We start from the raw sequence: 60,948 nt of genomic DNA on the forward strand, positions 1-60,948 counted from the left end.
CGTGCTGGCAAACGTGCCCCCCGCTGCCCGCGGCACCCCGGGGAGCCACCGCCACCCTCCCACCGGATCGCCCTTTAAAGAGCACGGAGCGGGGGCTGTGCTGGCCGCGCTGAGCCCTGGCTGCCGTCTGGGCACCCCCGGGTACGGCCTCAGCCCCCAGCACCGCTCAGGTGCATTTGGGGAGAAGCCGGGGCAGCTCATGGGGGGATTTGCACACTGGGGTGAGGAAAGGGGAGCGGGGGAGGTGCTTGGTCCTGCCTGTTTTGTGTCTGTGTGTGGCTCGTGCAGGCCCCAGGCTGGGGACAGGGTCCCGGGCTGGGGGAGCGGGGGGTCCTGTGGGGGCAGCTCGGCCCTGCAGGCTGAGGTGGGATGTGCCCGGGACACTCTGATCCTGCCTCATTCCCGGGACACTCTGATCCTGCCCATTCCCGGGACACGGGCCCTGCTCCTGCCCATTCCCGGGACACGGGCCCTGCTCCTGCCCATTCCCGGGCCATCGGGGGGACCCTGTTCCATGGGCTGTTCCCGTGGCTGAGGGCTCAGTCCCCACTGGTCCCATGCTCGCAGCCCACCCGTGCACAGCACAGCCCCTGAGTGCCAGAGTCCCGGCCCTTACTCAGTGTCTCGGCGAGGGCACCGCGGCACCCCCAGCAGACCGGGCACCCTGGGGACTCGAGGTGACCTCATGGGACAACCATCCCACCCCGGAGCCCAGAGCTGCCCCGTTCTCTCCTCATTCCCCGGCCCAGCTCGGGCAGAACAAAGGGGTGGGTGCCCAGGGGGCGGCAGGAGAAGGGCGATGTTCCCGCTCCTCCGAATGTGCCGCTGGAAGGCGGAGCGGGATAACAACAGCTCCATCGCTGCGGCCGGAAGCGGGTCCGCACGCAGCCCTCGCACTGGGGGATTTGCATAGCACAGATGGCAGCCCAGGAATTTCAAAGCATCCCCCGTGCCGCGGCAGCTGAAGGGCCGGGCCCGGGCAGCTGCCGGGGGGAAGCTGAGCTGCCCCGGTGTCCAGGGCCCGGCGGGCACGGCACGGGGACAGCGGGGATGGCACGGGGACAGCGGGGATGGCACGGGGACACCGGGGATGGCACAGCACGGGGACAGTGTGCACGGCACGGGGACACCGGGGATGGCCCCACTGCCCAGCCATGGGGACAGCGATGGAGGGGATGGGCGGCTCCAGCCCCCGCCGTTAAGGAGCCGCATGAAGGGCTCTCGCCAGGGCTGGAGGGCACGACATGTGAGAGACGACGGGAGCTAAATTTACACGGCGGCCGAGCGAGCGGCCTCCAAGGAGACGTGAGCACGGGCTATAAATACCTGCGAGGAAACAACGGGGACAGGGACGGTGAATTATTCACGGGTGCAGGATGGCAGGACACGGAGCCAGCCGGGCCGGGGAGGAGGGAGCTGGGCCCGGGGAGCACCCCGGGGTCAGCCCGGCTCTGGGGCAGCCAGACCGGGACAGCCCTTGGTGCCCGGAGCTCCTCGGTGGAGGTGGGAGGGTCCCGGGGGGTGAACCCTGGCCTGGCCCCCTGCAGCCCCGACGTGCTCTTCCAGGAGGGTGGCTGGCACCAGGGATGGCTGCTGGAGGGAGGGGGTGGCCGGGTTGTGGGTGTTCCTGCCAGACAGAGAGTGATGGGCAGGTCCAGCATCTCCCATCCTGGTCCTGAGTCCGCAGCAGGGGACAGCAATAAGGTGATGCCCCGTGTCCCCAGGCTGGAGGCACCCCCAGGCTGCGCTGTCCCGCTCCCTGGGTTTCCCAGAGGATGCTGAGCAGACACAGCCGCAGGACAAGCCCTTTGTGTCTGCAGGACACTTGGGGAAGGATTTGGGGGCTGGACCATCGCGGAGCACACCTGCTCTACTGGGGCTCACGGGCTCTGAACGATAATAATAAAAAATAGAAATAACAACCAATTCTTTTACTGCTAATGAGAGCAGGTCCCTAAATGGCGGTGCCGTGCCCCGCTGGCAGCGCGGGGTGCGGGGGAACGGGGGATCCCCATCCCCATCCCCATCCCCATCCCCGGGCCGGCCGCGCCTCTCCCCGGCCTCTGCTGCCCCCGCCCGGCCGCGGGGAGCGGAGCGGCCGCCGCGCCCCGGGACGAGGGACCCCCCCGGCTGCGGGTGTTTCCTAATTCGGGCCCTTCTGGGGGGATGTTTCCTCTTTTCAGCTGTGTTTTTTCATCCACACCGAGTGAAAAAATAGAGGAGACCTCGCTGTCCCTCAGCCCCCCTTCTGCTCGTCCTCACCTTCCCCCTGCTCCCGGCTTGGGATTCTCCTTGTGCCCAGCTCCTCTCCCAGCTGGAAAGCCCAAACAAAATCCTTACAAATCACACCTGAGTGATAAATGCTTCCCCCGGAGGTCCAGCTGCTTCTCCCCAGGCCAGGCCAGCCCAGCCCTTCCACGGGGAGCTTTAAGGTCCCTTCCAAGTCAAACCAGTCTGTGAGTCCAGTTCCCACATCCTTGTTTCCCAGCAGCAAAGCTACAGGGGTAACTTCTGCCCTGTGACTCCCCCAGCACTCAAGGGGTCTCTTGCAGCCTCCCCCCAGTCCTTGGTGAAAGGGACAGTGCCCAGGGTGCCACATTCCTGCTTGGAGCAGCATTCCTGCCCTGCCCACTGCAGGCAGCTGCCTGTAAACAGATTCCCCAGCATCCCTCCTCCTCCTGGAAAAAATCACAGGCAACCAGGATCCAACACTCCTGCCTGGGGGTGTCTGAGGGAGCTGCAGGGGGCTGTGAGCTCCAGAGCCAGCACAGGACTGTGGCTGGGGGGATCCCAACCCCAGCTCTCCCAGCAGCTTAGCAAAGGCCTCAGCAGCTCTGTCTCATTCCCTGGCCTTTCCATGGTCCATTCTTGCTGCTTCCTGAAGAAGTCCTGGAGCTTCCAGCACTGTCCAAAGGCAGGAGGGATGGATTCTCTTTGGGAAGAGTTTCTGGGTCTGGTGGTTTCACTTCAGGGCAGGCTTGGCTTGGACTCAAGGAAAGGGACATGGATTCAGCAGATTCCTTATTTACACTGAGAGGTTTGGGGACTCTGGGTCTCAGCACCAGTTCCAGTTCCTCTTCCACAAAGAAAACCCCTGCAACCAAAGGGAATGGCGCAGGCTGGAAGGCAGAACTAGGAAAAAACCACCAAACCTAGAAAAACCCAGTAGTTTACAGTGGCTACACAGCCAAGGGCTTAACCAAGAGGATTCAGTGCTCAAATGCTGCTAATGCAGCTCAGGTAAGGGCTGGGACAGTCATGGCCTGGCAGAGAGACAACTTTGCCAGGAGAAAAAGGGAAAAGACAACAGGAAAACGGAGGAATGGGCTGAAGAAAAGGAATTTTCCTTCAGTTCATGGAGACGTGATGCAAGTCACACCCCGGGGCACAGGATGCATGAGAGGACTCAAAGCAGGGGAGGTTCAATCCCACTGCAAAGCCCCTTTAGTTTTGTACCAAAAGAGCCTCACCAACACTTTCCTGAGGCTCCTCCCGTGTCATTCCCACACAGGACACCTTCCCTCAGCACGGGCTCCAGGCGCTGCTGGTGGGAGGTGCTCCCAGCTCTGCCCCATCTGCTCCTCCCCGGGGATGGGGCTGTGTCATCACCCCTTTCCAAAAAGCCTCTGGACAAGGTCCTGGTGGGTGCCTTACAGAGGCCAACACGGCATTTTTGAGTGGAGTTACTTGATCAAGGCAGGATTTGACATAAGGGAAGATTTTAGCATTTAAATACAGAGTCTGTGCTTACCTGTCCTATGTCAGCTCAGACTGTGGCACTTGGACTCCATGATCTCTGAGGTCTTTTCTATTCTATGTGATTCTCTGATTTGAACAGTTACCCCACAACAAACCCAATAAAACCCACTTGGCAAAAACCCATCCTCCCATGAAGCATCCAGTGTGGAGCTGGAGAAGTTCCTACAGCTTTTCCATCAGTGTTTTCCAAGAAAGAATTGCAAACTGGAACACTGAGTGCTTTATGTTGGTACTTAGAGTTACAACAGGAAAAAGCTCCCACGGAGCTTTATAGAAGAGGTAAATCCAGCAGGGTCAATCCCATCCCTGACTCAATGGGATCAACATGCAGCTGGAAGCTCACCTGGCCCAAGGTGCCACGGCTGGGCCTTATCTCACACACACCTTTATCTCTGCAGGTGAGTCCCCACATTCACCTGCTTGGACACAAGAACATCCAGGAGCTGCTGTCACCTCCCTGTCCTGCATCACCCCACTCACACATCCTCACCAACTGCTCCATCCTGCTTGTTTTCCTGAAAATCAGAGCTGTTTTGCCACACAGTGTCCAGCAACAGGGATAAAAAACGGGACAAATCAGGGAAGCCATGCACAGGGTTAATCAGGGGATCAGAAATGTTGGGACATCCTTCCTGCAGCTGTGCAGGTGACAGCCAATGATCCTTTACTGGAAGCTCTGGTGACACCAAGTTACTCCTCTGCTCTCTGCAGCTCCCTGGGAGGAGGTTTGAACCATGTGGGGTCAGCCTCTTCTCCCAAGTAACAGGTGACAGGACAAGGGGAAACAGCCTCAAGTTGTGTCAGGGGAGGTTTAGGTTGGGTGTTAGAGAAAAGATCTTCACTGAAAGGGTGGCTGGGCATTGGCACACGGTGCCCACGGCTGTGGTGGACTCACCATCCCTGGAGGTGTTCAAAAAATCTATGGATGTGGCACTTTAGGACATGGCTTAGGGGTGGTCTTGGCAGTGCTGGGGGAACTGTTAGAGTAGTTCTTAGGGGGTTTTCCAACCCAAATGATTCTGTTTGCCTGATGTCCTGCAGAATTCCTGCTCCCCATGCTGAACTGGCCACGCACAGACCTCCCAAAGAGCCCTAGACAGCAGCACTGCAGCGACTAACAGAGCTCCAGGTCAGGGGGCAGAAAAATAATCACCATCCCAAGCTGTAGGGGAGGTTATTTCAGTAAAACTTGCTAAACACTGACCCAAGAATAGCCACAAGGCAGGGAATGAAACCTGCCAAACAGCACAACCGCCTCGGGTGCCTCAGGGGGGAGCAAGGAGAAGGTTTAGACACAAAACACCAGGTTTGATTAAGGCAGAAAGCTCTGCAGCAGTCACTCCATGGCTACCTTTGCTCCATCAGAACACGGAATTAATGCTCCCTCCCTTTAGAACACTGCCACCGGCTCTTGTTCCCAGATGTGGTGGCCAAGCCCAGCTTGTCCCTTTCTCCCAGCCTGGCCAGCTCAGATGCTCCTCCACAGCCAAGAGCAGAGCAGGGTGTGTCTCCCAGGCCACCTCCAGCAGCAGGACCAGGCAGCTTCAGCTGGACACAGGGACCACAGACACTGGGAAGAGAGAAGTTTGAGGTATGGTGCTTGTGGCTTCACGACATCAATTCACTGCTTATTCAATATGCCATTTTTATCTGTACCCCAAAAAATTGCTCTTTCAACCCGAAGAAATGTTTAGAGTTGAGCAACAAACAGATTTGCTCATGAAAGGACAAGAATGGTAAATACACCCAGCCCCTCTCGCCCCGAGGTGGTTTCACCTGACTAGACAACAATAAAAACGAAATCTTCCCACACAGGGAAGGAGGGGGGTGGACACAGAGAGGCAGAAACACAATAAAATAGAACCAGTGGGTGCCAAATCCAGGGAAGAGAAAGCCATGAACTGTGGGAACCAACAGCTCCAGCTTCCCCCAGCACCCCACATGCCCTGTGCTCTGGCTCCAGAGCTGATCCCAGCTTTTCTCTAGTGAGCCCTCTGATCAAGGACTGGGGTGCTGCAAACAGCTATGAAATCAGAGCACCAACAAACTTTTTATCAAGTCACAACTACCAAAAAGGAAGGGGACAGTGTTGGGCTTGGTGAGAGCATGGGGATTTCAGCATGAAGACAAACAAACAGCCCCCAAGGCCCAGGTCACTCAGAAAGCACTGTCTGTGGTCAGAGATAGCCAAGCTTTGCAGGGAGCTTATAAAACAAGATGAAGGTGACTGGAGATAGCTAAGAGAGGGATAGTGAAGACTGGAGCCTCAGGGAGAAGGGACAGAGCAGCCACAAGAGGAAAGGAAGTAACATGAGCCAAAATAAATGGGCAAAAGTCACAAGCAAAAAAAAAAAAAAAAAAAAAAAAAAAAAAAAAAAAAAAGAAGCAATCAAGCCAGAGAGTTTAAGGGAATTATTTAATGGTGATCAAATTGCAACACAATACAAGAGTACAGACAGTGTTAGCATGGATCTAGTCACACACACTTGCAGGTGAGGGAGGGGCAGCAAGGACTGGCTGCAGGGATCCCTCCCACAGCCTCCAAGTGGTCACTCACACAGGGGTTGGTCTCTGTGCCTCCCCAGAGCTGCACAGCAGGATTTGTCCTGCTTTTAACCTCCCAGACACCCTCAATGCTCTTCTCCCTGTGCATTGCCTGTAGGAAGCCACCCTTGCCAAACCCCAACAACTGAGATCTGCAGCTTTTGCTCCAAGCTTACCCAGAGAGCCACAGGATGGAAGGAAGCACTAACTGTGGGGATCAAACTCCATTCCAGCTACCTGTAGCAGAGGGAGGGAGGCTTCCCTGATGCTGCAAGGATGAGAAGACTTTTCTGAGGTTCTGTATTTAATGGGGACACTCTCCCTGCCACTCAGACACATCTGCAGGCTTTTATTCTCCCAGGAGGTGACTTCCAAGCTCTGCCTGGGTGCACTGGCACGCCTGGAGCCTTAGCCAAGGGCTCCTCCCCCTGGAATGGGAGTGCTAAGCACATTCAGCGGTTTGTTATCCTGGTTCTTTAGAGCAAGGTGACACATTCACTACTGCCAGCAGTTTCACCCCATCCCGTACCCCCGGGTCTCCTGCCTTGCTCCTCCCAGAAAGAGCTGCTCGGGCACAAAGAGATCCACCTTTCACTGGGCAGAGCTTCCCATCAGCCTTCCCTCAGGATTCTCACCTTCTCCTGTACATCAGAACTGGGAACAAGAGCAGCTCTAGAGATGTTCTGTTGATGATCAAGAGTGTCAAGAAACAGAGCCAGGCATTGCTGTCTGCAGCCACAGCTGCCAAGCACCAGTAAAGACCCGGCCTTCAGAGCCATGGGACAGGGAAGAGTTTGCTACACCCACTAAGGGAACAAGATCATATCTGACTTATCCCTGCTGGTTTTCCCACATCATTTGATGGATGCAGACTGAACAGAAGAGTCTGAGGACACTCCAGGATGCAGCTTAGTTGGAAGCATTGGGATAACATGGTAATAACTAAATTAAATTTCCCTCTTGCCTTGTCCAAAATCTGTGACAGAAATGCAGCAGCACATCCCACCACAGGACAAGCTGGGTGTTTCAAGCACAGTAATCCAATCTCCGGCACCTCCCAGGATCAGCTCCAGCCCAGCCTGCAGGTCCATGGAGGTTGGGCTTGGAGCCATGGGAATGTCTAAGCCAGCCCCTGCACACTGATGAGTGGCTGCTCAGTGCTGAGCCAAGAGAGGTTCCAAAATACATGGATCACATTCCTCCTCTAGGTCACTCTGAACAGTGGACAGGCACTGATGAGCACAAGGAACGTATCCAGGCAGAGTGTTCCAGCTTTGCTGCCAGAGCTGGGGGGTTCTAAGCAGCCCAGCACTATTTTTAAATAAAACAGTTAGCACATGACAGGAGAAAAGGGAATTGCATGAACAATCTACATCTGCAGAAGGCCCAGCACAAAGAAAGCCATGCAAAGGGAATCAGGCAACTTAAATTACTAAATCAAGGTAAAAAACAGACAGGGATGGAAAAGGTTGATGACGTAACAAGCTCAGGATTCCTAGAAAGGTAGTGACCAGAGCCCCTGATGTGCTGTTTGACGTTAGAATATACTCAATGCACGGCTTCAAAGGAGCAAGATTCTAGTCCCAAAGAGTTGAGCTGTCAGTTTTCAGTTAAATGCTAAAGGCTCCTCGATCTAGTTCACAGTACAACCCTCAACAACAAATGGTCAACCCACAGGCGATACAGAGAGCACATCCTGCCATCTCAAACACCACCAGACCTGCTTTTACTACACCACAACTGTGGTCATGCCATCAGCAAAAAGGTCAAAACTGTTTAAACACCTCACTGCAAATGAGCTCATTCCAACATGAGCAGATACATTAATGCATCCTCCAAGCTGAAGCTGTTACAGGTTTGGGACTGTTTCAGTCCATGTGTGTCTTGTTAACGTCCCATCACCTGGTGTTTGTGGCTCCTGCCCCACCAGAAAGAGAAACCATCCTCCTCAGTTCCTTCAGCTGTCACTGCTCCCTCCTCTCTGTGTCTCTCATCTCTTCCAGTAACTGCCAATTTCCAAAGGCAGCCAGATCTGCCACAAAAAACATTCTTGGGTGGCTCAGTTGCAAAGCAGTTAAAGAGACACCCCCCCCCCCCCCCCCCAAAAAAAAAAACTGTTCATAATGAGCACAACCCCCTCCCTGAATTTCTCAGTGACCCCATGGAAAAACACAGCAGGGCAACTCTACCATGGCTGAGGTGTATTGGAGAGCCCAGCAGGAGCACAACAGGTCAGGAAAGGCAAGGCCATGGATCCAGGCTGGCACAAACCCCAGCCACAGCAGCAGCCACCAGCTCACACTCCAGTTTTGATGTTACCCAGGGCCAAAGGCTGCTTCCCAGACAGTCCAGACACCAACACCCTGTGGACAACACGAGTGCCATGAGTTCTAGGTGAGCCCAGGCCAGCTCTGCACACCAATCTCTCCCCTTCCCCTGGGACCCTGCAGTGTCCCTGGACAGGACACGTGGCCATGTGCTCCCTTCCTGCTCCAGCGACGTCCTGCCCTGGAGCTGTGCTGGCTCCTCGCGCCTCGGGAGAGGCCACAGCTCCCTGCAGGAGGGCTCACTCCTCCGGCACTGCCACCAGGACATCGAGAGATGAGACAAGAGGAACAGATTTAGACCAAAAGCAGTGGACATTTATTCCTCGTTTGTGCAAGAGTGTCAAGATGCATTTGGGAATGGCTGGGACAGACCCTGTGGCTGGAGAGCCAGCAGCTCCAGCCTCTCCTGCCCGATGGCTTGGGTTACAATTCTACTAAGAGGAGATAAACTTGCAGACTCACCTACTGTCACACCAACGATGCTGGCAAATACACTTGTATACAAAGAAAAGTTTCAAACTACATTTTTTTCACTAGATTCAAGTGAAGACTTTGTTCCAAAAAAAAAAAAAAAAAAAAAAAAAAAAGACACATACAAGTACAATTTAAAACTGTATGAACATTTGCAAATGTTTAGTGCAAAGTAATTATGTAAAAGCTACATTTTATGAAAGTTTGTGCTGATGTGTTTGGTAGGTTTTTTTCTTTTTTTTACCCTTTTACATCCATTTTTTTAGTTACATAAGGTTTCACTTACCTACAGTACATATGCATTGTGTTAGGTCCCATGCAAGTGGGAGTAATACCATCAGGCTTTGTAAAATGTCACTCTGATTCGCATTTAGTAAACTGCTTATTTGGTTTAACAGTCAAGTTCCTGGCACACTACACATCCTGATTTCATCTAAGTGCTCAAGCTCCTGTTTGCCTCTTCAGGTGCCTTGTGTGATGCAAACCAAACTGCTTCACGACTTCAGCCCAAAAAGTTTTTTTTTAAGAGAGAAATCCACCGTTAGTTTAAGCCTGTAACAAACTGCTCTGAAAATTAAAAGCCTATTCACACAAAGTTATATGTAATGACTGTAGTAATCAGTTTATTACACAGATTAATTCATTCTTGAACGTACAAGCTCCAGGGGAGCAGTTGGGTCTTTAAATACACACAAGTTTTCTGTCATATGGATTTTTTTTTTTTTTTACCCTTACATCCAGAAAGACCTAAGCAGTTAAAAAACTTAAGAAAAAATAAGAGCTATTAGCTAGGTATTAACTGAGAAACCACATACAAACCAAAAAAAGTATGAAGGGAGGGAGAGAGTTGAAACAAATCAACATCACTTGATGCACTAATAGCTCCAATCCATTTAAATGGTGACCGGTTAAACTTAGACCTTAAACACAGGATGTGGGTACAGCTTCTCATTGGTCATAACATTTACCTAAGGTGTAGGTCCTTCAGAATAAAATGAATACAGAAACAGCTTCAAGTTCTTCACCTTGCTTTTCATAACTGTTATGAGTTTAAAAGGATTCCAGTTAAAATCCTTCATGGATCAGCAACACTGTCCCTAGAAAATCTGAAACGCACCAGAACTCTCCCCATTCCCATTTGATTTCCCAATTTAACTCAGCAAGGAATGCTTTTAGGCTCACAAAGTTATGACTGAAGAACCAGCTTTTCACACACACACTTCTCTGCTAGGAGTCAATGTTGGTACGGGGAAATACAGTATTTCTAGTTTGTTGTTCCAAGTATGTACAACACGCAGCACTGCTGTATCAGGTAAACATGTGCACAGGGGAAGATGAGGCGTGGGCTCATAGAAAGCAGTCAAATGGAAATCAAAAGGACTTTCTCTTTCAGAGTTCCCCTATCTTTATTTGTAGAGGTTATCCAATAATTTCTTTAATTACATCGCGTACTTCTGAGTCCATTCCCGAGCTATTCTGTTGTACCTGTATGTATAAAAAGAGGATTTACTTAACATGGCATCTGCACAGTATTTCAGCTCCAGCACTCTAGTCTACACATGGCATGAAATCACAGTACTATCACCAGTTTGTAAAATTTAAGAGCAAAATTAAACATTAAACAAACAGGGGAAACAAGAAAGCCCACAGTGCTTCATGGAAAAGAAATACCTGGTCCTATTTACAACAGGAATACAAGATCTTTGTGATTGGAGGCACAAAATGGAGCTAGAACAGGGCTGAGGGGAAAGGATTTTCAGGAAAGTTTTATCTGTGCTTCCCCCAGCCCCATCTGCTGTGTCCCTGGGGAAACTCTTACTGTAGGGTTTCACTTGGTTGTTCTGATAAACAGATTAACATGTTCCCTCATCTCCTGCTTCCCTACAAAGTTAACCTCAGTACCTGCTATCAAATCATCTGCTAAATCCCAACAGCCGTATTTCTTCCTACACATTTGGCTGTTTTGATGACTGTCAGGACACACTGATTTTGTCCATCATAACCTTTTTGTTCTGAAGGAACAATATAATTCAATTCCCAAGAAATCTGTAGCGTTTACACCCAAATACCCTTTACAGCCAGAGGAAGCTCAGGATACTTGTGTAAAACAAAGCAGTTGTGTGATTAGTTTCTCTCTGACAACAGAAGGCAAACTGTTCATGTTTTAGAGAATTTGTAGAGTAAGACACAGCCTGCAGTTTCCTACAGTTATGTACAGCAAGTTGGTTTGGTGTTGGAATTTGGTCTGTAGACAATGTTCTTTAGCTTAAACAATCTGACAATCCACTCATAACTAACTCTCTCCTTCATATCACTGCTCAGAGACTGCCCAAGGAGCAAATCTTTCTGTTTAAACCCAAAATTTATTTCCCCGTTTTCAGAAAAAATAGGAAGGAGTTCTGCACACTTAAAAATGCAGATAATCATTGTTGATTGTGTCTCCAAATAGGTGCTGCTGGTCTTGCAGCTCTCAAAACCAGGATGCATAAACTTCTCCAACACTGCTCCTCAAGTATGCAATGGAGGAAGCAAATTTCTGAACTATTTCCCCTTCCCTGATCAGATCTGGAAGGGAACAGTGAGGTAGGAAGTTGAACACTAAACTGTTCAAGTGCTTGTTAGCACTGAAATTTCTCTATACTTGCTTGAGAGTCCTCCTGCCCCACTTATACACTACTGGTTCTTCCCTTGTGTTGTTGAGTGAAGGTAAAACAGGGAGTTTTTATTATTTCTTTGTATGGCTCCAGATCCAGAGCTGCCATGGAATATTCTCCCTTGGAGTAACTTGCTCTCCCTCTGGTGGTTATATGGGATTAAAGCAGCTCAGACAGTGGCACTGTAAAGATCCCAGGGGAAAAAAAAAAAATCAAAAACAAAATCTCTAAGACCACCACAGAGCTTTGATTTGCCTTTTTTTCACTCTCACTCTTTTCCAAGAAGCAGTCCTCTCAGTTCCCCTTTACTGTGTAAGTGTGGATTCTGCCCTGTAAAATTCCATGGGGTTTGGCTTCCATACTCACTTTTCTCTATCTGTTTTGTAGATCCGTGCAATCTCAGGCACTAAAGGATCATCTGGATTGGGATCACACAACAGAGAACAGATGGACAAAAGTACTAAGGAGAGAAAAGAGACACTGAATTAGTTCCAGGACAGCTGAGGACACCTGCACCAGTCACCCCATGCACTTCCTTCCCCTCCAGCCAGCAGCATCAGCAGCTTTTATTTAAGTTTGCCAGGGAGCAAAAATCCCATGTAGTTCAGCTGAGTGACTTTGAACAAACTCCTTTTACCAGTGAACTCCACAACTTTTCACAAGCACAGTATCACAGTGAGTAGCCTCCTGGACAGGTCTATCCAGCAGCAGCTTTAAATCACCAGGCAGAAGTGTTCTGCCTGAGCCTGATACCTGAGAGTCTTCTAGGAAAACATCCTTGCTTTTGTACTCAAACTTCAATTGTTCCCTAAAGCAACCAGCTCACGGTTGGAAGACTTGGAGAAACATTAATCCAAAGTCAAAGAGCAGACAAGTCCAGCTGAAATGAAGGAGCCTCATGAGCAGGGGCACCTTCTCCCAGCACAGGTTGCTCCAAGCCCCATCCAACCTGGCCCTGAAGATCTGCTTAAAAATAAACTGGTCTTGCAGTGAATTAAGAGGCTTAATTATTTTCTAAGTATAAGGGAAGTTGAGATGGATTTAGTGTAGAACAGCATTCACAATGACCCAAGAGTGCCCAGCTCCTTGCGCTGCTATGGACCACAGACCCCTAGAACTGGAGTATTTCACTATAAATACACAGTGTATGTACCCCAGAAGGCACATCCCGCTGGGCAGAGTGACAACCCTCATCCATACAAGGAGCCAGGACACTGCTACAAAGCCACAAATAGCACATGGACATTCCTACACTCACTGCAGAGGAGAAGGGAAGAGAAGGCAGGAAGTTATAAGCAAAGCATATTGGGACAACACTACACCAGGCATGGCAGGGACATCTTGCCCCACTCCCAAAAATGCCAAACATTCCCTTCTCTCAGCCTGTTTGGATCAAGCAGTGCCACTCCATCTGTCCCTTCACCAATTGCAGCAAAGCAGTTGTCACAGTGCAGCCTCCAAGCAAGGTGCAGATGACAAGAGTGAGGAGTTTGAAGACACTAAACACGAATCTGCTCCAATTTCCATCACTTGCAGGAGGCAGAGCTATCTATGAAAAATGAAAGGAAACAGCCCATGTTTGCAGCCCATAAAAGCAACAAAGGAGTTAAGATAGGTTAAAACAGGGCCACAAAACAGAGATCACAGAATGGCTTGGGTTGGAAAGCCCTTGAAAGTCCATCTCATTCCACCTCCCTGCCATGGCAGGGACACCTTCCACTGTCCCAGGCTGCTCCAAGCCCTGTCCCACCTGGCTTTGGACACTTCCAGAGATGGGGCAGTCACAGCTTCTCTGGGGACCCTGTGCCAGGGCCTCACCACACTCCAGAGAGAAGGTGGAAACAGGTCTGATGGAAACAGGTTCAGGTTTTTTTCAAGTGGGACAAGAATGAAAGCTTCCCTTAGGTCTGAATTCCACAAGTTGCTCAGTGTTGTGAACAGCAAGAACCCATAAAGCCACTTAGTTCAGTCTTCCCACCTGTTTCTGTAGACACTTCACTAAGGAATTACCATCTCTCAGTTCAAAGCTTCTAAAACAAGTTTGGTAATAAACTAGTCTTGGTTTGGGTGAACATATTTCTGGTTCTAGAAAAACGAGCAAACCTCTTCTCCCTTTTCCCAGTTTTCCACAGTGCACTTGTGAGAGTTAAGAGCTTAATCATTCTCCACCATCAACTGACACAGGGACCATTTACTGAGCTCCCTCTCAGCTCAGAATGTGAAGGAGGTCTGCAGAAGCCACTGCTGCTCAACTGCTGTCCCTTAGCAAGGCAGCACAGATCCAGCACCAGTTCCTTCCCCCTCTATAAATCAAGTAAAGCCCGTGTTCGTTTTCAATGGGAACCTCTCTGCCATCTCCCACTGCTCCCAGGCAGTGCAGTTACAAAACAGCCATTTCTCCAGCCATTTTCCTGTAGCTCCTTTCTTTCTGTCTGTCAGACTCCACTGCTCTGGTCACTGAAGTTTCTTCAGCTGTAGGATGAGCAAGGCAGGTCAATCTGTCCCCTGCTTTCACCAGAAGACACAGGAAATCCAATCAAAAGTTTTCTGGTCAACTGTTGTAACTACTCCCTCAAGTTTTATCTTTTCACAGTCCTTTAAAAACCCAAGGACTTTGTTGAACACAATGGCTCAGCCTTCATCAGCAGAACCACACTGCAGGTCTGTCTACTGCTGTCTGCCCACCCTCACACCCCTTTTCCTAACACTCAGCAGTTCACTTTTCAGTATCACTCCAAAAACACTGAATAAAAGTAGACACAATCATTTGGCTTCAAGCTGCACTGTCACATTCAGCTGCTTTGATTTATTTTTCTAAGTCTTCATTATTCCAAACTATTCTCATTACACTCACTCTTGCTGGTGACTTCACATCACTCCCCTTTTTATCTGTACAGCCTCAGCAAAAAAAAAAAAAAAAAAAAAAAAAAAAAAAAAAAAAAAAAAAAAGGCATTTTTAACTAAACTGATTTAATTTTAATATCCTGCTGAACCCAGCTATTTGTCCAAAATCAATTCTGCAAGTTTCTCCTGAGGCTTTCCACTAGAACACTGCACATGCACATGTTTTAGACCAACATACAGAAAAACCTCTTGGAAAAGGCACCACCTCCAAGTTTTGAGTGTAAGGGTAAAGGGGAAGCAACCCTTACAAATGTCAGCTGTGCATCAGAGTTCTTTGATGCATCAGAGTAATAGTGAGTTAAACCAACACCATGGAATAAGAGACTCACCAGGCCACTTCCCTCTGAAATCAGTTATTACTGTAATGAATTCCACAGCAAAACCATGATATTTTCTAGTCAAATGACTACAGCATTACTATTAGACAATAAAAAGAAAATTCCTCCAAAATTTTGGAGCCACAGAATCAGGCTGAATAATTACACAAGGCAGGTAAGTGACACTTTACACTTGAACATTTTGCATGGCCATAGGCAAAGCATCATCAGCTTGGCAGCATCCCTTCAAGTCTCCCACTGGCAGGGATGTACCACAAGTGTGCACTCTTTGAATTTAGGTCTGGATTTTTCTCAGTAATAGCAAAATACATTTTACTTGCCATTGACTCTAGGGATTCATCCCTTGAAATAACTCTGTACAGAGTTATTTCTCATCGTATCACTCTTGGCTGTCAGAGCTGTCCAGCTACTAAGCAACTTAAACCACTGCCAGTTTAAAGCTCCTTTTCACTCCAAAATTGCTTTTGCTGTTTTATTTCACCAACCAGGCAACCTATTGACCTCCAACCCTTCAACTACACTCCCCATCTATCTCTGCAGACAACAGGTACAATTTACTCTTCAGTGTGCCTGCTGCTGCCATGGACTAGCAGACTGAGTACTCAACACCAAGGAGCCAGGAGAACCAAACTCATCAAGCACAAGGGCTGCTAACAAAGTGCTTCTAGAAAATGGGCTCAGCTTCCCCACAGAGCAAGGACAGAAATGCTTTCTCATCAGGCAGAATGATCACTGAACACTTAAGACTGCTTGACTAACATGCAAAATAAGGCCCACCAGTATAACACTGCACAACTGAGATCTAAGTTCCCACTGCAAGACTTTCCTTTACAAACCATATAACACTGAAATTCACAGGCAATCTTTCTCCAGGCAGCTCCTCTGTGCAATCATGCCACTGACAACTTGTCAACAAGACCAGCTCCAGTTCCCCACTGCACCATCCACCTCAGTAGCTGTGAGGTGGATGACAAGCTCTGCTCTGCTCTGACACCACCAAGGTCAGCCCACCACCCTCAGTGGGCAACTGCACCTTCCTGCTTGTGCCCCACCTCAGGGTGAGCAGATGTAGATGCAAATTCCACATGTAAATTCCTGGGTTTCCTCCCCTATGAAGCAGCTCAGCCACTAGTCAGGACAATCCATGTCAGCTCTCCACAGGTCCTTCCAGCACTAGCCAAATGAGTAGTGCAGAACGCAATTTAACGCCCATGTGGCTACTAGAATATCCAAATTTGTGTTAAAGGTGTGTTAAAGCTCCTGGAACTCAGAGGTGAAGGGACTCTTAAAAGCAGCTGATCCTCATCTTCCAAAACACAAAGCCCAAATCATTCACTTTGTCTGCAAAGCCTGACTGGTCTAATATAGATCACTCCAGCTACCCCTTTGACACAGGGTACCAACCACTACAGATCCTGCTGTGTAAGTCTAGCTGGAATTCCAAACAAACTTGCTCCAGTAAAGCATTCATCCATGGGGCACTTCAGAGTAAGGAAAAGCAGCTGAGGAGCCATGGAAACTCCTGCTGAATTCACAGAAGGGAGAGAAATGGCACTTATTTTTCCAAGGTAATGAACTATCCAGAAGAAACAGCTGGTGTGTTCTGATCCAACTGCTGTTTGGTGCAGTTACTGCTCTCCAAAGAGGAGCCAATTTAGAATCCACTTAGGAGTAAAGTTCCATCTCTAAGCAGGCACAGAGACTGCACCAACAAAATGCGTTACAGTATCAAGAAGGTGCTGAGGTGGTTGCTCTGCATGCCAGACTGCCAGGACAGCAGGGTTGACACTCAGCTCTCCATCCTGGCATCAGAGTGCCAGGACCACCTGATAATGGAAAAGCTCATGAGGTGACAGACAGCAGTTGGATAAAACAGGGAAGCATCAATACCTGGCCACCATGAGTCCACATCAGTGGCAGCAGCCCACCCCACCTGCTCTGTCCTGGGTGAATGACAAGCACTTGACAAGGTGCCAGGGCTTTCCACAGAAAGAGATTTGTCACCTCCTGGGGACCAGGCCATGGGCTCTGGCACACAGTGCTGTGCTTCTGGTCCAGCCCAGTTTCTGAGTATGAGAGTAACCATTTGTCAGCTCAGGTTAAACTGAGCCTGGTATGCTGGGAGACACCTCTGCCAGCAGAAATGGGAGCTTTGGACATGTAATTCTGCTGAGGAATTCTTAATTCTGTTCTGAAAGCTTTATCCAGTTGTCCTGCTTCTCTCACCAGAGAGGGTTCTTTTGTTTATCATCAGCCTGGCAGCCTCCATCCACAGCAAGATTCACTGCTACTTCCATCTCTATTCCTCAAAATCAGGAAAAAAACTGACTCCTGTAAGAAATAGTCTCCTACAGTGTCACTGTTTTGAGTTTCAGGTCCCAAACTTGAGATGTACAGTTGTCAAAGCTTTGTCAGTACTGACAGATGTTAAACTTGCAGCATTAAACACTGGAAACGCCACAGACCAACAGGTTCAAATGCCTGGCTCCTGACTATGAACAGGCAAGATGCATCCAAATAAATGAAAGGAACTCCAGCCTCTGCACAAGTTAAATCCTATTTCTTAACCACAACCCCATTTCCAACTCCTCCAGCCGTCTTCCCCAGCTCTACATGAAGTGTACCTTTAAATCTGAGCAGTTTAAACTTCTGGCTTCAAAGCAACTTGCATTCCTGCTAAGTCAGTTCAACAATTTCTGGTGACAAAAGAAGAAAAGTTAAGTGCTGCCCAGCGCATCACAGACTGATTGAGGTTGGAAGGGATCTCTGGAGATCATCTTGTCTGGAGCAGAGCCACCTAAGACAGGTTGTCCATGACAATGTCCAGGGGCTTTGGAGTATCTCTAAGGTGGGATAGCCCACAACCTCCCAACACAACCTGTGCTGGTGCTCAGCATCCTCACAGTAAAGCTACATCATCAAGTGTTTCCTGCTGTTCAGAGACCCTCCTGGGCTTCAGTTCAGGCCCACTGCCTCTTGTCCTGTCACTGGGCACCATTGAGAAGAGTCTGGCTGTCATCTCCACAGACACTGGTAAGATCCCCCTGAACCTCCTCTTCTGCAGGCTGAACAGTCCCAGCTCCCAGTCTGTCCTCATGAGGGGAGATGCTCCAGTCCCTCCATGGCATTCCTGGCCTTTCACTGAGCTCTCTCCAGCACATCCACACTTTCCTGGTCTGGAGAGCCCACACTGACACACGTTTCAGACACAGCTTCATCAGCACCCAACAGAGGGAAAGGATCACAGCCCTGCTGGCACCACTCCTACCAGCACAGCCTTCTCTGGAGCAAGGGCAGCTCCTGGGAAGCTGCACAAGTGGCTCAATTACAGTTGTGAGAGCTGGAACATAAAAATGGGCATTTCTCTCAGAACTCCAACTCAGCACAGCTGGAGAGACTGACCCATGCTCTGTGATAAAGCCAGCCCCAGGTATGTGTGTAAATGTTACAATGGGCAAACTAAAAGCCAAGTAATCAGAAACCAAATTCCCAATTTTGAAAACAGCACTGTGAATGTTCAGTTCAATCTCTTGGTACTATTACTTCCAGCAAGTCTTAGTGAAGTGATTCATGAAGAGCAACATCACAGAAAATCCTCACTGCAGCAGGCATGGAAGTCTGGACAGTGGGAGCTGAAGTCTTGCACGAATAAGGCTGAGCTTACTCACTGCCCCTCCCAGGCAGGGCCCTCCAGCACAGTCACACAGACTCCATCATTTATTTGTTACAAAACATGAGGAGAAGTGGGACAAGGCAGTAGATTAGTCCAACCTTTAATGCAGAAGTGCTTTACTTGAGGATTAACTCTTGCACAGCCACTTGCCAAATTCAAAAGAAAGAGTGTTTTCCTCCCCAAAATGGCTGAGAATAGCTGCAATAATGTTAAAACACTTCATTCTCCTGTTTCAGGCAACAGGGATTCTTATTTATGCAGACTTGTTGATAATGTCTTCCATTTAAGCCTACACATTCTGCTTAAGCCTTGGAGTTCAAATTACCCACCACGGTGTGGTTAAGACTGTATTTTGAGATTATTTATACTCCAGTATGTATTCTTGAAGGAACACTGAGTTCAGAATTACTAATATAAGCAAGTCTGCTGTTGTACTGAGACAGTCACTGCTGTTCTCCCAAGATTTAACTGTTTTAACAATTGTAGGACAAAACCCCCAAATGCCAATCACCTCTATCATAGCCACAATCACTTTATTAAATTGCTTACAGAGGGCTGGCTCCAGAGTGTGAGGAGCCAAGACCCCGACCACCACCACTGAACAGGAATGATTAAGTAGCACTGACATGATTTTTTAGTCTTTCCACCAAGAAGTGGCACTTTTAACCCAAAGGAAGTCACTGCAGACCCTTTTCCCTCTCTCCTTGAAGGTTAAGGTGGAAAACATCTTCATGTACCACACATTAACTGCAAGCGTAACAGTGAGCTGCTGACAGTGCTGCCTCCCATCTGCCTCAGGAGGAAGCTGTGCATGATAAGCTCTTTCCTACAAGGACTGTTTCTACTCTTCCCAGATTTCTCAATCAGTAGGAAGTACATTTTTTCATAGCTGTGCTCTAAAGTTATCTGCTTACAGATTTTAAATTCAAACAGCCTGCTCTCCATAGCATCCAATTTAAAGGGTGGAACAATTTAGGAAATACTCTAAGAAACCTACACTGCAAATAAAAAACTGCTGCTTTGGAAGAGGTGTGCGCTTATTGCTGAATGTTTTAAGTCTTATTATTCACCCTAAATTATCTAATCCAACCATTTTTGCTGCTAACAATACCTTCATTCTTTGAAAAGGCTGATCAGTTACTAAAAAGCTGAAACACCCCTGAAGTCTTTCTAATCTGACTGAACACAAGATTTCAACAATTTCAACCCCAAAAGATTCAGCAGCCTTTGTGGACTTTATTTCCATTTGTTCAAGATGGGAACACTTCCCTCAGGTATCAGCTCTTTGCTTCTGAAGCTGAAGTCTGACTTTTGACAGGGCATCCCTGTGATTCTCACAAAAGTACTCCGATAAAGTCACCTCTAAGAGTTTGTTTGTTTTTTTAAAAAATTGCTTCAGTAAATGTAGCACAAGGGAGCTGGGACAAGGTTTTCTCCCAGGTTAGAGCTGTGAGGATGTTGTGCTGAGTGCAGCAGAGTGTGGGCATTCAGCTGAACTGTTCAGCAACGAAGTGATCAGCAGCACAGAGTCCCCCAAACCCAGGAGGGAGAGGGGCACTGGGAGGGGCAGGTGGTACAGAACAGCCACCCTGATCCCAGGGCTTATTCCAGCTGAGTCACAAGGATATGGTTTGAAAAGGGTAAGAAAAAGAGTCCAAAGCACAACACAGAGGGAGATGGAGATGTTAAAGCATATTGCAAATGTATTTGGGCAGTAAAATTAACACTAGGATGTATTTTCTGAGTGATTAAAGCTGACAGCCACTAATAGGCAGTTCACTGCCACCCTGGACCAACCTCTTAAATTCCTGCCCCATCTTCTCCCAATTGTCCTAATTCCAGTCTATCATCCAGTACTTTCAATCGTGCTGTCTATCACCCCACCACCCATATGGTCACTTCAGGCTCCCTATAACAATACAGCATATTTTCCAGCTAAGCAGCACTCAAATCAAACCAGAACAGACATCAGTGCTTGGGGCTAATTTGGTGCTTCTAAAAGCAGCCAGTACTGACTGAGAGCACTTGTAAGGAAACTCCAGCAACCTGACAATCATTTTTTCCTCATTGACACCTTTTTTTCAGTTCTTTCAAGACTTTGAGCCTTGTGCCCAAGCAGATTCACTTCTGACAAGAGACAAGGAGATGCTGTTTTGCCTTTCAATCTGCTTCTGCAAATGCCTTTAGCTGGACAGAGAAGGTGGGAACTTCTGTGGGTTCAGGGAAAGGCAGACACTGATGATGTCCAAGGGATGTACCAGGATCACCTGTCTGAACCAGAAAGTGCCCTGAACATCACACGTAGTTGGAGAGAAGGACAGGCAACAGGAGAGCCTCAGAGCAGGGACACTGTGAAGGACAATGTAATCAATGTGACAACTGCAGCATTTGATTACAAGGACAGTGTGAAGCTACAGAACAGAAGGGTCAAGACATGATCACGCACAGGGCAGACTCCAAATATTCCTAAATAGCCATGGCTAGACTTACAAACTTGATTCATAGTTTTAAATCTACAGTTTCAATAGAAAAAAAAAAAAAAAAAAAAAAATCCAGCCTGTGTCTTCTTTCAAGATGTTTAAAGTCTCCTATTTGTATTAAATATGAATTCTGCTTCACCAGGCAAAGGCTATATTCCAGTGCCTCACAAGCTAACACAGTTCACAGGGACTAAGATGCTATTAGCTAATTATTTTAGATTGTTCAAGCTAGGCAAGTTCTAAACCATGTTCCAGTAGTCCACACCATTGGACGTTCTGCTAAAAAATTACCAACTTGGAGTTCTGATGCTGCCTTGAAAAAGAAATGCTTTTAAATATGACAAAGAATTAGCAATTGCACTGTTTTTTAAAAGCCACAGCTGTTCTCTTACATATTTTACTCTAGGTGTATCTTGAACATTAAATTCTTCCATTGTAACATACTAGGTTATATTTTATATACATTAATATATATTTTTAGTTAAAGTGTTCTGAGGTGAGGTGGCAGAAGAATGTACTCAGTGTAGTATCTGATCCACTGGCAAAGCTGAGGAGTGTCCCTATGGCCAGAGGGAAGCTGGATGTCCTGAGCACCCCACACTCAGGAATTGGCTCCAAGCTCCACGGAGAGTCCCAGGACAGAAGCAGTGACCACAGAAATGGTGGATTCCGGCAGGAATGCAGCAGTTTTTACATCCCAAATCAGTAGTTCATTTTAGCAGAGTAAAATGAAATAAGCATTGGAGGTACCTTTTGAAATAGTTAGTGCTGGGGACCACTGTGATCGTAGAATATCAAGACAAATGCTGCCATTACTGTTAATATTTGGATGATAGATTCTTGTTGTAAATGCAACCTGCAGAAGAAGGAAAATTTCAGTGTAGGCTCACAAATATACATCACACCACATGGTAACGGACAGATTTATGGCAGAAGCCACTCACCTTAGGTGGTTTGAAGGGATAATCTGTTGGGAAGTGAATTGTCAAGAAAAATACTCCACCTTGATAGGGACTGTCGTTCTGTTAATGAAAAAGAATCATTGCAGCTTGAGGAGCTACTACAAGACCACCAGTCATAAAAAGCCATGAACATCAATTTTCTCATACTTACTGGTCCCATTATTGTAGCTTGCCAATGGAACACTGAAAAAGAGAGAGATTTACTTCAGTTTGGAGAAGCTCAAGTAATGATCTACTTTCTTCCAGACAAAGCAGCACAGAAAAGAAAAGTCTATTTTAAAAACAAAGCCTTTGGAAAGGCCGCAGGGAAGCGAGCCAAGGAATTAAAGAGAGACAGAGCAAAGCACTCGATACTCTGCAGGCCTCACTCCAGGGCTGCTGTACCACACATGTGCCCTGCAAAAAAATCCCATTACACTAAAAATCCACAGAGTTCTAGGCTACTTTCCAGACTCAAAATTGTGAGTTTAAACTTAGTAATTTCTAATGAATCAGCAGCCATGACTGCCCTCTTTGAACCAGCTACAGCAAAGGTGCAGCATGAACTCACTCACACCTGCTCTCCTACTCAGACCTGTGACACATAGAGGGGAAGCCCAAGCTCTGTGTAAACCACACATACAGAGGTGACCTAAGCCAGTGGTGTCCTCACAATATTTAAGCTTGATCTCCATAGAGGCCTCAAGATTTCATTAAAGCAGCAGGAAGAACTGTCCTAAGAGAATGCAGGAACCACAGCCTGCCCCATACTTGGAGCAGGATGTCCCAGGACACATTTCAGGTTAAATGGACAGAAGTTCATCCTCACTTGTATGCATCTGCCCAAGAGAACTTTCACCTGGTAACACAGAGGGTTTGTGAAGAATGTTGCTGTGCTGGAAAGGAAAACTGTCAAAGCTGATAGTCTGTAGGAGGCACACTGGGGAGTTCTCAGTGTTCCTGCACCTCCACAGGCTCCAGTGCCTCTGCAAAGAACACCAGCCTAGGAAATTATTTGTGAATTAAGACTGTAGAAGCTTCCCTCAGCATGGATGTCACCTACACAGCACCTTCAGGGCTAGGGAGTTGTAGATGACTCCAGTTGTTTCAAGGGAAGTCTTCAAGACAGGAGATGAAGCCACCTGGAAGTGTCTGTGCCTCACTGGCACCTGGTGTCCACAGCTGTCAGGACTACCTGTGCCAAAAGCAGGAGTGGTACTACCTGTTCTCATCTAGCATGAGCAGTTTTTAATTACACATGGCACAGGCATTACAACTCAGAATGATCTCATACAAGGAAGGAGGAAAAAAGCAGAGTGGGAGCAGCCCTGGAAGGCCAGTGGAAAAGAGTGTTGGGTTGGAATAGGTTTGTTTTAATCTACTCCTACATTTCTACAGGAATGTGTAACTTCAGCACTGCTGAGTAGCAGTGAAATGATTCAGAAAGATCTTAGCAGCTCATTTTTTCCTTTCAGAAAGGATACTTGAGATTAGAGCTCTCAGCTCTAACAGAGATAGAGGCTTTCACTACTTAAATATTCACTCAAAAGCCTGGCTTTGAGAAACTCTACATCCAGTGCTCAGCTAGGAAACCAAGACAGCAGCTCACGCGTAGTATTCACCCATCTTCAAGGGGTTCAGACAGTTTCCCAGGAGTTCCCTGTCACCTGAAGCAGGACAGGGAGAAACCTGGAGGAGAGGACAAAGGGACAGCAGAAATCCCACAGGCGATTGTAGCAAATTACAAGAAAACCAGTAAAAATCTCACAGATCCTGATGAGATTGTGATTGCTCTGCAGAGGCACCACTGAAAAAAGAACCTCAAATAACCAACAATTCCCTTAAATCCAACCAAACTCCTTAAATAAAAACATATCCACAGGCAATCTTAACTTTTTGAAAGCTAGAAGGGAGTTTTGTGTCTCCTCCCACTCAACTCCCACCCCAGACTTGGATGCTTGTTTAACCTAAGCTTTAAATCCTGGTAACATCCAGGACAAGTCTGATGAATGTAGAGATGGATTTGTCAGGCAGAGCTTATTCCAACAGATTCTTTCCTTTAAAATCACTCATACAGAGTTATTTACAAAGGCAGGGGACTGCTGGTTTTCAGTAGGTAAGCACAGGTACATGTTTGGAAAAGGCTAAGCCACTGGAAGCACATCAATGTCATCCAGTCCCCAGCACATCTCCAAAACACAAGCAAGAGGTGGGTGAAGAAAGCTAAAACTACATTGCCAAGAAAATCTCATTCCTATAGTTCACAGGGCAGGAATAGCCCTTTACTTTCTGAGGTTCATGAACTACAGGGATGAGAAGCTTATAGCTGGGGACAGTTTGTATCAGCTGGAATAGCCACAGGACAGCACTTTGCAAGCACAGCACGTCCTGAACTCTGGGAAATGTCGCTCTGACAAGGCAGCTGGAGCAAACCTGGAGCACAGGGACCTGGGAGAAGGCACCTTTCTGTTGCTGCCACTGCTATCCACTTACACACATCCAAATTGTGGCTCTCAACAACGAAAGTCTTTCATTAGAGGTCTTTCAGAAAGGTGGCACCAGGAGAACTGAATAGTACTTTAAAGCTTTCTGTACTCAGTAGTAGCTTTCCATTCTCAGCCTTCACCAACTTCTGTTATCACCTCCCCTGCCAGACAATCGTCATCACCTTTGATAAGGCTTTGGAAAACACAGAAGTAGTTTATCATGGCACAAATCACATTTGCTAATTTAAGGGAATAAAAGCCTCTGACTGGCTCTCCATCTTAGTCATTTCTCGTCTACGAAACTACAAAGCTCTTTGAAATACTATTTGGAAAGCAGAAATAGGTTGTGAAGTAACTACTGCTAAACAGCCTCACAATCAAGCTGGGCTTCCACTCATTTGAAAAAACTGCTGAAAAGGAACATTTCCACTAATTTCAGTATTTTCACCTCAGGTTCCAAGTGCCTTTTTTTTAATGTAGCCCTATATTTCTACTGGAATGTGTAACTTTCTATACACTTCAGCACTCTGCTGAGTAATTCAGAAACGACTCAGAAAGATCTTGGCAGCTTTTTTTTTTTTTTTTTTTTTTTTTTTTAGAAAGGATACCTGAGCTTAGAGCTCTCAGCAGAGAGAGGAGGGTTTCCCTGCTTCACTCTCTCCTCTCTCAGGAGCTGACATCACCTGTCAGACCACACTGCACAGCAAATTCAGAGCATGCTGTTTATGGGGCACTGCAGTCACAGCTTCCAAGGGTTCTCAAGGAGCCTTTTCTGCATGTCAGAGCTGCTACAGGAAAGAGCAACACCCCCAGTCACACCCCAGGTGAACAGACCTGCACAGGAAGGTCAAGAAAGTTGTGTGAGGCTGTCCCTTACACAGCACCTGGCAGGGCATGCTGATTTGAGTACAGTTTTCAGACACCATGTATAGTTTAGATATCTGAGTTCAGAAGGCTGTGGGCAGCTGGTTTGACCACAGATCTGCTGAGGTTTTCTAACACCATCCCCCAGGAGAATTCCAGAACAGTTAATTTAAAAGGTGTAATTTAAGATGTGCATTGAGTTGCCCCATCGATAGAGTGGGAATAACACCACTAACACACAAGGAAGGTGTAAGAGATATAGAACAGCAGCAAATGGAACATCAGGAGGGGGAGTATTATCTAGCACTCTAGAAGAAACAGAAGGATTCTCCTTGCTGAGGAGCTGGACGTGCCATTTCAGAAGGAAAAAGGTGGGAGAGGGCAGGTGCTTGCTGAGAGCAGATACTTACTGTCATCCCCGACAGGCCCTGCTGAACACTGTGCTGGAGGATCACGTGCCAGGTCGTTCAACTCCTAAAAAACAGGACGAGTTTGTTTCACTTCATTTCAAAAACAACCATGTCATTGCTCAAAGGCTGCTTGGGGCACTCTGGCAGCACCACAGAACTAATAACCAGGACTCTGCAAAGTAAAGTTGCATCTTAAACCCAGGAGACACATCTGGCACAGGCCTGAGTGACCTGTCCAGGCTCCAGAGCCCTGAGTCACAGCAATCCTCACGTCACAGGGGTTGTCAGGGCTGCCTGCACTGGTCCCAAGCCCTACCAAGGTATTGTATCTTCTACCAGCCCTGGGTCACAGAGAGATAAGATGGCCTCAATCCAACAACTCTCAGTATCAGCCTTATTTTACTCCCTCAATTGTAACAGTTCCAGTGCTGCTCCAGCTACAGTGATCCAGTTTATCACCTCCACAGCCAGCCTGCAGCACACACAGCTCCCATAACCTGGGGCTGATTCACCTCCACATGCACACAACATCAGTGACCATGGGTGGATTGGAAAAAAACACAAGGCTTTCCATAGCTACAGACCTCACTGAAACCCCCTCACACTTTCCAGTGGCTGTGTCAGTCAAGTTTTCCTCTGAAAAAATCCTATTATGAGTCTGAACAGGCTGAGTAACCCACAGTACACCTGAACTATACTATTTTGCTTCAACTTGAAGCAAAATTTCAGCACAGTTCAGAGAGTTACTGTTACCAGTAATTCACATCAGCCATTTGCTCAGGAAGTGAATGTCTGCTGGGAAGTGCAAGTAGAGCAAAACTTTAAAGTCAAACTTTACCTGCTCCATTTCTGGCTCAGTCACTGACCTGCTTTGCATGACGGGCCTGAACATATTACCATTTTCCTGTGTGAACTCAGTCTAGAAAGCTGAACACACACCAGATAAGGATTACAACTATTATCTATTGCTCAGGAAACACTCCCATGCTGTCCCTGGTCCATTGTGTGTTCAGCTTTTCACCTCCCAGAACAGTCCAAACTGGAATCTCCACACCAGGCTTTTGGCAGACAAAACATTTAAGTAAAATGATTAAGACAAGCTGATTGCAGGAATGGAAGAAATTTGCCATTTAATGGCCTTTTGTTATTTACAAGCAGTGATTAAGCTCTTGAACAGATGATCTCTGGGAGTTCCAGCTTCTACTTCCCAGGAACTGGGAGGCCACCACTAACCAAGCCTACAAGTCATAAATGCTGCCCCACATCAAACACGTACATCTCTGGACTCCCCCCTCTGGATGCAGTGCCCCAGAAAACTTCACAGGCCCTGACACACACACCAGTTTGAGTTTTGCCCTCTGCAGCTTCCAGAGAGCCCTGCTGGAAGCCTCCTTGACTTGACACCAGACTATGGAAGCTTTTCTAGTGCTCCTGCTGGGCTGTTTCCACTTGGTGTTGAGCAGGGACATGAGCAGGAACAGACACTGAGCTTGCAGCACCTGCTGAAGAGCCTTCTCCCTCCTGGAGGTGGAGGGAGCCTCTCCACGTGTCCTCCGAGGGCACAAAGCCCTTTGTTCAACACCCTGAACCACCAGGGCAGCACAGCAACATGCAGAAACCTACACACGCCTTCCTCGGGGCACTCTAGTCATGCCTATAAAGGATGAAATGAGTCTACATCAACAGGTATAAAAACTTTAAAATAGCAGTGTATCTACTCTTTCTAAAGGTGTATGGAGTACAATCCACTTCCAAACAGTATTGGACTCTGATTTTCTGGAAAAAACTATTTAGTGTTACTGTATTCAAAACCCCAAACACACAACTAAAAAAAAAAACAAACAAACAAACAAAAAAAACCCCCAAAAACTCCTGACCACTTCTCATCCCATTTTATGCATCAATACTATACATCCACAAGACTCAGAGGGTACAACTGTAAGAATCCATGTTTCCCATGCATATCCACAACCTACCATGGATGATATTTATGAACACACAACATGCACCTTCCCTGCCATAAAAGGGAAATAGTTACAAACATGAGCTTGGGCACACATTCTACCCATTAGTAGAACACACAGCTCCAGAGCCGCCCTGACACTTCCCCTACATCCCACTGCCCCAATGCACCAACCACTTCAGCAAACTGCACATAACAGAGGGACCACAGGGTAACTCCTCAACAGACAACAGAGGCAGCAGTGAAGTTCAGGTAATAGCAGTTTCTCATCAAAATACTATTTCATTCTTTACATCTTCATTTCCAGGAAGATTTCTGAATTTTCTGAAGTCCTGGGTATTATCTCAGTACAAAGTGATGACTTACAACAACCACTTGTACCACTTGTCTCAGTGACAAGGTGGCATTTCAGGTCCTGCTACATAAATTCAGAGAGTGAAACATCACAGATTAAAAGGTCTATGTAAAAACCACTGTGTAAGTTCCTTGTGCTTAAACAAGTATTGCACCAACTCTCAACTCAAGCCCCTGCAGCACAAAACTTCCCAAATTTCGTAGAAGAGCTTGGAGAACAAGTTCAGCTCCTCCCCTTCACCCCTCCAGACTCCTCTGGAGTGCAGGCACCAGCTGCTTCTGCCTCCAGGAGAGTCAAACACACCCCTGGATTTCCTGGCAGGGCAGGGATAAGCCCTTTAACGTGCCATGCCATTCCCTTCCAGCTCTAAGACTCCCACTACACCTGCAGAGCCAAGTTTAGGAACAGGAAAGGAGCACACATGGCTGCATCTACCCAGGTATGCAGAGAGGAGCACCCAGAGCTGCTGCACAGAGCCAGGCACCTGTCCAGAGGCTGCTCTGCCTTCTGCAGGCTCCTGTGCACTTCCTGAGGTACCACGAGCACCACACCAGACCCAGCAAGGTCGTGGCTTCCAGTTGCTGCTGAGGGATTCTGAGAACCAGCTGGTTTCTGTAGCTCAGAACAAATTACTCTGGAGTTCCCATAAAACTGGAATTCATAACACATGGAGGATTCAGTTACAGTTTGGTGTCATCTACAAACCTGAATGTATTGGATCCTAACCTGCAAGGTCCACTGTTTTACCCTGTGGAAGATCCAGGAAGTCTTGCTGGTCCATGATCAAGACTGACCTTGACCACACTGATATTAAGCCAAAACCTGAAGAAAGCCACAGCAGTTTCCACTCCAGACAGTTTTTGATCCTTAAGCACATACAGGTTTTGCTTCAGGAATTTACAAGCAGCCTTTAGATCAAGTTCCAGTTTGAGTTACTCAGCTCCCAGGGCTGCCTCACCCTGAGCTGGCTTTCCAGCTGAAGGCATCTTACAGAATTTGAAGTTTCTGCCATGTCCCCTAAGCAGAATACCCCTGGGGCTGGGCCCACTGCTGTGGATCCTACCATTAACCTGACCCATCTCACAACTCTTAGTGAGTCCCTTAGCAAAAATGAGGAAGTGGAAGCACGCCACACAACAAGGTTCAAGGTGTCTTGCCTAAAGGCCAAGTTGAACAAAACTACTACCATTAAATCCACAAAGGAGATTTCCTAAAAGCTCAAAAATCTCACAAGAAACTGACATTTAGGCTCCAAAACCCAATTTAACTGTGGTCTTAAATTCTCAACCAAACCTCACTCAGGGGTTCCAGGAAAGCATTTTAAGGGAGATGGAATGTGCTTATACCACAGATTCCCCAACTGTGCTTCCCCAGTCATGAAAGGCATCAGCTGCCAGCAAGGCCTGGAGGCTCCCAGGTGAACCAGTGCCACCAGCCTCGCTCAGCCCCACGCCACCCTCATCTTGTTCTACTGCCCAGAAGCTGCTACACTGCCTTTAGAACACACCTCAATGCAGGCATCCACAAACTGTACAAGAAGCTTTAAAAAAACTAACAAACACAAACGGTTTAAGTCTTGTAAGTTTAACCCTGCACATGTTTTGAGTTATAATTATTAACTCCAAAGACATTTGTTAGTGAAGTTCCAATTTACTCCTCTAGATAACAAATCCCTCCCCAGTCTAACACACTCCTGGTAAAACCTGCTCTGGCCAAAAGATAAGACTAGTTTTAAGGATTAAGTTAATGCTAATACAGCCTTCAGTAAGAATAACCAGCATATCTGGCAACATCAATAAGCCAATCAGGCAAGTAAAAAGCCAGCACACTTTACAGTCAGCTCCAGCAATTTTACTAAGCCTTGGCACACAGCAGAGCTCCTCAAATCCACTCCAACACACTATACGTATTCCTCTGGATTACCCAAAGTCCCCTTAGCTTGAACTCCATGGGCTTTCCACTCTGTTCCAGTCTGAGCTGCTTTCACACCGTACTTTACTAAGAGACCACATTAGCTTGATTATAAATCTAATTTCTGCCTCAGGTTGCTGCTGTAAGTGAAATAAGCTTTTCATCTGCCTTTAGCAAATTTACTTGCCTGAAGCCCCTGAACCCTTCAGCAACAGGCAGTGTAGGGAGATGTTACAAAATCCTGACTTATGTAACCAAAAAGGAACTCGTAGTCACTTTAGCCATGAATTGCTCCCAGCTCCCAACAGAGTAAAGCCAAGCAATGGCGAATGAGGGCCAAAGTCGAATTGATCACACCCTGCCTCACCTCAGGACCACGCCACAGAGGAGCTGCAAGCTCCCTGCGCAGGGCCAACAGGGCAGGAGGGTGGGAAGAGCCTGGGAACCTTCCCTGGGCCAGCAGCATCTCCCTGCCAGGTGCCAGAGCCTGTATCCAGAGGCATTTCCCTCAGCTCTGCTCTCCACCTGCCCAGCAGCACTGGGCAGGAGGCAGTGTCACACATGCACCAAGATCAGGGCAGCAATTCCCTACAGTGTCCCACCCACAGGACTGCCTTCCAGAGTATCTGCCACTCTAATGCTGTCACCACAATTAACAGAAACATTTCAATCCTTTCCTTTCGACAAAAACTGCTTTCACAATGCTTGAAGTCACTCAGATCCCCCAACTCTGACTCCTCACAAGACTCTGCAAAGGTCAGAAGGCGAATGAACAGCATGAGAAGTCACACAGCGATAACCAAAGCACATGTTATAAACAAGCTCTGATGTAACTGTCACCTTTCCTTTTTATTTTTTTTTCCAAAGCCTGAACAGGAAGAAGACCAAAGCAATGTGTAACTTCCTCCTGGTGTAGACTGTGAGTACCCAAACACCCCTGTAGCTGAGAGAAGCTGCAGCAGTGTCTCTGAGCACGAGCTCACGCACAGATGGGCCGTGCTGGCAGCTCTGTGCGCAGCGAGGGGCCAGCGGAAGGACCCGGCTGCTCCACAGAACTGGCAGCACAGAAATAACAACACCAGCTCTGCCCAGCACAGGTACCACAGAGACAGCTCTGACCACCAGCGCTGCTCTGCACCCTCGTCCTCACACATCCCACCCATGGGCACTGCTTCTCTTGGCAGCAGTGATGCCTAAGCATCTCTGGACTGCAGGACTAGAGCAAGTACCACCAGCCTCTTCCACAGCGCCACTGTGGAATTCACTTTAGCTCCCCATTTTTTGGGCCTGTGCATTACAAGCAGTAGTAATCCCCAATTCCTCTGCTACAGAAAGTGTTTCACTTGAGCAGGGCTCAAGCACAGCTGCTGCTTTCCCTTCCCCCTCAGCCGCCAATCACACAGGGGAACCCGTGGAAGACAATGAGCTAACCTTTTCCTTGCTTTCCCATTCAAAGAACTCCAAACGGTGCCCTAGTTATCCAGTTATAGGTATTGCATTCCCTAAAGATAAGCAACACAGATGGGGATGTGGCTGAATCCAAAGGATTTTGGCTTAAACCTTAAAATGGAAGGCCCTCCTGTACATCCCTCCCATCCTGCCCTTGGATTGCTTCACACTGCTTTTCTTTTCTTATAAAACACATCTAGAATAAAATAGATCATTTTTTACACATATATAAAAATACCAAATCAATTACTATACCCCAGTGTTACCCCCAAGGACTCTGGCTGGCAGTATTGCTTACACCCCAAACACTTCTCACAAGGAAAGATTGTAAGTTTCAGCCCCGTGATCCAATAAAAGCACCTAAACAAGGATGTGGAGCCGCGCTGCCCGAAATACTGTGGTGAGTAACACAGGCAGCAATCTGAGAGCAGGTCTCACCCAGCCTGAGCTCTTCTGGAGCATCTGCTCAGAGAACAGCTGCTGCTGTGTGCACACATGTTACCCCAGCTCGAGCCTCTGCACAATCCCAAGAGCAACTGTGCCACCAGTGACACACTGGACAGACTCTGCAGGTTCTGTGCCACCTCACAACAAGGGCTCGCTGCTTTTTCTGCCCCTCTCCCGGCCCAGCCCAGTTCAACACACAAGAGGCCATTTCAGGTAACACTGTATCAAACCTTCACTCTTGGGATTTTCTCCTTTCCAAGTTCTCAGCCCTGTGTTATCCGAGGACACAAAAATTTTGACAAAAACCTCATAGAAAGCCTTTGTGATTCAGTAAAAACCTCAACTGCCAAGAGCAAGAGCCAGTGGCCAGACTGAGCCCTGCACACTGATATACCATGACTGATAACACCCTTAAAAAAAGCCAAAGCAGCAGTTTTCTCTCCCATCATGTCTCTGTGCTCCACTCCAGTGGGATTATTCCTACTCAATCCACATTCTGCAGCTTCTGCTCCTGCCACAAGCTGCAGCAGCAAAGGTCAGAAACTGGCTGTCCCCTCATTATCCTGACAGGGACGGCCACTACACACTCCCAGAGACCAGAACAACCCTGAGATGATGATAGGAGCGCTCTCCACGGGTTTAAAATAGCCAGAGCGTAAACAGCCAGCCATGATTACTGAAGCAGTTACGCTCAGACACCCACAGCAACTCACTCAGTGCTCCTTCCAGCCTGTAGCTTCACACCCATCCAACTTTCAAAGCATCTGGGCTGCTACAACAGGCAGATTTATTTCCCTCCCCGTACACTGTTTTGTGGAAACGCTGCCTCCAGCCCCACCACCTCCCTCTCCTCCACAGCCACCACACTCCCTCCAGTGAAACTCTCCTTGCAGAGCTCACACAAAACTGCTTTGGTGATGCTCTTGCTACTTCCCAAGGCTTTGAAGGCTCTCACACCCCTACACAGTCCCCATTATCTCTCAGGATTCTTTATTCTTGAAAAGCACCATGAAGAGTCGGTCCACAAGCACCCAACGTTAACAAAGACTCCACACATCCAGCTTTTCTCCTGCCACAAACCAGCCTGGAAACACAAGTGCTCTCAGAGTGTTGACTCCTGACACTCAGCACGCACTAAACTACAGCCAAGCAGCTTTCCTGAGATACCTGACACAAGATTCACCTTCCCCATGACAGCCCTGCACTTCCTGTGTGTGCCCAGCCCCCCATAGCCACATTTACCCTATTGATCATCCACTGCTGTGTCTCCCAGGCCTATGGACCCACTGCCCAGGAGTAAAGAGCTCTTCCAAAGCATCTGTGAGCCCACAGACACTGTGGAAGAGTCCTCACAATGCCCTGAGGACCACTAAAGTAAGGGACAGAACACTGCGGAGAACTAAGACTCAGCTGGAACACAACTTCCTTATGTAACTCACTACCAGATCCACAGCTGGAAAATCCAACAGTCTAAAACCATACTCCAAATACCTCCCTTCCCAGGGCTACCCATTCCACAAGCATAAGTAAGGCTTCAAGTTCTCTTCCATTTTCTTCTCCACCTGAGCTTTAACCTGATCAGTAGGACACATGAAGCTTCACAAAGCCTCCAAGGTAACCTACAACCAAAGCAGAGATGTTAACACAGACCCAACACTACAAACAAAACCAAACAGGGCTACAGAGTGAGCTATGAGGTAGTGGGTTTACAGCTGGTTCTAGATAAAAAATAATTTACACAGCAATCGAGAGAAGAAACACTATGGGAGGGCCGTTTCCTACACCTAAACCTTGTACAGATTCCAAACTGACAGCTACACGTTTTATAGGGAAAAGGACACAAATTCCCTGCCTGAGTCACCAAGGTAAACCAAGTGGACTGCAATTACCGTCGAGGGTTTTTCCCCTGGTAAAAGACACTAATGATCAAGCAAACACTGTCCTAAGACGGCAATGGACTGGGCAGCAGTGTTTTTCCAAAAGGCCGGGACATGGAGCACGGCGCAGCTCCCGCTCCGGGAGAAGGCAAGCTCATAGCTTTCCCTACGAGCCTGCGGGATGACTCAGGCTGTAGAACAGCGCTGGCTCCATTAAAAGAGCAAACCACACTACGGTGTGACAGGTTTACTGCGCTCAGCTGCCCGATCCCTGTCGCTGCTGGAGGAGGTAGAGGAGCCCCTGGACACGGGGCTCCGAGACGAGCCACGCCGGAACTTCCAGCGCGGGCCACGCTGCGCTCCTCGGGGCGCCTTCCCCCGGCCGGGCCGAGCCCCCGCCGAGCCGCAGCAGCAGCCGGGGCCGCCGCCACCCCCGGCCCGGCCCCGCCGCCGGCGCCCCCTCGCGGCCCTGGCCCGGCCCCGGGGGCCACGTTGCTCCGGAGGGGCCCGGCCGCGGAGCAGCCCCGCGGGCAGGCCCGGCCCGGCCCTCCTCGAACAAAGCGGCCGCGGCCCCCGGGAGCGGCCCCTGCGCTGCCGCCCGGCCCGAGCCCCGCGGGGGGGAACCCGGGCGGGCCCGGCCCGGCCCGGCCTGCCCGCCCCCCCCACTGCAGGCCCGGGGCCGGGCCGGGTTATATAAGGCGAGGGGGCCGGGGGGAGCGGGGCCGTGCGGGGCCGGGCCGGCTCGGCCCTTACCTTGTGGATTCTCTTCAGCGCCATTGTGTGCGCGAGGCGGCGGCAGGAGGGGCGCGGGCGGAGGGAGGGGGCGGCCCGCGGGACTATTTGCGAGGGGAGGGGGGAAGGAGGAGGAGCGCGGAGGTGGCGGCTGCGCGGGGAGGGGACGGGGAGGGACAAAGCGAGCGGAAGGGCGGGAGGGGACCGGGGCCCCCCGGGGCGGCGGGGCCGGGGCCTGGCCGGTGTCGGGCGGTGGCGGCCGCGGGCTCAGCGCTGCCGCAGCTCCTCCGTTCCCTCCGCCGCCGCCGCTTTATGCGCTGCCTCCGCGCCGCCCGCAGCGGATCACTCCGCCTCGCCGCCGCCGCCGCTGCCTCCGGGCACCGTTCCGGTTCCCAGGGCGAAGGCACCGCCGTGGCGAGGAGGGGAGAGGGAAGGGAGAGGCCGGGGTGGGAGCGGCGGGAGGAGGAGGAGGAGCGGGAGGGGGGGTGGGGCGGGGAGCCGCGGGGACTATTTTGTCGTGCGGAGCCGGCGTGCAGAACTCTCCAGAAGGGGGAGGGGGAGCGCGCGGAAGGATACGGCGGCGGCGTGAGAGCGCGCGCGCGCGCGCGAGGTGACCGCCGCGGCGCGTGACGCCAGAGCGCGTTCTCTCGCGAGAAGACGGGACGGGAAGAAGTCCCGGCCGGGGCGGGCGGAGACCCCGCCAGCCTCGGCCCCGGCGGGATTTCTCCACCCCCAGCCCCATGTGGAGCTGCCGCACTCCTCACCCCCCGAGGTGAAGGCTGGTCGGCCCTGAGGCCCTGTCCCGGGCAAGCCGGGAGCGCACTTGGCTCAGGCAGAGCCCTCTTGGAACACTTGAGTGGCCGCAGGGGAAACTGGCTTGTCCTGGTGGAGCCTGTGGCGGCTGCTCCTGGCCCTGGGAGCCACAATTCACGTTAAATGGCACTGAAAGCACCGCTGGAGACACTGTCTCCCTGCTCCTTCCCGCTGCCCATGTGCCCAGGTGGGGCTGAGGGTCCCTGGTGCTGCCTCTGGGCCGCGGTGGGCTCTTGTCAGGCTGACTTTGCTGCAGGACTTTAGCAGACTGCAAGACTTTAGTCTTGCTTCTGCAAGACTTAAGCATTTTTGTAGGCTGTAGCACAGGGTGTATTTTGAATTAATTTCTTCTCCCTCCACATTTGTTATGGAGAAAATAAACCACAATTTCATAAAAATGGTGAGGTTTTTTTGGTTGGTTTTTCCCCAACTACTTTGGCTCATTTTGTGGCTTTCCTGCTCTGCTCTTTCTTTCTTTCCTGTTTATTTTGGGCACCCCTATTGCCAAATTCCAGACAGCCCTGCACAGATCATTGATCAATGGCAGCACCCCTTTCATCCAGGGCACAGCACTGGAAAGGCCCAAACACTAATCCCCAGCAGTCCTGGCTCTTAAAGCCAATCCTGGGCTGGAGTAAAACTGCTTTTCTTCCAGCATTTTCTGCTTTCCTTGTGTATAGCCCAACCGATGCCTGATCCCCATCCCTGGAAGTGACATCACAGATTCCTTTTCTCTAGGAGCAGCTCCTGTGGTCCCTGAGGGCAGGAGCGCCCCTTGCTCAGACCTGGTCAGGCAAACATCATGGCTGGGACCATATTCCAGGGCACAAAAGGCTTCCCACCCCTTGGGAATATGTCTGGAACCAACTTTTCCCTGTTTCTGGGGCAGTTTTCCAAGTCCCCTCAAGTCACAGCTCTCAGGACTTCACACCAGCCAAGATGAAAGTATCCTTTTTCTAGTGTTTGCAGGAGAAGTGTGGGATTGTGTCCCCAGAAAGAGATAGAAAGATGGGTTTGTTGTGGTTGTGGTACCAGGGATAATGATGATCTGCTATTTGCTGCCAGCAGGATGCAAACTGCTCCACGAGATAAGAAATGGAAGCAGGAAATTCATTTTCATAATGGTTTTTCACAAGGTAAGACCTGAGACACCCAGGAATGACATTTCATGGAATCTCAGAGTCACAGACTGGCTTGGGTTGGATGTGATCTTAAAGATCTACCCTGGGCAGGGACACCTTCCCCTATCCCAGGGTGCTCCAAGCCCTGTCCAACCTGGCCTTGGACACTGCCAGGGATGGGGCAGCCACAGCTTTTCACACACCCCTCATGGCATTTGAGGAGATTCCACCTGCAGCTTCCTCCCTTCTGTCTCCCAGGGCCAGAGCTGCTCCTGCAGCCACACTGTAGGTGTGGCTGTCCCCATCCTGGGGATTCTGCTGAGCCCCTAAGGGAGGTACTGAGGGATCTGCACCTGCCAGCACCATCCCATGCCAACATCTGTTCCCAAACATCAGAGCATTGCTGGAGGAGTTCTCTGAGTCCTGCCTTGTCCTCATATGACTTCTGTCTCCCTCTGATCAGCTCTGCTCTGCAGGGTCAAGCTGCAGTGCTGTATTAAGGGGAAAAAAAAAAAAAAACCTTGAAGGGCTTAGGGAAAGGCACAGGAATTTAAGGGAATAGAAACTTCCCAGCCAAGCTGGCTCAATCTAGTTATTCCATGCTTTGATAACTTAGGAGGCCTTGGTTAGAGGGTGCAAAAAAGTCACTCTAAAGAAGGAAGGAGACAACTGGAAAAGGAGAAACCTCCAATATTGGGCACACAGTGGTGGTCAACATTCAAAGAAAAAGGAAAACTCCCAGAAAGAAGGACCAAGAGCAGGTCCTGTCCCAAAGGTGCTTTGCCCAGGACCACCCTAGGCATGGAATGGTTTGGGTTGGAAGGGACTGGAAGCTCATGTTCCAATGCCAACCTGTGACAGCTCCAAAATGAGCAAAAATGGTTTTTCCACCCAACGTGTAAGTGGGGACTCAGTGCCACAGGACACTGCAGGTGCTGGCTGCCGACAGGCTCAGAAATCACAGATTGATCCACTGACATCTGTTAAATTCAAACTCTTTCTCCTGGGAAAGCTCTGGTGCTCCAAAAGAAGGCAGAACCTCAGTGGGGAGGGGTGTGCAGCACTCAGAGCAGCCCCATGATCCAGGGATGGAGGAATGCTCCATTCTGACAGCAGGACTTTGAACTCCCCATTGCTGAGAGGTCCAGGCTGGGGTCAGGGTGAGACAAAAGATCTCCCAAGCTGGGCACATCCCTGGAAAGGCATCGTGTCCCCATGTGGGCTTTGTGAGCTGAGATCAGACAGAACCTGGAGGCCAAGGGGGAAATTCCCAAATCCTCAGGCCAGGGCACCTCCCTGGCCCCTCGACTACCACCTCCTTTGTCCCACAGCAACATGCTTGGACAAGAAGGTGTCCAAGGAGCATTTGGACAATGTTCTCAGGCACCAAGTGGGATTCCTGGGGCTGTTCTGTACAGGGCCAGGAACTGGATTTGATATCTTTGCGGGTCCCTTCCAACTCAGGGTATTGCATGATTCTGTGGTGTGTGAAAGTGCTTGGCTCAGCAAGTGAGAGATGATGTGTGCTTAGGAGCTCTCCTGCTGCCCCCAGATCTCCCGCAGCACGCGGTGGCTCCTCACTGCACCTGAGACTCTGGCCTGGTTCACACAGCCCAAGGCCACATAGAGTGTTGCAGAGCACTTTATTTTTGCTATTTTGTGGCAATAAAGCAGCCCTGTCACACGGGACCTCTGAGGGACACTGCTGGTGCAACTGCAGCACTAAAAACACCGACTGCAGCACTTTTAGTCAAGGGACCAAAGCCACTTTTGACACCAGCCTGGCACTGGAACCCCAGCCCTGCAGGTATCCCTGGTGAAAGCTGTCACTGGGCAGCCTGCCCCTCTGCATGAAGCCAGCAGCTCTACCTGCTTTCACAGGGAAATGGATGAAAAGGAAATTAAAGGAAGGAAGTGCTGCTGCTGTGCCCATCCTGCAGCAGAGCCAGCTCTGTCACACTGCTGTGGCCCCTCACCCCAGGGATGCCAGGGAAAACACCCTGTTCCTGGCCTGGCTTTTGGCTGGGGACATCCAGCCTCTATCTGGGGGCAGGTCTGGGCACCACAATATGTGAAAGATCTGCAGTTAGAAAGGATGGTGAAGGGCCCAGAGAGACCACACAAGGAGCAGCTGAGAGCACTTGGCCTGTCCAGCTGGAGCAGAGGAGGCTGAGGTCAGACCTCCCCAAGGGCTGCAGCTTCTCCTGAGGGGCAGCTCCGGTTTCTCTCCCTGGGACGAGGGACAGGACCTGAGGGAATGGCTGGAGCTGTGCTAGCAGAGGCTTAGGTTGGTTCTCAGGAAAAGGTTCTTCCCCCAGAGGGTACTGGGGGGCACTGACCAAGATCCCCAGGGAATGGTCACAGCCCCAATGCTGCCAGAGCTCCAGGAGCATTTGGACAGCACTCTCAGGTGTGGGATGGGGTTGATGGGGTGTCTGTGCAGGAACAAGAGCTGTACTGGATGATCCTTGTGGGTCCCTTCCCAGGATATTCCATGACTCCTTGGTTCTCCTGATCTCAGCAAGGGCTGCAGTGTCTGTAGGCTGCTGTAGACAGAGTTGATTTCTGTGCCCAACTCAGCCTCACACAGCCCAGTTGGTTGTGCCATGGTGCTGGTCCACAGAGGTGTCCTGCTGGGGTTTTTTTATGCATCTAAAATCTTCCAGCATCATGTGTGACTTCTTGTTCCCTCTGCTTGAGGGAATAACAGCAAACAGGAACAGAGGGAATGTCAATCAAGACATGATCTGGAAAAGCAAACTGTTGGCCAGAGGAAGGTCAGGGAGGACAATGGGGGCAGTTTCAATCCTGCCACTTCTTCTTGGCTGTGCAGAGGCACTGGGTGGCACTGGGCAGCTCTCTGTTTCTAGGCAAGTTCAGATGTTGCAGGTGTCCACAGGAGGCCACAGAGATGTTTTGAGGGCTGAAGTTCCTCTGCTCTGCAGCCAGGCTGGGAGATCTGGGGTGCTCAGCCTGGAGAAGAGAATGCTTCAGGGAGAGCTCAGAGCCCCTGCCAGGGCCTAAAGCGGCTCCAACAGGAGACTGATGGACAAGGGGAAATGACTTCCCACTGCCAGACATCAGTGTTAGATGGGATATTGGAAAGAAATTCTTCCCTGTGAAGGTGTTGAGACCCTGGCACAGGCTGCCCAGAGAAGCTGTGGCTGCCCCATCCCTGGAAGTGTCCAGGGCCAGGTTGGATGAGCTTGGAGCAACCTGGTCTAGGGAAAGTTGTCCCTGCCCATGGCAGGTGTTGGGAATGAGATGAACTTTAACTTTTCACCCTGACCATTCTATGGTTCCAAAATTCTATGAAACCTCATTCCTGAAGTGCAGACTCACCTCTTGTACCACAGCTCTGCTCTGAAGAGAAGTGAGACAGAAATACTGCAGGTGTTGGTGTGCTGAGGGTAGAACTGAAAACCAGACCAGGCTGTGTGCCTGGAGAGCCACCAACTGCTTGGAGACGTGCAAGAAGGAGCCAGGCAGCCCATCCACCAGACTGAAGAGCCAACCAGAGCAGGTCAGTGAATCCCAGCTGGAAGGGGACAAGCTTTATCCCTCCTCCCTGGAGGAGGAAGTGATTCACTTGATGTTTTAGCCAGCCCTTGTGTTGATTAAGCAAACAACATGTTGGCTGTATCCACAGCCCTCCTGGGGCTGGGAATGCTGGGCAGATGGTTTGCTGGGGTTTCTAAGGTACCACTGAAACAAGCAGCTCCCTGCCAGGCCCTTCCTCCCACTCTCTGGGTTTGAGGACACTTGAGTTGTCCACAGAAGGGCAGCAGAGCTGCACAGAAGGTCTGATGAGGAGCAGCTGAGGGAGCCTGGGGGGCTCAGCCTGAAGAAAAGGAGACTCAGGGGGGACCTTCTCTCTCCACAGCTCCCTGACAGGAGGCTGCAGCCAGCTGGGGAGTGGGCTCTGCTCCCAGGGAACAAGGGACAGGACAAAGAGAAATGGCCTCAAGCCAGCACATCTAGAGGAGCTTTATGCTGGATATTAGGGGAAATTTCTTGACCCAAAAGGGCTGTCAAGCACTGGCCCAGGCTTCCCAGGGCAGTGATGGAGTCTCCATCCCTGGAGGGATTTAAAAGAGGTGTGCACTTGAGGACATGAGTTAGTGGTGGACTTGGCAGTTCTGGGAAAATAGTTGGACTTGATGGTCTCAAGGGTCTTTTCCAACCTAAATTATTCTTTAATTCTATGATTTTAATTAAATGTGAACCGTGGACACGTCTGAATCAAGATCCTTGTGCTGTAAGCCTGTGACAGCCTCCAGAGACCCTGGCAATGTGGGTCTGTGGGGACTGCCAGGGGCCCCTGGAACCCAAGGCATTCTTGGACAGAAAGCAATGGGAGCCTGAGTGTGTTCTGGACAGTCATGCCCTTTCCCAGCCTGTATCTACCTAGTTTGGCTCCACAGAGGCCATGGGTGACCATGCTGAGGACTTTGCTGAAGTGAAGGTTCTCCCCTCATCCCTACAGCCAGTTTTCTTGCCATTCCAGGTAGTTGGGTCCATCACATCTGATGTGAAATCCCTGATGGCTGTTCCTGTCTCATCCTTCATGTGTTTGGCAGGGATTGCTGGGATGATTTGCTCCATAACTTTCCCAGGATCAGGGGTGACATTGAGCAGGCTGCAGTTCACCTCCTCAGAGCTGGGTGTGAGATTTCCTTCTCCCACCCACCAGGAAGCTCCTGATTGCTACAACATTCCAAAGAGATCAGAGAGGAACCTTGCCAGGGCATCATCCATCCCCGTCAGCATCCTTGAGTGCATCCCACCTGCTCCGTTGGCTTGGGTATGTGTCCCCTAATCCATATTCTTCCAGGATGGAAATACCTCTCCACTTCTTGGAACAAGGAACTGGAAGTCTTGAGGGCCTCACTGGCTACCAAGAGCCTGGCTGTAGGAAAGCCCCTGCTGTGTTGCCAGCACTCATGGGCATGCTTCCCAACCTGGCATCTCCTGGAAATGTGTGGGGTGGGAGCATCAGGACGCTGTGAGTCTCCCTCTGCTTGATGGAACTTGAGTCTGTTTTGCCCCTGGCAACTTGCTGAGCTGAATCAATGCAGTCTTTGAAATCTACTGCTCTTGCCAGATTAAATCTCAACAAATTCTGGTTTCCTTCCTCATTCCAGTTCCACTCAGACCACGTCCTGGTAGATTTGGGGCTTTCCAGGATGTGCAAGCTCACGGATATCGAAACCTGGCCCAGCCACCCGTGCCTGTATTTCCTATGGGCCGAGATAGGAATCCACACATGGATGCCCTGTGTGGGAGAACTCTGGAACTCTACAAGCTGCCCGCAGCTGCCAGAGCTTCTTTCATTTTCACTTTCTGCTCAGCTCCTCCCGCGGCTCCAGAAGCCCTCCCGTCGCAGAGGCTCCGGGTGCGTGTCCGCAGCAGCCTCTGGAAGGAGCCCCAGCTGCCCGGGCGGGAGCGCAGAGCCCGGGACCAGAGCGCAGGAAACCCGGGGCTGCCGCCTGGAAACTGCTCCGGTGAGTGCGGCCAGAGCAGTGACAGCCTGTGGCTGCGGAGCAGGGCGGGCTGGCCCTTTGGGAGCGGGGTGACCAGCCAGGCTCTGTCTTGCCGAGCCCATCTGGGCACAGGGGACAGCCCTAAGCGCAGTGAGCCTCCCCAAAGGGTTGCGCGCTTTGCGGTGCTCAGTGAGTGCTGGGCGCACACATCCCCCTGATCTGCTCTTATCCGCCCCTACAGTGCTGCCGTGTGTGCTGAGGACAAGCTGCTGCTCTGGGCGCCGGGGACAGGCTGCTGCTGAGCCCGCCGTCCGCCGCAGATGTCCCGGGAGCCGTGGCGGCCGAGGCAGCGCAGTGCCCCGCTGATCCCGCAGCCCCGCGGCGGGCGGGCGCGGCGCGCCGTGTACCTGCTGCTGGCGCTCTGTGCCGGGGCGCTGCTCCTGGCCGGGCAGCCCCTCGTGCCCACCGCCCGCAGCCTCACCTTCCACTTCGCCTCCCTGCAGATCGGGGCGCTGCTCAAGGGCACCTGCTACCTGGCCGAGGAGATCTTTCACCTGGACTCCAGGTGAGGCGGCGAGGCTGGCTGCCTGCGGCGCGCCTGGGACCACCCTGGGGTCAAGGGCCCACACGCTCGGGTTGTGGTGGTGTTTGCTCCTGGTCTGTGTGCCCACACCTGCCCTCTATGGCACTGATGTGCTGTGCCTTCTGTCACACTCCTGTGCCTCTCACCTCTTGCTCCCTCTCCCCACCCTCTCCCACCTGCCCAGCTCCCCCATATGTCCACAGATGTCTCCTCTCCTGGTAACTCCCTGGTGTGCCCTTTCCCTGGAGAACAGATCTTGGCCCTCAGCCTTTCCCCACCACCCAGTACTGGAGAGTAGGGGGCTGTTGTCTCCCTTTGCTGCCCAGGGTAACATTCCATCTGCTCCCTCTGAGTCCCATGGGTGCTGCAAGGGACCCAAGCCCTCTCCTGGCTGGGGGCACTGGTGTGTGCTGGGCAGGGTCCCACACAGCTCTGTAGTGCTCTGGAAGGTTGGTGGTGCTGGCCAGGAGATGGGAGCAGCCCTGGCCATGGCTGCTGAGGGTGGGTGGGTGGCCACCAGCCTGACCCCTGTCTCCCTGTCCCACCCAGGCACCATGGCAGCTTCTGGAGGGCCCTGAGCACCTGCTTCCCCCTGCGCTGGCACGGGGCCATGCTGCTCGTCTGTGGCTCAGCCTACGTGGCTCTCCTCGGTGATGGGCAGCCACTTGGCCTCCACCTCATCCTGGCCAGTCTGTGCCAGCTCCTCATCCTTGCCCTGGGGCTCCAGGTAAGATTTCCACAGCTCCAGCCTGACTGGCTGCCCAGGGAGCCCTTCAGCCCTGAGCAGCCATGGGGGCACGTAACCAGCTCTACATGACCTCTGCATGTCCAGCCCACCCAGAGTCAGCCTGGTGGGAGGAACACTCTCAGCTCAGCCCTGCAGAGCTGATCTCCCTGGCCCCGTGCTGCCAGGAGTGTTGCCTCCTAATGAGCACAACCACTTCAGGGGATGGCACAGCACACCCCCCCTCCCCCCATGAAAAACAGGGGTATTTTAAATCTGTCAGTCAAGCTGGCACTTGAGGGGAAAGCAGAGCCTGTGTGTTCTCAATTATCAGTGTGGTGTGGGGGCAGAGCCAAGCCCCAGGTGCCTCTGCAGCATTGGGAGGGCTCTGCTATGCCCCAGCAGTGCTGGCAGGGTCACACAGGCTGCAGAAGGTGCTTCTGTCAGGTGCCTGTGGGACAGGACACCCATCTCCACCTAAATGCACACACAGAGCTGGCAGAGGCCATTGGGAATCCCACCATCAGGGATTGGGGGAATCCCACCCCTCCTCTCCCATGCTGGAAGCACAGGGCAGATGCATAAGTTGCACTGGGACACATGATCCCAGTGGAAGGTGCAGCCAGGGAAATGCCTGGCTCAGTCCAGCCCCAGTCCCCTCCTCTGTAGGGGCTGTGGGGGCTGTCAGGGGCTCTGCCCCACTGGAAGAGGCTGGTTGGGGATGGGGCTGGTAGGGCTGTTCACTCTCCAGATCTCTTTGGAGTTCTCCCTGTGGAGAACTGACTGTTGCAGAAGGGCCCAGGTGGCTGCTGTCATCACCTGGTCTGTCTGTCCTTCCCTCCACAGAAGCCCTCAGCAGTGGAGGTGTCTGAGATGTCCGAGAGGTCCAAGCAGAACGTCGCTCATGGGCTTGCCTGGTCCTATTACGTTGGGTACCTAAAAATAGTCCTGCCACGTATGTAGCTGCTTCCCTGCATTCTCCTGCCTACAGACAGAAATAGCTCCTAATAACAATCCTCCCACTTTTACAGTGTTAGCAGGGAAAATGGGGAGCAAGGCAGAATGCAGCTGTACTCACACCAGGCACCTCTGCCTGATGCTCTTTCCCACCAGGGATGAAAAAGTCCATGGAGGAATTCAGCAGAGCCAATCCCAACTTGGTGGCGTGCAGGAAGACCTGGAAACTCCACATCTTGGTCCCTCTGAACTGTGATGTCTATGATGAGCTGGAGAAAGCTGACAGCAATATCCAGTACGTGGCAGACCTCACTGAAACCACCCTGGCCCGAGCTGGCACCAAAAAGAGGGTCTACAAACACAGCCTCTACGCAATCAGGGATGAAGAAAACCAGGTATGCTGAAAGCAGCATTGGGAGCATCATCCCAAAAGTCTTGCTGGTCCCAGAAGTGGCCATAAGGACAGGAGACTGTACCTCTCCTATTAGATACTCCCACCTTCCACCAGGCTTCCACGAAATGGAGAGATCCCATTCCTGTACCCCTTCTTGCTGGCTGCTTCCTCCCAGGCTCAGATGGTGGGTTTGCTTAACCCCTCCTGGAGCTGACTGGAAGTCCAGAAAACATTAGGAAACTGAGCAGAAAAAAGCAGATGTGGACTACAGAGCATGACTTCCCACAGGATGAATGTTTCCTTGTGTTGTGAAGAGGTGCTTGAAGATATCTGTGTGAGTCATTATTTGACTCCCTCCTTTCCCCCAGTCACCCCTGCTCTAGGATGGTGAGCCCTGAATCTCTCCATCTCACATTGCATTAATCTCCTCCCACATCTGCTGGCAGACTGACCCCTGTCCCTTCCCCTTGGAGGAGGGAACACCCTGGTGCCGTGCAGGGAGACATTGGCAGAGCTCTGCTCCCCCCTGGTTTGCCCTTTGGCAGTGTCTGAGCTCTGGGCTGCAGTTTTTAAAGCCCTGCCTGCAGGGACCCTCCTGGCCCTGCCGGGGGAAGCACAGTCGGCCGCGGGTTTCCCCTGCGCTGCTCGCACTGACGCCGTGTTCCATCTGCCAGCCTCCTGCTGAGTCACTCTGCTCCCCGGGAGCTCCAGCAGCTGTCTGCCTGCACCTGGCCTTCCAGGGAGATTTGCCCCTCAGCTTCCTGCCCAGTCCCTCACAGTGACACAGGGCCCATTGATGGCCCCAGGGCACAGCAGTACCTGCCTGCCAAGGCTGGGAACTTCCTGCTTCTCTGCATTTACCTGGGACCACATCCCTCTTCCTTCTAATTCACTCCATTAAACTTTTCAGTTTATCCAGTGTAAGACTTCCTGGTAACACTGCTCCTCCTTGCCATGTTTATGGCTTTATCAGATTTCTCCTTGTTTCTTTGCTCAGCCTCCTTCCAGCTGTGCCTCCATCTTTCCAATGTTTATGCTCTGCCCTCCAGCTCTCTGTTAGGATGCTCAGACTTAGAATAATGGAATCACAAAATATGCTGGGTTGGAAGGGACCCACAAAGATTATCAAGTCCAACCCCTGTCCCTGCACAGACATCCCATCCATCACACCCTGTGCCTGAGAGTGTTCAAATGCTCGTGGAGCTCTGGTAGCCTTGGGGTTGTGACCATTTCCTGGGGACCCTGGTCAGTGTCCCCCAGTACCCTCTGGGGGAAGAACTTTTTCCTGATATCCTAACCCTGCCCTGACACAGCTCCAGCTATTCCCTAGGTCCTATCACTGGTCACAGAGAGCAAAGATTGGTGCTATCCCTCCACTTTCCTTTGTATAGGAGAAAGCCACCAAGAAGGTGTGATCACAGGGAAGGGATGTCTCTCTAGGGGACCGAATTCCATGAGGACAGGCTGCTCTTGGGAGCACTGACAAAGCCAGTGGCTGCCTCCCATGGGCAAAGGCAGCTCTCTGAGCCCGCCTGGCAAAGGGGACACCTGGACCTGCCAGGCCAGCTGCTCCTTCCCTGCCCTGCATGAGGCAGGGGGACACTGGGGCCAGACCCAGTATCCCTGTCCCAGTGTTCCCAGTACAAGGCAGGCCAAGGAGCTGCTGAGAGGTCCTGAGTGCTCTGCCCAGTGCCAGGGTCTCCCAGCAGCCCTTTGCCCAGTCCTCCTGTCCCCATGTCTTCTCCTTCCATCCCTGCAGCTCTGGCACTGTGCTGTGGAATACGCCGCCCCACTGCAGTCCCTCTACGCCATGTCCCAGGATGAGTGTGCTGCCTTCAGCCGGGAGGAGCGCCTGGAGCAGGCCAAGCTTTTCTACAGGACCTTGGAGGAGATCCTGAAAGGCTCCAAGGAGTGTGCAGATACCTACCGGCTCATTGCCTATGAGGGTGAGTGAGGGGAAAGGGGTTGGGGTGCCCAGGACAGTGGCTGTGCTCCTCTAGCCCCGAGTGACCTCAGATCAGTGTCTGTCCAGGGCTCAGCTGATGTCCCCAGGCAGGGGACCATGGTGGCCCCTACTGCCATAGGAGGAAGGGAGGGGCTGCATTCCCACATGAAACAGGAATGTCACTGAGCATGGCATCACTGGCTGGGTGAGGGAGGTGATTGTCCCACTCTGCTCTGGGCTGGGGCAGCCTCACCTCGAGCCCTGGGGCAGTTCTGGGCACCACAATATGAGCAAGTTCTAAAGCTGTCAGGGAGTGTCCAAACAAGGGACATGGGCATGGTGAAGGGCCCAGAGATACCACACAAGGAGCAGCTGAGGGCACTTGGCCTGTCCAGCTGGAGCAGAGGAGACTGAGGTCAGACCTCCCCAGGGGCTGCAGCTCCTCCTGAGGGGCAGCTGTGATTTCTGCTCTCTGGGACTAAGGAGAGGACCTGAGGGAATGACTGGAGCTGTGCCAGGGGGATTTAGTCTGGATCTCAGGAAAAGGTTCTTCCCCCAGAGGGTGGTAGGGCACTGCCCAGGCTCCCCAGGGAATGGTCACAGCCCCAAGGCTGCCAGAGCTCCAGGAGCATTTGGACAACACTCTGGGACAGGGTGTCTGTGCAGAGCCAGGAGCCAGATCCTTGTGGATCTTTTCCAACTCAGGGTATCCCATGATATCCATATCCCATGATTCTAAGGACTTCTTGCTGTGGGTCTGAGGAGCAGGGAAGGTGGTTGTCCCAGCTAAAGTCCCCAAGGGGACAGACCTGAGACAAGCTGTCTACTGCAAGGAGTAAGTCTAACAGTAGGCATCCAGGGGAAGCAGCAGCTCCCCTCACTGTTGATGTTCCTGGAAGAAGTTGCTGGGGCTGTCAAGCCCTCCCCAGCAGTGGGATAAGTGTGTGCTGGCTTGGTGCCATTCCTGCTGACAGGGAATGGGAGGGAGTGAGGCTTTCCCTCATTACCATTATCTTTGAATCTCCCATCTCCTCACCTCCACAAGATGAAATCAGCATCTTGCTGTAATGAATGTTTTTTTCAGAGGAAACTCAGCACTCTCTCTAATGGGGAGAAGCATTTCCACCCAGTGAGGCAGTTCCCATCACAAGCACTACTGGGAATCCAGCACACAGTGCCTGTAATTTTGCACTCCTCCCCACACTTTGTGTTTGAATTTTTTCCCTCTGCCGTGATGAAAGTGGGAAGTAAAAGCTGTATTTTGGCTGTGCAGGAAACTGTATATTTTGGGGCATTTCACAGAGATTTTCTCCCTGCCCAGAGCTCTGCCTCAGGACAACCAGTGAAGGAAGGTTTTGTCTTTCTTCTGTTCCAGAGCCAGAAGAAGCAGAGAGACACTTTTTGTCCAGAGAGATCGTGTGGCACTTGCAGCAGGAGCATCACGAGGAGATCTCTGTGCTGGAGGGGAGCCACCCACACACCCCATCCACAGCCCTGGACTCGGCAGAGCTCAATCTCCAGATCAGTGTGTCAGACCTGCCACAGCCCCTGCGCACTGATGGCTTCTAACACACAGCCCCTCACTGCCCCTCGGGGCTCTGGTCACCTTTCCACAACCCTCTTCCCCTTGGAGCATGTGCTATGCATGGCTGCAACTCCCAGCTCCCACCCAAACGCCCTGTGCACCACGGTTACTGGAGCAGCTGACTCAGCCCACAGCCCTGTGACATGCTTCCCATTTTCTTTGTTATGTTCAGTTCATATGTTCTTCTGTGGGTGTATTGGTTTTTTAATCTGCTTTCATTTGTGTCATATAAAGCACTTTCCTCTCTGGGACAAGTTGCAGTATCCTAAATTTTGGGCACAATGTGCAGTCTGCCCCACATGGGATAGGAAAAGGTTTTTCCCTCAGAGGGTGGTCAGGCACTGAACAGGCTCCCCAGGGAATGGTCATGGCTCTAAGGCTGCCAGAGCTCCAGGAGTGCTTGGATGATGCTCTCAGGGACAGGGTGGGATTGCTGGGGTGTCTTTGCAGGGCCAGGAGGTGGACTGGATGATCCTTGAGGGTCCCTTCCTACCCAGGATATTCCATGATTCTGTGATACGCTGAGGTGTTGGATGGGGCTTTGGAAATGCCAGCCACAAGTGTGCCTGTGTGTGCTGGGACAAACACACACAGCCCACATGGCCAGACTCCTGAGGCAGCTTCTGCAGGCACAGGGAGTGTGTGCAGGGTGTCCAGGGGAGCTCCAGCCTGACTGAAAGTGTTGGTGGCACAGCAGCCTCACCCAGGACAGGGAGATGCTGGGCAGGTGCAGGCTGGAGCTGAGACAACAGCCTTGCTCCTGCCCTTGGCTGTCCAGCTCCTTTTAAAATCATAGAACCCTGGAAAAGTCCTCTAAGGTCATTAAGTCCAACCATTAACCCAGCACTGCCAAGGCCATCCCTAACCCATGTCCCCAGGTTCCACATCCTGTGTTTTTTAATATTTCCAGGGGACAGTGACTGTCCTGCACAGCCCATCCCAATGCCTGACAATGCTTTTGGTGAATAAATTCTTCCTGATATCCAGACTGAACCTCCCTTGGGGCAGTTTGAGGCCTTTTCCTCTGGTGCTATCCCCTGTTGTCTGAGAGCAGAGAGCCCCACCTGGCTGTTAAGGAATTGTAGAGAGGGAAATGGTGCCACCTGAGCCCCCATTCTCCAGGCTGAGCCCCCCTCTCAGCTCCCTCAGCTGCTCCTCATCTTGTGCTCCAGACCTTTCCCCAGCTCCATTCCCTTCTCTGGACATGCTCCAGCCCCTCAATGTCTTTCTTGTTCTGAGGGGCCCAGAACTGGACACAGAATTCCAGGTGCCTCACCTGGGCTATATATGTAAGACTCCACCTTTCATGCACATGGGAGAACATGGTAGGAGATTTCTCCCCAGATCCAGCCCAGTGAGCTTTCAGGAGAGATTTGGCTGCATGTTGGCCCTGCTGGGACTGGGAATTGGAACCCATTTCAGGACACAGTAAAACCTTAATCTGCAGCCTAATCTCTGGGTACGGCATCTGTGCAAAAATGGCAAAAACGGCAGATGAAAGGGCTGTGAAGGGAGGGTTGGGACAGCAAAGGCCACTGCAGAGACAGCTGGTTTGCAGAGGTATCAGGAATCTGCCCAGGCCTCTGGGATGTTGTTGTGGTTTGAAAGCAAAATGAATGAGAGGCTCCAAGTCAGAGATATAATTTAATAAGAAGAAAGGTAAAAAGGTAAAAGTAAAATAAAATAAATACAATAACACAAAGGATCACTGACAGAGTCAGAATACAACCTGAGCAGGATGGTGGTAGCAGTCCAGGTGAGGTGCTCTTCCTGAAGCAGTGATCCTGTAGAAAGGTCTGGTAGCTCTGGTCCTCTGGGAATCCAGTGGATAAGTGCTACTTGCACTGTCCCAAATCCCAGCTTATATCCAGGTGAGAATGCTTGGCTCCTCCCCCTGGGCAGAGCACCTCACAATAGCATGAGAAGTGTGAAATGGGTCCTTGATGGCCCATTAACAGAGATAACCCCTGGAGGGAGTTACCTGTGACTCATGGGCCATTAGCAGGAGACACCCCCAAAAGTCATTAGCAGAAGACACCCCAAAGGCGTTAATGGGCCATTAGCAGGAAACACTCCAAAGGCCATTAGCAGAAGAGGCAGGGGCTTGGGAAAACACTAGCCCACCTGGTTTCAACAGTTCATGAAGATGGTGATAGAATAAATACTTTGTGTACATCCTACACTGCAACCCAGGACAGATGTGCCATGTGCCTGGTGCTGGACTGATTGCAGAGGGGAGACAGCAGGTGAGGGACCTGGTTAGAGACACCTTGAGTGCAGGGAGAAGAGTAGGGGCCTGGCTCTGGGGTGTGGGCAGTATGTGGGCTCTGGTCACCTGAGCAGCATTCCCAACAGCGCAGAGGAAATGCTGTGGGCACCTGCTGAGATGCAAGGGAAATGCATCAGGGCTGAGCTCAGCAACATGGGAACAGCCAGCACAGCTGTGTGAGCAGCAAAGACACTGCAGCCTCTGAGGGCTTGCACCTTACAACCCATCCTTGTGGGGCACAACTCCATGTCCTCCTTGATGCCCTGCTCCTTTCTCCTGTGGCAGCTCCTTATCTCACCCATCACTGCAGCCAGGCTGGGCTGGAGATGCCGATAAGCTCAGGCCACTTTAGAAGGGGACAGGTTGAAAGACAGGCACAAGCCCAGAGGAAATCTGACAGCACAACCTTGTTCCAGCAGCAGCCGTGCTGCCAGCCAAAGGCTCAGCTCCCGCCACTGCTCAAGGGCACAGCCAGGGCCAAGGTGAAAGCCTTTGCTGGCAGCAGGAAGCAGAGGCAGGGCTGGATCAGAGGGAGGAAAATCAAACCTCAGAAGTGGCAGCTTGCTGCTAAGCTGGCAAACACAGGATAACCAGCTTCCCCTTGAGCTCTCCAACAGCACAAATAGCTCTGTTTTAGTGCTAATCACAGCATCCCACAGCAGGTCTGACTCAGACTTGGGACTCTCTGGCTTGGAGGCAGACCCATCCTGATCCATGGGGAGCAGCAATGCCACCACACCTCAGCAAGGTGAGCTGAGCGGGTCCAGGGGCCACCACAATCCAGCAGGTCTCAGGTGCAGCAGGGAGGGAGGTTCACAGCCAGGATCCTGCTGAGCAAGGCACAGAATGGCAGCATCCTCCCTTCAGCCAGGGCTGGGACCAGGGCTCAGCTTAGATGCAGCAAGGACAGTGCTTCTCCCAGCCCTCCCTCACATCCTGGCTGTCTTCCCACCAGAAATCCCAGGAACCACCAGCAGCGACCCATTTGTGCTGCTCCACACAGCACAGAGCCTTAGAGTGTAACCTCAGGGGCTGAGAGCTGAGTTCCCTCCCAGAACCCCTGAGGGCAGGTGCTCAGCTTCTGCCATGGCTGGATAAACTGATCTTCAAGGAATCCCAGAATGGGTTGGGCTGAAAGGGACCTTAAAGCTCATCTCATTCCCACTCCCTGCCAGGAGTAGGGACACCTTCCACTATCCCAGGCTGCTCCAAGCCCCATCCAACGTGGCCTTGGGCACTTCCAGAGATGGAACAGCCACAGCTCCTCTGAGCACCCTGTGCCAGAGCCTCAGCATCCTCACAGGGGACAATTCCTTCCCAGTGTCAATATAAACCTACTCTCTGCCATGTTGTCCTGCAGCTGGTGAGGTTGGCAATGGGTTCACCTCTCTGGAGGTGGGAGCAGTGACTGATCACAGGGCTCTGCTGCCCTCACTTGTTTTTTACCAATACCCAAATTTTCCAAGTCAGTCTTGCACTAAGTGGTACTTTTCAAGTGTTGTGATTGTGTTCCAAGAAAGGCCCTTGCACTCACCCACATAGCTTTATTTTATTTTATTTTATTTTATTTTATTTTATTTTATTTTATTTTATTTTATCCTTTCCTGAAGTAAAACTCCTGCTTGAAAAGTGGCTGGTTTGAGGTGGCTGAGGAAAATTTCAGGTTCACTAAGTCCACACCTACCTCTGGACAAAGTTTGGAATCCTGCGAAGCAAGGAAACAACAGCTCAGCACTCAGCCTTCAGCAACAGTTGGACTTAAACTGGCTATTAATATTAATAAACTGGCTATTAATATTAATGCTGCTTCTTTGGGCTGCACCTGCCACTGCCTCCCAAGTCCCTTTCCTTTTCCCAAGGCTCAGTGGGAGCAGTGTGATATGCACTGGGAATGGATCTAAATGAACTTGGAGAGCAGCAGCCCGACAGCCCAGAAGGCTTCATGGAGCTGCCTCCGTGCTGGAGTAGCACCCACGAGAGTAACACATACATAACCCCCAGCACCACAGGCTTTAATTAAATTGTGCCAAGCGCATGAAGGGAACATTCCCCACAGTTCTCAGTCTTCCCTGCAGTTCTTCAGTGCCTCCTTTCCAGGCTGGAAGTGTTGTAGTCGGGGTTTCACTGGCTGTGTCAGCTGGAGCGTGGCCCCAGCACAGCTCTGTGGGGATTTGGGCTCACACAAAAGGTGGAATAGCCCCAGGTTGTGTCAGGGACTGGAAATTCAGGAGAATTTCTTCACTGAAAGGGTGGTCAAGCACTGTGACAGCTGCCCGGGCCGTGCTGGAATCACTGTCCCTGCAAGTGTTCAAAACACGTGTGGGTGAGGCTCTTGGGAGCTGGGAGCTTTTTGATGGCTTGGCAGGGCTGCATTGGGGGTTGGATGGGACTGGATGATCACAGAATCATTCAGGTTGGATAAGAACTCCAAAGTCATTTTTGTTCTTTCTTTATTCTGTTATTTCTGGGAGTGCATGTGGAGATTCCTCCCTGGAGCTGAGGAGTGCCCATGGGAGTGATTCCTCGAGGCTGAGGAAGAGGTTGGCCCCAGGCTCTGAGGTGAAAAGCATCAATGTCTGTTCAGTAATTTCTTTACTACCTTTAGTATAATTTAGTATCAATATTGCTTCAAAAATATTGCACTGCTGTAGTAGCTAGAACTACCTACACTGGGCAGTAAATAATTCTGAGTAAGATCTTTTAGCGTAATCCATACAATTAATTTGAATATCATTGATTCATTAATCATTAATTTAAATATTTTATTTATATAAATATTTTTGAGTCCCCATCCTTAATCCTGAAGGTCAAAGTCGTATAAAGGCTCAGTTGCACAGCTTTAGACATAAACCCCTGGCCAAGCCTGGGACTGGATCAGACTCCTCAGGGAGGAACAGCTCTGGGAAGCTGCGGGGCTTGGGACTCCCATCCCTCCTGCCCCTAAGGGCGCGATGGTGGCTGTGTGGTGGAGGCCCTGCCGGCGCTGAGGGGCCAGCAGGGGCGCTGTCAGCCCGGCGGGGGCAGCACCGACGGTTCCGGAGCCCCGCGGGCCGCTCCCGGGCTGGGGCCGGGCCGCGCCACAGGAGCAAACACCGCCCCCACAACATGGCGCCGGCCGGGCGTCGTGAGGGAACGGAGCTGTCACGTGACTCCGCTCCACCCAATCAGCGCCGGGTGACGCCTCCGTGGCGGGAAGGGGCGCGCGGGCGGAGTCGCTGCCTCCATGACAACCAATCAGCGGCGGGTTGGGGGCGGGACTAAAGGGGTATGTGTCACGTGCCTCCCCGCCAGCCAATCAGCGGGCGGTGGCGGCGGCGCCAAGATGGCGGACGATAAGGTGAGTGAGGAGGGCCGGGGCTGAGGAGCCGCCGGGGCTGTGGGGGGGCCGCGCCGGTTCCTCCCGCGGGGGAGGACGGGAATCACCTCCGTGTCTCCCGCAGGACTCGCCGCCTAAGCTGAAGGACCTCGCCTTCCTGAAGGGGCAGCTGGAGAGCCTGCAGCGCAAGGTGGAGGACGAGGTGCAGGCCGGCGTGGGGCAGGTAATGTGCGGGCTCGGGGCGGGCCGGCCGGCCGCCCCCTCTGAGAGGGACTGCTGGGGGGAAAAACTAATCCCTGGGGAAAAATAACCCACAACTCACCCCTGGGGCACGTCCCGTGTGGCCCCCGCCCCGGTCCCGCCCGGCCGTGCCTTACTGTGCTCTCCCCTCAGGACGGGTCGCTGCTGGCATCGCCCTTACTCAAAGGTTTCCTGGCGGGATATCTGGTGGCCAAGCTCCGCTTCTCCGCCGTCCTGGGCTTCGTGGCCGGCACCTGCACGGGGATTTACGCCGCCCAGAACTACGCCGTGCCCAACGTTGAGAAGACGATTCGGGACTATGTGAATTCACTGAAAAAAGGTCGGGACTAGCGAGGAGGAGCCCGGAGGCAGCAGGGACTGCAGGAACGGTGCTCCTTAGGTAGCAGGCACAGAGCACCCCCAGGGCTCTGGGAGGCACATCAGCCACACCCTTCTTTTCCCTGGAAAAGGGCTTTGCACCACATCACTGCGACACGTCAGGGGGCTGGTGATGGGTGTTTGTTGGGCATGATGGCAGCAGTGATCACTGCACTAACCCACAGCGCTTGAGAGCACTGAGGGGCTGCCAGCTGCCTTTTCCCCTCACCTTTCCCTGTGCCCCTGTGGACAGAGGGGCTGCTGTGCCCAGTCACCTGTGTGCCCTATAACCCGTGTGCCCTGCCACCCAGCCCACGGTGTGCCCTGGCAATGTGCTTTGTGTGGCTTCTCAGGAAGGCTTGTAGTTCTCCTCCTAACAAGAGACAACACCCTGCTCTCCTGCTGCATCACCAGTGTTGCAGGGAACATCCTGCTTGAATCAGGCTCATTAAATTCTTGGTATTTGGTCTCTTCAGTGTTGCAGGGTGAGAGTCTGTCTGGCCTCTCCACACCAACAGCAGCTCACTCGTGCTGGAGATGGGGATGTTTGGGAACGCTGCTGGCTCTGCCAACAGGCTGCTCCAGAGGGGGCGGTGGGCACTGATGCTGCTGCTCTCCGTGCTCATCTACGGCTCCCACGCTCCGCTGCTGACCCTCTGCAAGGTGGACGGGGCCATCCCCTTCAGCTCCACGTCGGTGGTGGTGCTGGTGGAGCTGACCAAGCTGCTGCTGTCCCTGCTGTCCCTGCTGCCAGGGCAGGGGGAGCCGCCGGGGCTGGCGCTGTCCTGGCGCCACGCCGCGCCCTTTGCACTCTCGGCGCTGCTCTACGCCGCCAACAACAACCTGGTGGTGCACATGCAGCTCTTCATGGACCCCAGCACCTTCCAGGTGCTCAGCAACCTGAAGATCGTCAGCACGGCACTGCTGTACAGCCTCCTGCTGCGCCGGCGCCTGGGCCCACGGCGCTGGCTGGCGCTGCTGCTGCTGCTGGCCGCCGGCGTCACCTACAGCTGCGGGGGCCTGCGCGGGCCTGGGGACAGCACCCGCATGGCCCTGCACGTCTCCCCCGTGGGGCTGCTGCTGCTCTGCGTCTACTGCCTCATCTCTGGCCTCTCTGCTGTATACACTGAAGCCATCCTCAAGAGTCAGGCGCTGCCCCTCAGCCTCCAGAACATCTTCCTCTACTTCTTTGGGGTGCTGCTCAACCTGGCGGGCTCCGTGTGGAGCGGCACGGAGGGCGGGTTCCTGCAGGGCTTCTCCCCGTGGGTGCTGCTGGTGGTGCTCAGCCAGGCTCTGAACGGCCTCATCATGTCCGTGGTGATGAAGCACAGCAGCAACATCACCAGGCTCTTCGTCATCTCCTGCTCCATCCTGGTCAACGCTCTTCTCTCTGTTGCCCTCTTCAACCTGCAGCTCACCCTCCTCTTCTTTGTGGCTGTGGCGTGCATTGGCCTGGCTGTGCACCTGTACTACGGAGTTACGTAGTGACTGCCTTCCTCCCACGTGTCTGGGCAGCCCCAGCCCTTCCTCAGGGCTGGAATCATTCCTGGTGGGTGCCTGCACAGCTCCAAGGATCCCCCAAGGAGGAGTGCTGAGGGGGATAGTACTGTCCCTGCTGCCACAGGGAAACTGCCCTGCTGCAGTCCAGCCAGGCTCTGTGCCATGGGGCTCCCATGGGATCAGGCATGCCCAGCCTTAGGCGGGGTCCTGAACCCCTTGTGTATGTCTCATAGTCTCAAGATGTGCCAGGGGAGGGTCAGGTTAGACCTTAGGATTTCTTCATGGAAGGGGTGATTAAACATTGGAAGGGGCTGCCCAGGAAGGTGGTACAGTCACCATCACTGGAGGTATTAAAGACTGGACATGGCACTTAATGCCATAGTTGAGTTGACAAGGTGATGGTGGGTTACAGGTTTCACTAAATGATCTTGGAGGTCTTTTCCCACCTAAATGATTCTAGGACTCTGTATCCCAAGTCCTCAAGCTGCTTCCCCATACCACAGTGGCCTGAGAATGCTCTGGCAGTAATTGGCCTTGCTGTACCTCCTGCCAGCCCAACATGGCACTGGTGCTGTTTCAGCTCCCATGGATGCTCCTTGATCCCTACCATTCCTGGTGCTGCTTCCCTGGGCTCTCCCACCTCCATGGTTTCCCAGCCTAGCCCCTGCCTGGAGCCCTGCAGTCTTCAGGCCCTGTTTCCCCTTCCTGGGCACAGTGTCTCTGCAGAGCAGACAGGGACTGGGGCATATGACAACTTTCATCCACTCCCCAAATTTGTACCAAGTTTCTGGCAGGCAGAAGCCACCCAGGGTATTAAAGTTGCAGTTCAACGATATCTCTGTGTGTGTCCTGTGTCTGCCTGCCCTGTGGGATGGTGGCTGTGCCCCTTGGGATAGATTTGGGGGCCAGGGGTGTGTCTGAGCCTGAAACACTCATGGGTGAGGGGCACCCACTTTATTGCGAGTGGCTGCAGCTGGAGGCTGCCAGCCCTCCCACCAGGAAGGTGCTGTGTGCTCCCGCAGGCAGGTTCCCAGCACAGAGCAGGGTTTTCCCTGGGGAGGAGCAGGCAGGAGGGGAGGCTGTTCCTGGTAACTCGTGTGCTGGGGCCGGCCAGTCTCCCGGCATGGCTGGGGGCTCGGTGCAGGACGCCAGGGGCGCGGCTCAGGGGCTCTGTGTGGCGGCGTTGGCCGTGCCGGCCCGGCGGGAGTCCCGCAGGTGCTGGTTGTGCTCGGCGAGTTCCAGAGCGTCCCGGAGCACCTCCTGCAGCAGCGCCCGGTGCCGGCGCTCCAGCGCCTCCCGCTGCTCCTCCGCCAGGCGCTGCTGGTCCCGGAGCACCTGCGGGATGCCCGGGCCGCTCTGGCACAGCCCTGGCACGGCCACAAGAGGTGTCCCCGGCCCCGCCTGCCCACCTGCAGCAGGTGCTGTCTGCAGGCCCGCATCTCCTGGCGGTGCCTGTGCAGCAGAGCCTCCAGCTCCCCCTCGGCCGCCTCCCGCTCCCGCAGCGCTGCCTCCAGGCTCAGCCCCAGCGCGGCCGCCTCCCGCTGCCAGCGCTCCGTGTCCCACTGCGGGGACAGGGACAAGGTCAGGGCAGCCCCAGGGTGTCCCTGCTCCCTGGGGCTGCACTCGGGAGAGCAGTGCCAGGGGAGGAGAGGCTGGAGCTGGCAGTGCTGTGCCCACCTCCCCGCTGTGCTCCTGGGCTGGCCCGGAGCCGGCCCCGACCTCTCTCTGGAGCTGCCGGCAGTGCTGGGCCCGCAGCCGCTGCCGCTGGGCCCTGGCCAAGGCGCGCTGGACCTGCGGGGATGGACGCGGCTGGACCTGCGGGGATGGGCACGGCGGGATCCCCGGGGATGGGCACGGCGGGATCCCCGGGGATGGGCGCGGCTGGACCTGCGGGGATGAGCACGGCGGGACCCCCGGGGATGGGCGCGGCTGGACCCCCGGGGATGGGCGCGGCTGGCACGGCCTCCCGGCCTGGGGAGAGCGGAGCGGGCCGGGATGGCACCGGGAGCCGGTGCTGGCGGCACAGAGCCGGCCCTGTGCAGACACCCTGCGGGCTCCCACTCACACTGTCACATCCGGGCTGGGGCTCTGACGCTTTGCTCTGGGATGGCTCCTCCTGCCCTGCACTGGCCAGAGCCGGGCTGTCCCCTCCCTGGCTTCTGCTGTCACCCCTTCCTGCTGTGTGGAAGCAGGGGAGGAGGATGAGTGTGACATGGGGGACTGAAGAAGGATGTTCAGATGGAGAGGGAGGCCTTTCCCACCATGTAAATCCATGCTCCGTGCCCACATATCCTTCACCCAGCTGTGGGATGGGTGCCTGGCCCCATGCTCCGGCTCTGCTGGCTCTAGGCTGGCACTGCTCAGGAGTGTCTGGGTCCCCAGCTGCTGGCCTGGCACTGTATTCCCTGCAGAGACCTGGTCCTGTCAGAGAAGGAGATGTTACAGGGACATAGTGGGATTCAGGGCTTTTCCTGCACCAGACTGTCCCTGGATGAGAGGGCCTGGCCTGACCTCTGCCCACCTCAGCACTGGGCTGGTGCATCTCACTTGTCCCAAGCACCTTGGCCACCGCCTGCTTTTTCTCCCACCTTTGATTCTTCAGCACCTGGAAAAGGGGAACTGGAGGTCCTTGTTGGGGTGTTCCAGGACTCCAGCCCTGGCTCCAGGGACACATCTCACTCCTGGAGCAGCTTCTGCCCCTGCCCTCAGAGCTGGTCAAGAGCCTGTACCTTACCCAGCCCAGGGAGGGAGTGCCATCCCAGTCCCATGGATCCAGGAGCATTCCCCACCTTCAGCTCCCTCAGGGCCCTCTGCAGCCGGGCCACAGCTGTACTCTGCTCAGGGAGGCTGGGTCCAGCCAGCAGCTCCATCCGCAGCCCTCGGATCTCCCTCCGGCGTGCCGCGATCTCCTCCTCAGGGTCCCACAGTGTGGCAGAGATGGTCTTGGCCATCCCCTTCACCCTCTCAGCCAGTCCCAGAGCTCCTAAGATCTCCTCTCTGGAGGTGTCTGGGAGAACAGCAAGCCCTGGGCAGGGGCCATGGGGGGCCACCAGCACAGGGGTCCCAGTGTGATGGAGGTGAGTGGAGCTGGTGTCCAGCTTCCAATGATTGGAGATGTCCCTGGACAGCAGCCAGGGACTGAGTGCCAGGTGTGGGGCAGGATGGGGGGAATCCTCAGAGAGGGAGCATCCAGAATGTGTCCCAGTCCCAGGGGCTACCTGGCAGCGACACACAGAGCAGCAGGAAGGTCAGGCTGTTCCCCTCCAGCAGCTGCTCCACGATCCAGGGCAGGCAGACAGCACCAGGTTCCCTGCTCTCCCTGCACAAGGGGAGAAACATCCCAGGGGGATGCACATGGGGCTGGCTCTCACAGTGCCAGCCAGGCTGAACCCCAACCCACAGAAACCCAAGGATGTCTCCAGGTCCATGTCCCCAAAGAGGGGTGACACACCCTTGGCTCCCAGCCACGGGCCACCAGGGGGGTGTCCCTCCCGCTTCACCTCCAGGAATGGAATTCCCTGACCCACAGCAGGCACACAGCTGTGCTGCAGAGGGAACACAGCTCAGCTCCTGTACGTACAGCCTGGGGCAGGGCCCGATGGCCCCTGGGGACACCAGGATCCTGAGGGCCGAGTGCTGGCACCTGCCACCCTCCAGCCCTCGCTCCACAGTGAGAGTGAAGAGGCTGCCAGCCCTGGGGAGAGGCTGGTGTGGGAGTGGGGCTGCAGCAGAGCCAGCCCCAGCACCCCATGGCCCAGTCCTTCCCAGCCTGTGGGATCTGGGCCTAATCCCTCACCCCTGCACAGCTGAGGGCTCGTCTGTGAGGGGCTGCTGATCACAGCCCTGGAACAACGCTGGGATGGCACCCAGCCCCCTGGCATAGGCACTGATGGCAGCCTGGGCATTGGGCACAGCCACTTCTGTTGCCTCCTCCACCATCCTGGAAGCAGAGGGAGACAAGACCAAGTGAGGAGGGTCACATCCACCCCCTGGACTTGCTGAGGCTGGGCACTATGCTCCCTGCCCAGCCCCACTCCTGATGTTGGGGAACCAGCCCCCTGGAGCATCTGCTCAACCATGGTGCACCAGGTACCTACAGGCCCAGGGGTGCCACATCCATCACTTGCAGGGCTCGGCCATCAGGACGGAGCAGGTCCCAGGCTTTGTCGTGGGTGCTGACCTGGAATGAGGGGGCTGGGTTAGGCAGGGGGCAGGAAAAGGGGGCTGCTGGCATCCCACACTCACCAGGGGCTTGGACTGCTTGTGGCCATGCACAGGTGAGGGTTGAGAAAAGCTCATTTTGGGGTAACTCTCAGCTTTTCCAGCCCTGGCACCAGGGAAGGGCAGAGCCCTGGGAACGCCCGAGTCCTGTGTGGACATTATCAGATCCCTGGCACCATCCCGGAGCCAAAGGGCAGGACCCAGCCCAGTGGCAGGAGCTTGCATCACTCCTTTGCTGATCAAGGCCACACTGGAGGGACCTTGAGATCACAGGGAGCAGTGACTGGCCCAGAAAGCCCAGCTGTGATGGGTGCAGGAAGGGGTTAGAGAGCTCCCCTGATCCCACTGTGCTGCTGGAGCCCAGGAGGTGCTCTGTGGGCAGCTAAGGCTTCCCACATCTGGGAAGTCCTGGAAAGAGGTGAGAACACCTGGGATCCAAAGGTCTCCAGTCCCTGGTCACCCTCTGGATAAGGGAACTGGATGCCAGTACAGGGCAATACGTGCTCTTGGCACAGCATGGTCTGGGCAGTGGCAGAGAGGGAATGAGACCCTCATCCCAGGACATCCTGCCCTGCTCCTGCCCTACCTGGACCAGGCTGACCACCTGCAGGCTCTGTGTGTCATCCCCCAAGGCCTCCAGTTCTTGGAAGACAGTGTCAATCACCTGTGGACAAGCTGGTTGGTTCCCAGGACCCCTGGTTGGATCTCACCTCCACCCCAGTGGGCTCAGGGTCTGTTGGGTGACCCAGGAGCCCAGCACTGCACAGCTGTGCTGTCACCTCTCCCTGCCACCTGTCCCCTGTGCCCTCACCTGCCAGATGACACTCTGGAAGG

At 52.4% G+C, this 60,948-nt stretch overlaps 4 protein-coding genes across 4 annotated transcripts; 3 read left to right on the forward strand and 1 right to left on the reverse strand.

Annotated features, from left to right (window-relative positions):
• Window positions 1-9,697: 9,697 nt before the first annotated feature.
• On the reverse strand, window positions 9,698-34,888 carry UBE2D2 (ubiquitin conjugating enzyme E2 D2). Its single transcript, XM_083871947.1, has 7 exons — window positions 34,607-34,888; window positions 25,852-25,915; window positions 22,264-22,295; window positions 22,095-22,172; window positions 21,901-22,006; window positions 12,122-12,215; window positions 9,698-10,586 (listed from the first exon to the last, which is right to left on the reverse strand). Exons 1-7 carry the CDS (start codon window positions 34,628-34,630, stop codon window positions 10,541-10,543), a joined length of 444 nt encoding a protein of 147 aa, XP_083728073.1. The 5' UTR covers window positions 34,631-34,888; the 3' UTR covers window positions 9,698-10,540.
• Window positions 34,889-42,322: 7,434 nt separating this feature from the next.
• Window positions 42,323-48,432, forward strand: STING1 (stimulator of interferon response cGAMP interactor 1; the record flags this gene model as incomplete). Its single annotated transcript, XM_083871927.1, has 6 exons — window positions 42,323-42,567; window positions 43,135-43,312; window positions 44,156-44,264; window positions 44,423-44,661; window positions 46,420-46,606; window positions 47,981-48,432. 6 exons carry the CDS (start codon window positions 42,323-42,325, stop codon window positions 48,172-48,174), a joined length of 1,152 nt encoding a protein of 383 aa, XP_083728053.1. The 3' UTR covers window positions 48,175-48,432.
• Window positions 48,433-53,718: 5,286 nt separating this feature from the next.
• LOC310915240 (SLC35A4 upstream microprotein) lies at window positions 53,719-54,868 on the forward strand. Its single transcript, XM_083871973.1, has 3 exons — window positions 53,719-53,796; window positions 53,900-53,998; window positions 54,169-54,868. The coding sequence occupies exons 1-3, from the start codon at window positions 53,782-53,784 to the stop codon at window positions 54,364-54,366; spliced, it is 312 nt and encodes a 103-aa protein (XP_083728099.1). The 5' UTR covers window positions 53,719-53,781; the 3' UTR covers window positions 54,367-54,868.
• A 62-nt stretch (window positions 54,869-54,930) lies between these two features.
• Window positions 54,931-56,712, forward strand: SLC35A4 (solute carrier family 35 member A4; the record flags this gene model as incomplete). Its single annotated transcript, XM_083871972.1, has 1 exon — window positions 54,931-56,712. The coding sequence occupies one exon, from the start codon at window positions 54,931-54,933 to the stop codon at window positions 55,876-55,878; it is 948 nt and encodes a 315-aa protein (XP_083728098.1). The 3' UTR covers window positions 55,879-56,712.
• Window positions 56,713-60,948: the final 4,236 nt, after the last annotated feature.

This window comes from Zosterops lateralis, assembly GCF_965231275.1.
Source record: "Zosterops lateralis genome assembly, chromosome: 14".
NCBI classification, from domain to species: domain Eukaryota; kingdom Metazoa; phylum Chordata; class Aves; order Passeriformes; family Zosteropidae; genus Zosterops; species Zosterops lateralis.

Coding starts and splice junctions, on each gene's coding strand:
- UBE2D2 (XM_083871947.1), bottom strand. CDS start 34,630: ATGGCGCTGAAGAGAATCCACAAG. Junction 22,296..25,851: donor AGGGCCTGTCGGGGATGACA/GTAAGTATCTGC, acceptor TCTCTTTTTCAG/TGTTCCATTGGCAAGCTACA. Junction 22,173..22,263: donor AAGCTACAATAATGGGACCA/GTAAGTATGAGA, acceptor TTTCATTAACAG/AACGACAGTCCCTATCAAGG.
- LOC310915240 (XM_083871973.1), top strand. Junction 53,999..54,168: donor TGCAGGCCGGCGTGGGGCAG/GTAATGTGCGGG, acceptor CTCTCCCCTCAG/GACGGGTCGCTGCTGGCATC.